The sequence below is a fragment of the Haliotis rubra genome, unplaced genomic scaffold (genome assembly GCF_003918875.1).
Source record: "Haliotis rubra isolate DU_JTF1 unplaced genomic scaffold, ASM391887v1 Scf1890, whole genome shotgun sequence".
In the NCBI taxonomy this organism is placed as follows: domain Eukaryota; kingdom Metazoa; phylum Mollusca; class Gastropoda; order Lepetellida; family Haliotidae; genus Haliotis; species Haliotis rubra.
Genome location: NW_025765881.1, coordinates 1 through 72,089, shown reverse-complemented (window position 1 = coordinate 72,089; position 72,089 = coordinate 1). Strand labels below are relative to the sequence as shown.

General features: G+C 41.4%; 2 protein-coding genes and 1 long non-coding RNA gene across 5 annotated transcripts in view; 1 reads left to right on the top strand and 2 right to left on the bottom strand.

Annotated features, from left to right (window-relative positions):
- The window catches only part of LOC124274244, a 7,512-nt gene extending 7,125 nt beyond the window's left edge, over positions 1-387 (top strand). Inside the window, exon 3 of the mRNA XM_046709588.1 lies at positions 6-387. Coding sequence (XP_046565544.1) covers positions 6-193 — 188 coding nt within the window. The 3' untranslated portion in view covers positions 194-387. The remainder of the gene's footprint in view (positions 1-5) is intronic.
- Positions 388-35,102: 34,715 nt separating this feature from the next.
- Positions 35,103-69,639, bottom strand: LOC124274245 (integumentary mucin C.1-like). 2 transcript variants are annotated; one of them, XM_046709590.1, is made up of 7 exons: positions 69,322-69,639; positions 62,662-62,908; positions 58,937-59,435; positions 51,162-51,343; positions 45,896-45,962; positions 37,107-37,246; positions 35,103-35,956 (listed from the first exon to the last, which is right to left on the bottom strand). In XM_046709590.1, exons 2-7 carry the CDS (start codon positions 62,896-62,898, stop codon positions 35,813-35,815), a joined length of 1,269 nt encoding a protein of 422 aa, XP_046565546.1. In that variant the 5' UTR covers positions 62,899-62,908; positions 69,322-69,639; the 3' UTR covers positions 35,103-35,812. The 2 variants fall into 2 exon arrangements, with proteins under 2 accessions (XP_046565546.1, XP_046565547.1); XM_046709591.1 differs by lacking the exons at positions 45,896-45,962; positions 51,162-51,343 and having other exon boundaries at positions 69,322-69,638.
- On the bottom strand, positions 37,407-38,127 carry LOC124274246. 2 transcript variants are annotated; one of them, XR_006897896.1, is made up of 3 exons: positions 38,053-38,127; positions 37,561-37,956; positions 37,407-37,504 (listed from the first exon to the last, which is right to left on the bottom strand). It is a non-coding gene; the product is annotated as an uncharacterized LOC124274246 (long non-coding RNA). The 2 variants fall into 2 exon arrangements; XR_006897895.1 differs by having other exon boundaries at positions 37,561-38,005; positions 38,053-38,120.
- Positions 69,640-72,089: the final 2,450 nt, after the last annotated feature.

The window sequence follows — 72,089 nt, the reverse complement described above, 5'->3', positions numbered from 1 at the left end:
TCCAGCATCCTGTGTCTCGGACTGCACTGGTCTGGGCAGTGGGAAATACCAGTCGTGTATACGGTGCGACGGCTACGTGGAATGCACTCATGGAAGGACATTCAACAGACCATGCAGCTCTGGTACAGTGTGGGATGATAACAGGAAAAACTGCCAGTCTCCTCCGTCACCTACCTGTGTCCCGAATGAATAGAACTTTTAAACGCCGAGTTGAACAAAACGCTGTCAGTTTTTACTCCATGTACCCAACACCAATCTCGATTATCAGCTGAAATAGGTCCCCCGGGGAGTAACAACCATCACTCAGACCCCTTGTGGTTTAGTAGTTAGAAGTGAGTGAGTTTACTTTTACGCCGCACTCAGCAATATTCCAGCTATATGGCTGCGGTCTGGAAATAATCTCGTCTGGACCAGACAATCCAGTGCTAAACAGCATGAGCATCTATCTACGCAACTGGGATACGATGACATCTGTCAACCAAGTCAGCGAGCCTGGCGACCCGATGACAAGCATGGGTTACTGAAGATCAATTCTAACCCGGACCTTCATGTCCAGAGACATGCCATTAATATTCTCTCTCTCACTCAGTATCGCCTTAGTCATTTGTCTTTCGATTGTTACTGGCTTTGCATCGTTATCGAATTATCTTCTTGTTTTACACTGTAGTGAAGTGTTGGAAAAGTAGTTTTTGTCGACCTGATGTCAGAAAAAGAGTTGATAAAATACCATTCGCTCAGCGTTGCGCAATAGGGGTATTTTACTCCCGCTTCACTTGAATGTAGAACCTGTGGCAATCACTCACTCAGCTATGTAAGTTAGCACAACACCTAATTATATTATTAGTGTAATATATTTATGTCATTAAAACTTATACACTCATTTCTTGGCTTGTCATTTATCATACGTTCCACCATTATCTTCTTGTTCATGTACAATAGTGCGGTGTAGTAGCCAAGTGGTTAAAGCGTTGGGTCGTCACGCCGAAGACCCTCGCTCGATTCCCCACGTGGGTACAATGTGTGAACCCCATTTCTAGTGTTTCAGTCGTTATTTTCCTGGAATATTGATGAAAGCGGCGTAAAACTAAACTCACTCACTCTTGTACGTTTGTTCTGGTGTATGCGTTATTGTTTGTTCGTTTTAGTTTATGCGTTCTTTCGTGTCTTTAAAGGCATGTTTACGTTCGTGCGCTGAGTTTGTGTTCATGGATATGGGTTTTAGTAAGTGCGTGTTCGTGCATGTTTAGTTGCGTTCGTCCTCGTGCATGTGTTAGTGTTCGTGGGTTGTTCGGGGCGGTGGGGTAGCCTTATGGTTAAAGCGTCCGCTCGTCCCGCTGAAGACCCGGGTTCGATTCCACACATGGGTACAATGTGTAAAGCCCATTTCGGGCTCACTACCTCACTCGTGCGCTCTTCTTTGTGCTATCAGAGGCAATTAGGGGTACAACATCTACATAACATACAAAGCTCATTGATATTATTGGGCGCATTCATGAATCTCACGACACGTCGCAAGGGTCAGATACGTATGGCCAAGCAGCCTAATTTTGAAAAGAAAATGTTACATCATAAGCAAGTGTCCAAGGGCCATCTTCATGAAGGTCAGTTCTTTCTATTTTCTCCAATCTATAACCACTGACAGACTAAACAATAAAGTGATAAAGACAATCCCGTTTGACGGCGTCTGGTTAGTTTTTGGAATGTCTATCTCCATCATAATCATTAAGCACGATGAAATTGTTTTCGTCTACCATGACTACGTGAAATACGCGAATTTGATTCGACAATCAGTAAAATTAGACACTATCAATCCTGGATTGACAATGAGTCTGATTTCATGACCGCTTCACTGCACACGTATCCAACAATGGCGCACTACTTCAGCTTGACCACCAACATGGCTAATATCAAGCAACAGACGTGATGGAAATGTTTATAAAACATTTATTCAACTCCAAAAATACAATTATATGGTTTGTCCTCCACAACTATTAGGAAACCTCACTATCAAATTACATTCTATTATAAAAATATTCAAACACAATTACAAGGCACAGCCCCAAACAAAACCAAACAATATCTAACTTATAAACCAGAAAGCCTTGTAAATATACATCCCTATCTATACAAAATTTGCAGCAAAACGTTAATAAATATTTGCCTACCTGGTAAAGGGTATATAAATTCGCAAGATAACGGTCAGGCGAAACACCACATTTATACCACTCATACTCCATCCTGTTGCATCGTTCAAAAAATACATGTCAGAAAATGAACTACCACAATTCTGCTCTCTGTCAGCTTCCCAACAAGGGTGTCACTGCTGGTGATCTATGTTCGTACACTTTGAAAATATCTTGGCCACAAACCTGTCCCAAATGATGAATACAATTTCCAAGGAATCCCAAGTTAGTCGCATGTACACAAATCATTACGTTGGGCTAGCACTGTCACTCTTTCGTCGCATACCGGGGTGGAGGCACGTACGTGAAATCACGATCGAAACTCGACGGTCATAAAAATCAACAGTCTTTGACGTGTTTGATGAGTTACCACACTGATTTGTTGGTCGATCAGAAAAGGATCTATTCTTCGATTCTGCAGGGTTCATATTCGACAGTCAGTGAAGTATTTTCTCCATTGTGACTTCAACTTTCACCCTTTCCCAAATGTAAACATTGGCTCGCCCGCCATTTCAAACTGTTGCGCAACAACTACTTCTGTGAAAATAAGTAGGGCAAACGATTCCATTGCCAGGGGAAGGGTACAGTAACACGGCACACAAAACAATAGGTCAGGCATTCCAAAGCACGTCGACCCCAAAGGCGATCACGTGATTCGCTGCACGTTACTTGTGAAGTAGACTTGCACAAGTCTCTAAGGTCAAAATTAATAGTTTAAGGATAATGTCTAAAAAACAAAAAATAAACAACAGGCCGGGGTCCTTAGATGTACTGTCCGCCTATCTAGACTTGCCTCTTCGAAGGATAGAATTACTATACATCCATGGGCTCAGCATTCAGTACAGCCTTGGAGCAAGGCTACCCGTGAAGATCAGGTTTAGAATTGGTCGTCATTCACCAATGATTGCCGTAAGAGGAGACTAACAGGATCGGGTGGTCAGGCTCGTTGACTTGGTTGACACATATCATCGTATCCCAGTTGCGTCGATGCTCATGCTGTTGATCACTGGATTGTCTGGTCCAGACTCGATTATTTACAAACCGCCGCCATATAGCTGGAATATTGCTGAGTGCGGCGTTAAACAACAAACAAACAAATCGACCCACTTTATTGATGTGTTTCACATTTTATGGCCACATTTTCAACGTCTGCTGTCAAGACCAAGTTACTTCAGTGCCTACGGAACCCATACAACGTTTACTCAACTGATTTCATTCTAATTAGTCATGCAGCATCAGGCATTTTAACAAGCTTTGTGGTTTGGACATAATTTATTCATTTTAATCAACACGGTAGACATGTGCACCCCAGATCTCAATTATTAGAGTGTCTCGATATCGATTGCATGTGTGAAAATCAGATATAATTGATGATTAAGACATCGAAATCATTGTTACGTTTCTGTTGTTGGCAACTGCAAGCAACGTCATTGTGTTATAAGCGTGAAGTTTCACCCTTTGGTTTCATTATCGGAGGAAAACGTGAACAAGATGAAACCGATAGTAAGTGTTGTTACCATCTACAACGTTCTGACTATGGGTTACTGTCAGGGAAATCTGTTGAGTCAAGCTGTTCTTACAAAGAATACCTCAACGTCTCGAACGTTTGTCTGTACGTGTTCCGACGCTGCCAGCTGCACTGCAGACAAGTGGAAGGACCTTCTAGCAGAGTGTCGGCAGATGCTGGAGAACATCGACCATGAGGTACTCTAAATGTAGAGTGGGTGTGGTTTTACGCCGCTTTTAGCAATATTCCAGCTCTTTGGCGGCGGGTGATATATAACATGGTCTTCACACATTGTACTATGTGTGGGATCGAATTCGGGTCTCGGTGTGACGAGCGAGCGCTTTAACCGTGAGGCTACTCCACCACCTCCTGTAAATGTTCCCAAGTGCTCAAATTGATGCTCATGTTGGTGATAACTGGATTGTCTGGTCCAGACTCGATTATATAAAGACCGCCACCATATAGCTGGAATATTGCTGAGTGCGGCGTAAAACTAAACTTACTCACTCACTGTAAATGACAAGTGGTGTTTCGCGTGAATTCGTGGAATTCGTGAATTTGTAAAGATGGGGTTTATCCGATTTATCGTTAACTGATTAATGAAATTATTAGGGCTGCACGGCATTACCGGTATATCGGTAAACCGCAATACGAAATTCTAACAATTACGTATCGCAATACATTTATGACGTACCGGTATACCGCCAAAGATATATTTGTTCACTTTTAACCCATTCAACACCGCACATAAGACTTCCGCCCATATACTCCCTAAATTTTAATGGTGAGGAAAAAGATATATATGTATATTCAGGTAATATGGGTGGTGGATGGGGATTGGGAGGACGTCTTTCCAAATGATTGGCGACGGGTCCACTTAAACATTGTCAAAGAGCAAAGTATGGACGTTTCGAGGAAATCATTAAAATTGAATAAACTAATTAATAGAATCAACAGTTTTCATAAAAATTGTCAAACGTACATCTAGGTTACTATTTCCATCTTTTCGTGCGATCATGTTATGTAAGTCAAGTGACATCTCGGCTTTTGTCACCTCGATCTTCATGCTCGGACACGATGTTTAATGAGAAAACATCTGCATTTGCCGTTGCCACCTAGCACGATACGTCCATAAGTTCCATAATTTACTTATATATGGCGAATTGTTGCTTACGACGTTCAGAATAGCATTATTGTACCCAAAACTTTGGTCTAAAAGGGTTTTTTTATGAGGAAGGTATCCATTGCTGTAATATGATTGGCTTACGAGCATGATTTTTACCAATCACGAACCTTATAGCAGGCTGTGGCGAAAAAGCGTCATTAGAACCAATCTTTATCCAATAAAATCGCTTCTTACCGCTGCGAAAATACACCTGGCAAGGTTACTGTGATATTATTGATGATTAGAGCTTTGGAACAAGACCCGAGATCAAATGAATCTTCTAGAGTGTTGTTCATACGGAGCTTCGAAAACGGAGGCATTTCCCATGTTACCGGGTGATAAGCCACTGTTATCGGAAAATAGGTGACCATGCATATTATTTAATTAATCTTTACATAATAATTTTCTGATTACGTAAAAATGAAATTATAAAAGAAACAGGTAAGAGGATATTATGGCATCTTAAAAATGGAATAAAATACGTCTCGTTGGTGGTTTATATGGACATTTTAAATGTGTAAATTTGTATTACTATTAGAAATAAATTTATCTAAGTTGAAGTTGTATTATTTGAATAATATGACAAACATACCTTTAGTATTTATTAACAGTTGGATTATACCTAAAAAAATTAAATGGTGTATGAGATAGCAATAATGTTTCACTAGCTGATATTTTCCTTGATAAACGTAGGCTTCTACCTTATTATAAGGTTATGTTTCTCATGTTTCATTTTTTTTTCATTATTCTATTCAATCTAAAGAAAGTGTACTTTACCTGATACAGAGTGACTTTGGCCCATCGTGATTGTTTTGTTAAATCATTTCTTTATGTGAATGTGTTAATAAGACTTTTATTCAAAGACGTGCATAAATCATCGCTTTGATTAGAATGTGCACTTCAAGATCATGTCACATGATTGTGACTTCAATTATTTTTTTCTTGAGTAATACAGATAAGTACAGTGAATTCTTTAACTCTCTAAATTATTTGAAATTCAACATTCTTTGCTGTTTACTGAAGTTAAAGTATATACATGTAAATAGTATGGATGGGTCGATGGAGGACATAGCGTAAGCTAGTTTCAGTTGAATTTGTCATAGATATGAAATGAGAAATCATACATTTACTAGTATCTGCGTGAAGTTTCCTTTGAACAGCAGTTATAATTAAAAAAAGACTTGTTGACAGTTATGTTTATAATCGCTTCTTACCGCTGCGAAATTACACCTGGCAAGGTTACTGTGATATTATTGATGATTAGAGCTTTGGAACAAGACCCGAGATCAAATGAATCTTCTAGAGTGTTGTTCATACGGAGCTTCGAAAACGGAGGCATTTCCCATGTTACCGGGTGATAAGCCACTGTTATCGGAAAATAGGTGACCATGCATATTATTTAATTAATCTTTATATAATAATTTTCTGATTACGTAAAAATGAAATTATGTCACAAATTTTGCAGACCACGTCAGAAAACGCACAAGAGACAACCATGCCTGCAGAGGAGACAACGACTCCTACCACCACAGGTAATGGGTGTATTCATGAAGCTCCTGCCCCTCTTCCCTGTAATCTAGACTCAGCACATTACATATGTAATGCACCTAAGGTGAGACCACGTGTTTCACATGTGCTTCGTTGTGGACAGGGCTGAACTCCTGGAAACTCTCAGGAGTCAAACTGTCACACACGGTCACCCATCCAAGGACTCTCCGCGCCCAACAAATTCACCTGACTTGTGACCTAAGCTCTGTGCACAGGACCAAACATACATGTATGTGAGCCAGTAATGTTTGTCTGGTAGGTCCTGTTTACAGGGACTGCTGTGTGAGCCAGTAATGTTTGTCTGGTAGGTCCTGTTTACAGGGACTGCTGTGTGAGCCAGTAATGTTTGTCTGGTAGGTCCTGTTTACAGGGGCTGCTATGTGAGCCTGTAATGTTTGTCTGGTAGGTCCTGTTTACAGGGACTGCTGTGTGAGCCAGTAATGTTTGTCTGGTAGGTCCTGTTTACAGGGGCTGCTATGTGAGCCAGTAATGTTTGTCTGGTAGGTCCTGTATACAGGGGCTGCTGTGTGAGCCAGGAATGTTTGTCTGGTAGGTCCTGTTTACAGTATATTGAGGTTGATGTATTACGTTTACCATGTAGGTCCTGTATATAGAGGTTGATATATTACGTTTACCATGTAGGTCCTGTATATAGAGGTTGATGTATTACGTTTACGACGTAGGTCCTGTATATAGAGGTTGGTGTATTACGTTTACCTTATAAGTCCTGTATATAGAGGTTGATGTATTACGTTTACCATGAAGGTCCTGTATATAGAGGTTGATGTATTACGTTTACCTTATAAGTCCTGTATATAGAGGTTGGTGTATTACGTTTACCTTATAAGTCCTGTATATAGAGGTTGATGTATTACGTTTACCATGAAGGTCCTGTATATAGAGGTTGATGTATTACGTTTACCTTATAAGTCCTGTATATAGAGGTTGATGTATTACGTTTACCATGTAGGTCCTGTATATAGAGGTTGATGTATTACGTTTACCACGTAGGTCCTGTATATAGAGGTTGATGTATTACGTTTACCATGTATGTCCTGTATATAGAGGTTGATGTATTACGTTTACCATGAAGGTCCTGTATATATAGGTTGATGTATTACGTTTACCATGTAGGTCCTGTATAGAGAGGTTGATGTATTACGTTTACCACGTAGGTCCTGTATATAGAGGTTGATGTATTACGTTTACCATGTAGGTCCTGTATAGAGAGGTTGATGTATTACGTTTACCACGTAGGTCCTGTATATAGAGGTTGATGTATTACGTTTACCATGTAGGTCCTGTATATAGAGGTTGATGTATTACGTTTACCATGAAGGTCCTGTATATATAGGTTGATGTATTACGTTTACCATGTAGGTCCTGTATAGAGAGGTTGATGTATTACGTTTACCATGTAGGTCCTGTATAAAGAGGTTTATGTTTTACCTTTACCATGTAGGTCCTGTACATAGAGGTTGCTACCAGGATGACGAAAATCGTGTCCTTCCTCACGAACACATGCTAAACCGCACTATGACGATTGACATGTGTCGATTTCACTGCACCCAGTATGGATACTCCTTCTTGGGACTTGAGGTAGGTATTAAGGGCTGTATTTCAGAACTCAGGTGTACTTTGCTTTGAGCGGTATAATAATATTTTACATTACCCTTTAGGTATATGAAAATACCTTTCATTGGTTAATAACCAAGAACAACGTTTCAAGAATATCTGTATTGTAACATTTTGGCACCTAAACAACCAAAGGGTGATAAATTCGTGACTCGGCCATTTGCTGACAACATAATATGTTTCTAATGAGTGGGATTTTCTCAAAGCCTGGACAGGTCCAGGATAGCGTCCTGGCAGGGGGTCTCGGTTGGTGGTGTCTGTCTGTGTGTGTGTGTGTGTGTGTCGCGAGCGTGCGTGCGTGCGTGCATGCGTGAGTGTGTGTGGCTCCCAAGCCCAAAAACAATTCAGCACTTTTTGGACATATGAATAGAGACCGGTGAATAGAGGTAAATGATAAATTTTAGATTTGCGTGAGCTTTTATTGTGTGGTCGTGAGAGCGTGATTTTGTATTAAAATGAGTGACTTTCACGCCAAATGCGAGACAGTGGGCAGGTGTGCAAAATATGATGAGTTGGCAGGTGGTATGGGATGGTACTACCCGTTTGACTTCGTATCAGCCCGTCCTACCTGGCAAGTAGCCAGCTTAACTAATAATGTCATTTTGGTACATCCGTTATTGATATAGGTGGGAGGGGATTATACTTACTTAGTACATAGCAAACTTTGGAATCCTATGTCCTTCTTTATGCATTTAATTTTTAACATCAGTTTCTCTTCCCGTATATTTTACTCTTATCAATTCATTTCCATATACCCATGCAAACAATCTGTGTGTTTGAAACAACTGTTCCAGCTGTTTTCTCAAACAGTTTACATTGCCATATTCTTCAACCCATGTCTGGGAAAGGATGTAGTTTTGGCTATACAGAAGTATATCATTCCGTATTACAGAAACTGCACCGGACTGTGCATTAGAATATAGAACGACTAATTTGTATGTTACAAATCTGCAGTAAAGGCTATATGGACGTACATGTAAGGTTCTCAGTCAGTTTAATATGAACTACAAAACAGAAAATACCATAATGCAATTATTATGGAAAAAAACAAACAAAATTGAATTAGAAAACAACAAAGTCCAATGCCAAGAAAAGAGCTGCGGGAATATGTTAGTCGCATGTTTTGTTTTAAAGGTGGGAACGGAATGTTACTGCGGAAACTTGATCAAGAGTGGCTACATGAATGTGTCCGACAACGAGTGCAACTATCCCTGTGCAGGGGACAACACCAAGATGTGTGGAGGAACGTGGAGGATGACCATATATCAGGTTGTTTGACGGTCCTGTCAATATGCCTTAGAAATAAAGGCAAGAGCCGGCCCTGAAGAACATTCCGCCGGTCCGTGAAACCTTTGACTATATGACTGTGCTTGAAGTCGACTTCGCCGGTCGGTATATTACACGAGTCATGGTAGCCATGGTGTGATACACATATGAACAACGGTTTTTTTGTTGTTGTTGTTTTTATTTTCACGTTTTTATTTCCCAGTACATGTTTACATGACATTATAATTATGAATAGATATTCACATATACAAGACATACATAAATAAATAGTATTTACAGGCTTGGCATAGGGCCTTAGTCGGTGTTACATTGATCATTCTTTCTTTGCAGATATTACATATAGATAAGTAGACATAACTACATAATACATAAGTAGGCATCGGTACATAATGTTGCTTCGTATTGTATATGAATTACAACTTGTATATGTTTGACTACCTCTGGTAACATGCAAGGAATAAGTCATTTAAAGGTCACATGCAACCAAAAAATCAAACATAATTAAGACACAATTATCACTTATTCATGACATATAATATACATTGCTGGTTATGAAAACACATATAAACAAAATTATAAGCGTACAATCGCAAATCAAAAGTGCAATATTGTGTACTTGGGTTTACTTCCCAAGAAACGAAGCAGCCGGGATAACGAACCCAGTCAGAGCGGGTGGGTGTGCACTCAAGTGTAACGGCTTGTTCATTTGCCGATGCCCTCACGGCTCATTGTGTGTGTATATATAGAGATGTTCGGTTTTGTAAATACATGCTCATTTTATGTGTATAACATTTTGCAATCAACAGACATCATAACATGTCATGTGTTCAAGTATCACACCTGCCTGTCTGTGTAATTACATAATGTGACAGAGACCGAACTCGGGCCATAAATCAGTGCGTTTTGTTTATGGTGTATAGTCTGATTGGTGTTAAGTTCAAATTGCATGTGGTCAGTGATCGCAGTTGTGTATTAAATATGGTCATTAGCAGACAGGCAGGCATACACACAGGTGCCAATAAAACAAGACATTGAGTTTTGTATGTGACAACGACATATCTATATCACAGTTAGAAATTCTGTCATGCTAAATAACGACATTGCTTTTAAGTATCGAACTGAGAAAGTGACTCGGTAAGAAGAACGTTTGGTGAAATAGACAAATGAAATTATATAAACAGTTAATTTACTGTCATAACATATAAAAAGCTCGCGCCTGTGAGATATCAACAAAACATTAGGAAAATAGCTCACACCAAAGCCTTCACCGAGTATTCACGGGACAGCCCGCTTCCAAGTTGCGCGAACCTATTTCACTGCGCACGTGCTATGAGCGCAGCCCAGCTGTTGAAACCAGTTTTCCCCCGAAATGTCGGGGGAAAATTAGTGAATCGTTTGAACTCCGATTTCGCGCGTTTTTTTTCATCGCGTTATTTTTCAACTTTGTAAGTTGAATTTGCATTTTTGACGATTTGTTTCGGTAAGTCCATACCGAAAGGTATCAGAATCTGCAAAGTTGTGTTTTACGTTGCACGTGACCTTTTTTAACATTACACATTATTTCTCAACAGATGTTTCCCTATACATAAGTATACAAAGTACAGTGTATGAAAACGTCAACTACATGTTTTACTGTTTCTAATCACCTGCAAGGCAAATCATTGTAACATTAAAGTGTACTCTTTAAGGTTTACAATTAAATATTAAGCTACAAGTCTAAAAATAGCGTGTGGAAAGAGGATCAAAATGTAAAACAATTGGACTGATTGGTGTTTGTAAAGGCAATGAATTTACATGCTTGGTAGTAACTTAATATTTCTTTTTGGATGCTTTTAAAATTAGGTTTCCTCCCTTTTCTGCTCATATTGTAAATATTTTGTTTCACCATGAGACAAATGCCATTAAGTGGATTATTATTTCTCCCCTTAAAACCCAAAATAGTATTTTCTGCTGTTAAATCAATGTATCCTTCAGCCAACCTTTCTAACCATTTAGCCATCTCTTTCCACACTTTGCTTGAATGAGTACAATCGCATAATAAGTGTATAACACTCTCAGGCACCTGTTTACAAAAACGAACACATAGGTGAATCAATGTATTCAATCTTATGCAAGTGATGATTAGTTGTCAAAATATATTTACTTTTGGAATATCGAAACCTCCATATTCAACAATGGTAGTCGTAACCTTTCTTTTAATTTTATCCTTCTTGCCTTTCCAAATAAAGTTAAAGCATTTCTTCTGAAAAGTTTGAATCGTATCATCTGGTGGGCTTGACAGTAGTAGTGATTTCAGCACAACATTTCTTCCCATAGGTCTTAACAATCTTAATTCCCAAGTTTTCATCTCTCTCTCAATTTGTCCAAGCTTATCAGAATAGTTAATGTCTACCATAGATTCTAGATCAACATTAGATTTGATACCTAGTAGATTAAACTGTAATTGTGACCAATCTAGATTATACTCCTTGCAAAGCTTGTACCTTGACCTTTTCTTGGATCCTATCCATATTAGTCTTGTCTTTTCAGTATTAACTTTAAATCCAGAAAACCTTGCAAAAACAGTTAAACAGTAAGCACTGCATAGAGACCCTTTTCAGTACCATCTAGTGTTAGCGAAGTATCGTCTGCAAACTGAGCTAGAATACTTTTAATATTTCCCATCTTGATACCCTTTATCTTCTTATCTTTTTTTATCATAATTGCTAACATTTCTACACATAAGATGAATATATAGGGCGAGACCGGATCCCCTTGTCTGCATCCTCTTGTAATCTTAAAAAAGAGCTTCCGAAACCATTTGCGAGGACACATGATTCTATATCATGTAGGAGAATTGAAATCCATTTGTGTAAACTTGGTCCAAAATTAAAGAAAGTGAGTACATTCATAATAAAATTTCTATCGATTGAGTCCAAAGACTTCTCAAAATCTATTAATAATAGCAATCCGGGGACCTGTAATGTTTCAGTATAATCCATAATATCATAAATAAGTCTAGTTACCTCCCCTACATATCTACCTGTGACAAATCCCTTTTGGTTTTCATTAATGACTGTTGAATTGGTAGTACTGGTTTAATTTTATTAGCGATTACTGCAGATGCAACTTTATATGAGGTATTTAATAGACTAATAGGACGCCAAGATTTGAGAAGTTGTTTAGGCTTATTTGCTTTAGGCAAACATGTAATGAACCCTTGTTTCTGGGTTACAGATAAGGAACCATGCTCATAAGCATAGTTCAAGGAATTAATTAAATAAGAGTTTAGATCATTCCAAAAGAATTGTAAAAATTCAGAATTGAACCCATCAGGTCCCGGTGATTTTTCACTTTTCATTTGTTAGTGCCATCAGACATTCTTCTTACGTTATTTTACCTTCTAGATTTGATGATTCCTTAGGAGATACTTTTGGAACATCTGTTTCGGAAAACAGATGCTCTAGATCAATTTCTGTGCATTATTTCCTGGAGCATAACTTTTGGTAAAACCGTTTTGTTTCTTCTAGAATATCACTTTGCGTATTTATTACAGAGCCATCGTTTCTTACAAGTTTTTAAATCAACTTATTAATAAAATTCTTGACTCAAGGTGCAGAAAGTATTTGCTTGGTTTTTCTCCATGTTCTATCCAGGTCGCTTTTGACCTAATCTAAAGTCCCTGGGTTTTCTCCTTATTTATTGTTTCTAATTCTATTTTTATTTCATTTAACTTATTCAATATATTCTCCTTTTAAGTCATATTTTCCTCTGTATCTAGTTTAATTTCTAGTTGTTGTAATTTACCTTCAAGTTCTGTTTCTTGTTTATTTCTCTTTTTCTTCTTTGTTGATGAGTAATATATAGTCATACCTCTAATTTCAAGTAGCAACATTTCCCACAATAATTGATCATTTAGTTCATACTTCGAACCTTCCTCTTCCTGGTTAGAGATTTCATATTTCTGTAAAGTAGCTTTTATCGTTTCCTTAACCATTCTAATGAATTCTGCATCGTGCAATAATGAGTTATTAAATTTCCAAAATCCTTGACCTCTTTCCAGTTGTGCCGAATTGCTTGTAATAGATATTATTGAGTGGTCAGAATTAATACTTGGAATAATATCTGTGTCCGAGACTGAGTGCATTAGATTATGAGAGATCAAAATGAAATCTAAACGAGATTGCCTTAAAGGAGTTGGTTGTCGCCAAGTAAACCTTCTTTCGTTAGGATGAATCTCACGCCATGGGTCCTTTAAGTCTAACAATTCAATTATCTCCATAAGTTCAGTTCTAGCTTTAGGATTATTTATATGCTTATAGTTATATGTATCTTTCTCACTATCTAACACTAGATTCCAATCACCACAGATTATTGTCTTCTCACTTTCCATATTCTCAACAGCTGTTTTAATATGTTTATAGAAATCTGGATCGTCAGTATTTGGTCCGTATAAATTCACTAGTGAGTATACAATTTCATTTATTTTTAGTTTTAAAGCAACATAGTTACCTTCCTTCTTGTCTATTACAGTCTGTAGAATGTCAAACTGAAAATCATTGTTGAAGAGGATGGCAGTCCCTCTTGCATTGCTTGTACAATGGCTAAAGTAATATTCCTGTTCTTTTGTAAAATGTACATCTTGAAGGCAAAAAATCTGTGCTTTCTTTTTTCTTAGGAATCTAAATACTTGTCTTCTTTTAAAATTATTATTTAGGCCTCTACAATTTAAAGAAAGGATTTTAAACTTTTCCTGATTATCTTTTATTGATGTAAACTTATATGTAGTTCATTAGGGTGCCCTTACCAAACCTGACAACTATGATTCTATGAGTCGCATGGTAACCAGTCACTTACTGGTACATGTGAAAGCAACATAATAGTCATATGAACAACGTAGTATCTATACTCATGACACACATCATGTTATATTGACTAGATGCAGTATATATGATATGATATATATCTGATATATTCACTTATCAAGGATGTCAGTATCATCATATCATCCTTGCAGTTTATTGTGATATATTCACTTATCAAGGATATCAGTATCACCATATCTTCCTTGTAGTGTATTGTGATATATTCAATTATCAAGGATATCAGTATCTCCATATCATCCTTGCAGTGTGTTGTGATATACTCACTTATCAAGGATATCAGTATCTCCATATCATCCTTGCAGTGTATTGTGATATATTCACTTATCAAGGATATCAGTATCTCCATATCATCCTTGCAGTGTATTGCGATATATTCACTTATCAAGGATATCAGTATCTCCATATCATCCTTGCAGTGTGTTGTGATATATTCACTTATCAAGGATGTCAGTTAGTATCACCATATCTTCCTTGCAGTGTATTGTGATATATTCACTTATCAAGGATGTCAGTATCACCATATCATCCTTGCAGAGTATTGATATATAGTCACTTATCAAGGATATCAGTATCATCATATCATCCTTGCAGTGTGTTTTGATATATTCACTTATCAAGGATGTTAGTATCACCATATCATCCTTGTAGAGTATTTTGATATATTCACTTATCAAGGATGTCATTATCACCATATCATCTTTGCAGTTTATTGTGATATATACAATTATCATGGATGTCAACGTTACCATATGTATTTTGTCTGTATTGTAATATATTCACTTTTTATTAATCAGCGTAATCAGAGATGAAAACGATGAAGTACATTCTGCCCAGGTACACTGCTGGAAGCCCCCTTTGTTCCTATCGAGGTGGACTTGTTATGCTTTCTGGTAGCTCATTGCCGGTGTTATAAACCACTGTACATGTTTTATGCTAAAATGTTTGACCAGTTTGCTTTCAAATAGAATGGTGTGCAAGTAAATAAGTTTCCATGAATGTTTATGTGTAAATGCAACCAGTAAGGATGTGATGTCCAAAACAGTTTTACTTGAACACCTACTGAAACCACGCAATGTTTACTCAAATGATTTCCTTCAGATTTGTCATGCAATAAGTAGTTTTAATAAACTTGCTTTGGAAATGATTCATTCATTTCAATTAATATATGTGTACCCCAGATCTCAATTATTAGAGAGCCACTATATTTTATAAAATATTATTTTGTTTATACATTTCAGTCATTTTACAAGTATTGCACATTTTCACATTAGAGCCACTATATTAATTACATGCGTGAAAATCAGATCAATATGACTAATGATAACAACTGACATCGAAATCATTCTTACTTTTCTTCATATAATTGGCTGCTGCCTACAACATCAATGTGTTATAAGAGAAGTTTCACACACGGATAGCTTCGAGAACAAGATGTATCTGATTGTGAGTGTTGTTACCGTCTACAACGTTCTGACTCTACAACGTTACTGTGAGGGAGAATTATTGAGTCAAGAAGCTGTTACGAAGAAAACCCCAGCGTCGCGAACGTTTGTCTGTACGTATTCCGACGCCACCAGCTACACTGCAGACAAGTGGGAGGACCTTCTTGCAGAGTGCCAGCAGATGATGGAGAACATCAAACATGAGGTACTCTTAATGTAGAATGGGTATGGTTTTACGCCGCTTTTAGCAACATTCCAGCAATATCATGTCGGTGGAAACCAGAATTGGGCCCCACACATTGTACCCATGTGGGAAAATGAACACCGGGTTTAGGCGTGATGAGAGAACATTTTAACCACTGGGCTACCCCACCACAATTGTAAAAGTAGAAAATACCAAGTGGTCTTTTACGTGATGAGGGTGGAAAAGGAACATGAAACTTGGAAAAGTGGTGAATAGAGCTCAGATCACAAATCAGGTGAAGTTGAGCAACGTCGGGCGCGGAGAGCTCTTGGATGGGTGACCGTGTTTGGCAGCTTTGCTCCTGAGAGTGTCTAGGACTTCAGTCCTGTGCCACAACGAAGCCCATGTGATACATGTGGTCTCACCTTAGGCAAGTGCATTTGTTCAAAATTGCCTCTGTTCACCCAGCAGAAATAGGTACCCGGTTGGATAGGTCATGTGACTATAACCCTCTAAGCGCCTAACAGGCAGCTTGAGTTTTCCGGGGTAATAATAATCAGATTGTTTGGGCGCTACGAGCATGCATTGTACAGGGAGCAATGCCTATGATAAATGGACTATTATTATTATAACTTTATATGATGGGAACGGACGTTAAATCGATGTATCGAAATCTTTATATCGTAAACTAGTTCATGGATATGGACAAACAACATGTCACTTGCTCGCCTGGAAATTGTAGCGCAGGTATCAAACTGTTGCAATCAATGTGCAAATACTCTCAGCACAAATACAGCACAATACTCCAATTAAATTGAACAAAATATGTGAAAAGAAAAATAATGTTCAAACTTCATGTTCAGCCTGTGCACTGTCGAAATCACCACGAAGGTAAAGTTTGCAAACATTTCAGATAAAAATTCAAACATGTACTTGACTTGACATGTAAGTGTTCAGGAAGCGTCTCTATACCCTTTATTATCTTACCTCACACATAAATGTCGCTTTCTGATTGGCTGAGCGCTCTTCTATTACTTTCAATATACCCCGCTTACAAACGAGGAACATTTCAGTGTACCCCGCAGTCAATGGCAACTCATTTGGTACTTCGTTGTAGGTAATTTTCTCGAATAACATTGAATCACGTTTGATATACGGAAATTACCGATGTTTTGCGAAAACAAATCGATGGACGGGAGATAACTCTAAATCTTTTTTTTTTGTCTGCAAAATCTAGCGATGGCTACAAACAGTTTGCCTATAGCATTGCCTCCAAGGAATCCAAGAAAGCTGGTCATCGCCACAAACAGAACTATGACAAGAAAGTGAGAGAATCACTTCTTCAACCAAATGACAGCGTGTTACTGCGTCTAGTTGGACTCACAGGTAGAAGCAAACTTGCTAACAAGTGGGGCAAGGAAGTCTACATCATCCTGAAACAGCCCAATGAAGATATTCCTGTCTACACTGTGAAGCAAGAGAGTGGTAAGGGGCCACTGAGGACTCTACATCGCAACATGCTCCTACCACTCCAATCTGTTTCCCTACAGCCAGCTCTGCCTACACAAAGACGTGACTACCCACGCAGCAAGAAGTCTGTTTCCCTTCATGTGAAGGATTACCAAGCTGCACATGAAGCCGAAGATGACAGCGAGGAAGAAATACTGCTGCTTCCAGGACTCAGGAGTCAGGTAGGTGCAACTGATGTCCTCTCAGCTGCTGGATAAGAGTCTTCCATCTCTGATCGTGGTCACATCTCATGTGATCAACCCGCCGATGTCGGCTCCTTAAAGTCTCAACAGCACTCACCTGGATCTTCTGGACGTTCTCCTGCAAGAGTCACCGACGCATTGCCAGAGGTTCCAGAGCACTAGCCAGAGGCAGTTATCTCCCATGACAACACCTCAAGTCCGGCTTCAACGTCGAACCCATGTTCTCCTGCCCAGACAGAGGGTGTTGCTGTTTCTCCTGTCATTGAGGATGATCAACATGCATCTCCTACCCACACCGACACACCAGAGTTGGGGAGGCCTACCCGACTTCGGAACCGTACAAAGCCTGGATGAGAGATAACCAATGGATGATCAACTTCGGATCGACCATCAGAGAAGATACAGAAGAGGAGGAAGTTTTTGTGTGATGTACTGCTTATTGTAAATATGTGGGGTGGGGGTGGCCGATAGCCTTTTATTTCTCTATCTTTCCATCAGAAGGCTGCTTTTCCACTGTCTGATATATGGAGTTGTACGTGCTACCCGTATTTGGCTCACCACCAAAAGCACGGGCTTCTACACCTGTGACGTATGACAATTTTAATTCACATTCAATTGTCATCCGTCAGCCATCACACATGTATGGCTGACACAACATCTTCCTAATGTTGTATTTCATTCACAGGTAAGCAACCTCTCTATATCCTTTCTCTATTTCATAAGGCTAAATATCTAATTATTATCAGTTAAGTATTTTAAGTTAGTAAACATATTGTTAACGATCGCGCATAAAGTAAACATATCTATCGCGTATCACTTACTAACTTAAGCACAAGCACGTAAGACAGTGTCTGAAAGTATAATTATATTATATTTTATATACCTTTTATTATCAACACCAACTGTATATATTTTTAGCAATAATATGATGCATCAGCTTTATGTGACGTCATCATGTAAACAATCAACATTATTCAATTGTTATCATAATTATAACGTATGCCACTGTGCTATTTGATTATCAATTGAATAATTAATATGCCTGATGAATTCACATTCAATTGTCATCCGTCAGCCATCACACATGTATGGCTGACACAACATCTTCCTAATGTTGTATTTCATTCACAGGCAATAAGCAAGATGTTTCACACGAACGAGGGTCTCCGTCCGTTATTTTGTCTGCTTGGCAAGACTCAGGCCTGAACCCGCGACAAGTATGTTTACGGCTTTATTGATAAACCTTAATTAAAGGTTCCTTGTCCTGTACATAGTGGTTGTGTGCATGGCGACGTAAACATTTGTTCATGTCATACACTGTTAAGATAATATGAACGATTAATGTCACGAGAATGTCTGATCAATAGTTACTTGGTGTCAACGAGTATTGAAATTGGATAAACACTTGCTAAAATCACCACAGAGGTATTACTAGTTTTCAGATGAAATTATGTGTGTAGAGGTATATTATAGGCGTGTGTAGAGTTGATGTGTATAGAGCAGATGTGCATAGAGTTGATGTGTGTAGAGTTGATGTGTATATAGAGCTGATGTGTATAGAGCTGATGTGTATAGAGCTGATGTGTATAGAGTTGATGTGTATAGAGATGATGTGTATAGAGTTGATGTGTATAGAGTTGATGTGTATAGAGCTGATGTGTATAGAGCTGATGTATATAGAGTTGATGTGTATAGAGTTGATGTGTATAGAGCTGATGTGTATAGAGTTGATGTGTTTAGAGTTGATGTGTATAGAGCTGATGTGTATAGAGCTGACATGTATAGAGTTGATGTGTATACAGCTGATGTGTATAGAGTTGATGTGTATAGAGCTGATGTGAATAGAGCTGACGTGTATAGAGCTGATGTGTATAGAGTTGATGTGTTTAGAGTTGATGTGTATAGAGCTGATGTGTATAGAGCTGACATGTATAGAGTTGATGTGTATAGAGCTGATGTGTATAGAGTTGATGTGTATAGAGTTGATGTGTATAGAGCTGATGTGTATAGAGGTGACGTGTATAGAGCTGATGTGTATAGAGTTGATGTGTAAAGAGTTGATGTGTATAGAGTTGATGTGTATAGAGCTGACGTGTATAGAGCTGATGTGTATAGAGCTGATGTGTATAGAGCTGACGTGTATAGAGTTGATGTGTAAAGAGTTGATGTGTATAGAACTGATGTGTATAGAGCTGATGTGTGTGGAGCTGGCGTGTTTGGAGATGGGATGTGTAGTGTTGATGTATGCAGAGGTAGTGTGTGTATAGTTGTTGCGTGTAGAGTTAATGTCGTTCGAGTTGATCTGTGTCCAATTGTTGCTATCTGTGTAGACATAGTGTGTACAGAGTTGGTGTTTTTTGAGGTGGTGTGTATGTTACAGGGAATGTGTGAAACCAGGCATTTCACGTAATCCATGAAAGAGTCAGTGATTTCATGAAATCCCTGTAAGCCCTTATTGAAATAGAGAACACCAAATTTATAATGCGAGTACAGAGTATTTCCTGATAAAACTCATTTGTTGGGACAAGATAGAGTGTTATCATACAAGCTATTACACTTCAGTAGCACTTTAAAACATTTACAACGTATTGATTTACACTGGTTAAGACAACAGTTGTGGCTTTCATCGATGGAGGAGGTGGGGTAGCCTAGTGGTTAAAGTCTTTGTTCGTCACCCCGAAGACCCAGGTTCGATTCCCCACATGGGTAAAATGTGTGAATCCCATTTATGGTGTCCCACGTCGTGATATTGCTGGAATATTGCTAAAAGCTGCGTAAAACTCATCCTCGATAATCTCCAGGGTATACGTTACGATAGTGGAGAGTGATCGTAACGTTTACTCTGGAGATTATCGAGGATGCGTAAAACTAAACTCACTCAGTCACTTAATTTCAATGAGATATCGCTGAACAAATAGAAACCTGACGTCATCAGTACTTACTGTTGGATGTCCAGCTGATGCAGTTTGTTTTTATCATTCCAGCTTCATGTATCACGGACTGTACAGGCCTGGAGAGTGGGGTATACCAGTCGTATAGACGGTGCGACGGCTTCGTGCGATGCATTTCTGGAGTCTTCAGGGAAACGTCATGCCCCGGGGTACAGTGTGGAATGACAAGATGAAAGTATGCATCTTTCCTCCGTCACCTACCTGTGTCATAAATACTTTATTGGGGGCCATTTTGGTTAAACGCAGAGTCCAAACCAATCAAACCCCCCCCCACCCCGACCACACCTACCTACATCTGCACGGTATTCATGTGTAGAAATATCCGTCAAGTGATTCCAGCTGACAATTTCACGTTGTCACAACGCCATGCTTTCGTCCGAGAAACGTTTTTCTGTGGACTCTCATTTACGTTGTCACAACGTTGTCACAACGTTATTCTGTGGACTCCCATTTACGTTGTCACAACGTTGTGTAGTGACGTTGCACAGTGACGTGATATCAACTTTGTCGGTAAGAATGGAAATTACGTTACTGTGACTTCAGTGTATTTATCGTATGGTAATCATATGATATAGTAGGTAAATAATACACTGCGGTCTTGTTTTCTGCAGAAATTACGAATAATTCGATGTCACTCTTGTACTACGATTTTCGGGAAAGAGACAGTTTATGTCGCATCAACGTTAACGTTACAGAAACGATGAAACTGTAAGAATCGATGTATAATAGTTGATACACAACGGTTTGATAACGTATATATGTATATGTTGTAACGTTGTGAAATAACGTTATACATTGACGTAATACCTACGTTGTGACAACGTTGTGCCATGACGTTACCAATCTACAGCCTTCCCACAACGTTGTGGCATGACGTTACCAATCTACAACCTTCCCACAACGTTGTGTCATGACGTTACCAATCTACAACCTTCCCACAACGTTGTGTCATGACGTTACCAATCTACAACCTTCCCTCAACGTTGTGGCATGACGTTACCAATCTACAACCTTCCCACAACGTTGTGTCATGACGTTACCAATCTACAACCTTCCCACAATGTTGTGTCATGACGTTACCAATGTACAACCTTCCATCAACGTTGTGTCATGACGTTACCAATCTACAACCTTCCCACAATGTTAGCTTGTTCCCTTCCCAATGCGTGTTAGCTGGAAAGGGAATTCGTGTGTATAGATACCCGTCAGGAGATGTCATTTCGGACATTCGAGCGTTTGTATGGCGTGTTCATTCAGTTGGGAATATATTCCAGTACTATTTCAGGGGAACAATTGGCTGGCCTTTGCATGTGTATTTGACAGGACAGCTGATTATTTCGTGAAAACCGGTTACCATGACTACCTGACTGCGATTCTGAAACACACGCTTATGAAACAGTCAACAGCCTACAGTCGGAATCTTATGATTATGAATACAAATTTGTTGCCTTTGCTTACAACTTGAGATATGTAAGAGTACATTTGTTGTTGGCTAGTGAAGTCGCGCAGGGACGAGAACACCAACTTAAAGACACGAAAATCCCACACACTTTAACACGAACGCATACACCCAAACGAACTGAGACACAGGAACGAACACAGACACACGAACGTAAGAGTTAGTGAGTGTGGTTTTACGCCACTTTTAGCAATATTCCATCAATATCACAAAAGGGGACACCAGAAATGGGCTTCACACATTGCACCCATGTGGGGAATCGAACTCGGGTCTTCAGTGTGACGAGCGAACGAATGAGGTATAATTGAACAAATTTGCTGGAGATAACACATCGCTGATGACTGATGACCAGGAACTGATGCTGTTTTTCTTTGGGCAAGCTGACAATTATCATTGGGCACTAACAGGAAACACACGACATGACGCCAGGGTCAGATATGTTAAGCCAAGCAGCCTAATTTGGAAATAAATGTTATACCATTCGCTCCGGTCCAAGGACCATTTTCACAAAGGCCGGTTCTTAACTGTTCACCAAACAATATACTGTAGACATAAGAAACAATAAAATAAATGTAGAGTGATCTGTGTGTTGTCATCTCTCATTCATAATCGCAACAATTATGATATGAAGTTGCATAGTTTATATAGCTTATATAGCAAAGAGTTCGCTCCCAATTCACATAATGTGCTGTACCAGACAATCCAGTGATCAATATCATGATCATCGATCTATCAATTGGAATACGATGACAGAGTAAGCTAGTATTCCAATATCATGGCGAATGACAAATGAAATATAATTACTGATACCAATTATGAGAACAAAGATACGTGCCAAACACAAGCATCTTGTGAAAGAATGTAAACGTATATCTGTGAAACGTTGGCCGTAGTACCACAACACCTGCGTGTATAGTATAGTACTGAGTTTGACAAGCTCAAGAATAGACCATTCGTGTTTTCGATTGCACACATACTCAACCAAACTTGACACTTGTTTCATTGAATCCGACAAAGGACTATTACAGGTAACAATGCAGACGATGAAAGATGGATTGAGGCATATTTCTTTACTGTAAAGCAATGCACGACAGGGTGTATCGTAGACTGGACTTCGATATTGGAAATTATTCTGACGAAGAGTTACATACGAAACTGTAACTATGCACATCATAGAAGCCAGTGTCGTTTTGCGTGATTTTGCGTCAGTCATGGCGTCACGCAGTACAGAAACTTGACAGTTTCGTTGTAACACATCACATTCCTGTATTGTATCTATTTTTAATTTCCTATTTCTTGCTACTATGCTCTTTCCACGCAAATGGGTGTCTAAAAATTTGAGAAAATGCTACACAGTCTAAAGTCTGAAATTTTCGTTGTTTACATTTCAAACAGGTGTTGTCTTTCGAGCACAGCATTTGTTTCCACCCCCAATGTCTTTCGTTTCAGTTTATCTAGACGCTTGGTATTGGTGACAAAGACCAGTTGTAATTAGATTCCAAAATGTATGAGGAATTCAGTAGGGCTGGGACGAGTAGGAAAACGTGGAATCGAGTACCCGCATGTACGTACCTGAATCGGAATCGAGTACCCGCATGTACATACCCGAATCGGAATCGAGTACCCGGAAATGTAAGAAATACATTCGGGTCAACTTTCTGAATATTCAATCACGATTTGACAGAGATTATTATAGAAAACTTGAACAGTTGGTAATAAGACATTAAAACTGACCTCAAGCTATTTAATTTACGTCTGTTTAACCAATATTAAAAGTAACACCATTACTTACATTCTTCGTTATAACAATGAACGTTTCGTTCCTGCTGCTACGGTAACTTAACTACTCACGGCTCATGCACAGATAAATTACAGTCATTAAAACTATGCTCCATTAATCGGAAAATACCAATGATGTAAAACCCCGTGAATTTCCGGGTTAGAATATTGATCTTCAGTAACCTATGCTTGTCGTAAGAGACGACTAACGGGATCGGGTGGTCAGTCTCGCTGACTTGGTTGACAAATGTCATCGGTTCCCAATTGCGCACATCGATGCTCATGTTGTTGATAACTGGATTGTCTGGTCAAGACTCGATTATTTACAGACCGCCGCCATATAGCTGGAATATTGCTGAGTGCGGCGTAAAACTTAACTCACTCACTCAATGATGTAAATGTGTGTTACTTCAAAATTTAAAAAGACAAGCTATTGTCTGCCCTTGTCATTACAGAGCTCTCTCCCTTTCCTAGAAATAGGACTCGATTCCAGCTGTACCCGACCTGGATTCGAGTACCCGAGTACCTGTCCCAGCCTTAGAATTCAGTGATTCATTTGTCGCCGCTGAATATGAAATATAAGTGATGTAATTGGCGTTTCAATACCGGCCTTCGCGAAACGTGATTTTGTAAGCACTATCCATTAGGGCGTAAAGTGCACTTGGGCGTTCGTGTGAGTGTATTTATGAAAACATCTGAACACGATTCCAGGTTTATCGGCAACGTTTCAGAATTATTAGTGATTTTATGAAAAACTGATATCATTGTTAATTAATATACTATTTTTGAAAGTCTATACTCCAAGTAATTATCCGATTTTGTTTGGATATGTCCGTCGGGCATCCCTTCCCATAGATGGATTTTAATTATATTTTTACTAATCATTTCAGCAATAGGCCTAATTTCTTTTTCATTCTTCGAATGTTTTAATTGAAGCAAATCATCTTTTAAAAATGCAATATAGATTGACGAAAACTTAGTTAGCATAAACATTGCTCTCGCAACTGATGTGTAGGAAAATAAACAAAACATTATTATGTATCTATTTCTGTTGTGAGTGACATGCAGGCCTACTTCGTAGTCACTTTGATTAAATGTTATATTTGAATATCGAAACCTTTTTGTCACAGCGAACACAACACTATCTCTTGTCATATTACACGATAATATTTGGAATTTTTAACTTATTTTATAACAATATCGGAATGCTAATGTTATAAACTGATAGGTTCATAGAAGGAATACAATGGCACAATAGTATTTCTCTACCGAATTGTTGCAGCGTTCTATAATACGCTTATGAAATATAATACATGTTTTCCGACCGTGAAGTCATTAAAAAGAATTATGCATTTTCTGTAGTCACTTGTTAATTGAACTAAATGAAGGTTCATCTGATTAATGAGTATCGAGGAAATTACGTTCATCTATAAATTAGACGCAGCTTCATGTTTTTCAAGACATCTTTCCGGAATACACGTCTGTGAAGGCGTTCAGATAATGACGATATTGCACAGTATTATTCATCAGATTCCTGTCAACAGTAAGGTCGGATAATAGATCGATTTTAATTAGCAGTGTTGGCCCTGGGTCCTATAGTACAATTACAGTTTGATTACTTGCACGTGGTGCTATTTACATATTAAGTTTCTATTGGCATTGAATGCATATTTCAGATAAAAGCTAATGGTATTAATTTCACAACATCTATATTATTTTGATGTTAAAAGATTTGGCAATGTGTGTTCATACATTACAAGTTTTGACAGACTTGGCAAATAATTAATAAATGATATTGATAGCTTCTTCACGACTTGGCCATACAGTCATGACAATTTAAGGAGTGAAAAGTGAGCGATAGGTCTTGTGGGAATTCAAAGATTCATTAAGACTGTAGCCGTCTAAGCGTAACTCTGTGTGTAATATTTATACATTTTCTATCCACGGACAACATGCTTCTAATATTAATATTATTTTCATGGATTCAACATATTTTATCTATAGCTGTGCTATAGTTTTTCGTTAAAATGTCTTTTCTGTTGTTGGAATTGAAGTAAGTCCTACACAGAGCTGGGATCATATGTCTTTGAAATATAAATTATGCAAACGGCTAGAACCTTGTGTTCCAATACAAAACGTTCGTAGCGCTACGACATTTGCATGCCTATGATAAACTATAGAGTTGGTCTCAACCACTGACTGGATTACATTCTCTTCGTCAGCAGAGAAATTTCGACTTCTCTTTTTCCTTGGGGTGCAGGCGACATTTTGCGTTTCCATTTTTGGTAAACCGGAAGTAAACAGAATTATGGGATATATGGAAGCTAACCAGTGACGTTAACCACACTGTTAAACTTTGACGGCGATGTTAGCTAACGGCATGGCTAACCATGTTTTGAACAACGCGTATTTAACGTTCGGTTACCTAACGGCCGGTTAAGCATTAAACCGGCCTTTAGGAGTTAACCGGCGGTTTTAGATAACCGAGTATTGAACAACCAGGCCCTGTCGGACACTGTAACGGGTTGTTGACGTCATCGGTCAACGAGTCCTTGCCCAAGATCCTTGAAGATCTAGGGTCGATCCATTAGCAGCCTCAATCGTCTTCACAGCTAATCTCAACTGTGTTTGATAGGGTTTAAGTCTGGGGAACAGTACGACACTAATCCATGAAATCAGCACCGTCGTTGGGTGAAACGTTGCGCGTTGGGACTGCAGTTTGCGGAGTAACATCGTCATGCTGAAATGTTCATTCCAGGACCATGCAGCTGAATGTTTGGCTGAAGGGCTGCGGTCACAACGTGGTCCCGATAGTGTCGGGCAGTTGGATTCCCCTGGACGATAATCCATTTAGATCGACGATTGACACAAAATGCTCACCGAGCACTTAAAAGCCCCCTTTACACAGGACGGCGACCACTCTGGCTTCTCTCTGCGTTCTAAAAAATTTCAGAACGCCACTGAACGCTCAAAGGAGGCACGACGAACGCAGAAAGAAGGCAGAGCCAACGCTAAGAACGGCTCAGAACGCCACTGTAATGGCGACTGTATTGAACATGCTCAAAACAAACGCAGAGCGGTCGCCGTCATGGTGGATTGATAACAGGACGCAGAGGGAAGGCAGGGGAAAGGCAGAGCCATAGCTGAGGTCGCAGAGTGAAGGCACAACGGTCGGCGAAAGGACGCCACTTAAAAACTTCGTAAACTGCGGCCTTCTCTCTGCCTTCTTTGTGCGTCCGTCGAGCATCCATTGGCGTTCGTTGAGCATTCACTCTGCCTTCATTCAGCGACTAGCGTATCCCTTTGAACAACCACGGCGTTTGCTCTGCCTTTACTCTGCCTCCCCTCTGCCTTTCCAGATTACATATAAATAGGTCTTGTACTGGCGATTTCCACGGTATTTGAGAACTGCCGAGCTTGCGATCAGACGTCTCACCATGCCTCCGAGAAGGTATGCTACTAGACGAAAGGCCAAAACCCAAAAGAGTGCCGCAATAATTACTGAAAACATTTGTCAACAGAAAAATGTTACTGCTGACAATGTTTTTTTTAAAGATATGAACAAAATTGAAGACACGTAGATACTTTATTTGGAAATCTAGATATCCATAATGAACTCATAAGACTAATGTAGAGTAATGATAGCAATATGAACATCATCAAACAGTTCCATCAGCATAGCAATTCAGTTCCATACACAACACTTCAAATCATACGGTCCTGCCACGGAACTGATCCAGCTGCATTGTTGAAGTACAACTTCAGATACTCTCGCAACTGTTTTCCTGCTCGTGTGTCTCGGTTTGGTCCAACTACTTGTGCAGCATCATGCATATTTGCTTGTTGTCTCCATTCTCCAGGTATGAGGTCGTGGTTATCATCTTCAGTGTCAAGTGCAGCCTTCTGTAGTGTTGGATATCGGTCTCTGTATTGTGAAGACAAATGCATGCTTCAACCACATCCTGGACTGAATTAGGCATCAGCTGCGTCGTTGAAAGTAGTTGAAAATATGAACGTCGCATTTCTACTACCAACGTAAGTTTAGATCAGTACATCCGGATGAAGCTGACTAGTCAAGCCACATCCCACGGATGTGGGATTGTAAACATTGCGAAAGTTACCGTGTCGCTGTAAAACTTTGAGTCGAACTGAGACATTTATCCGTCGGAAAACATAAACGTAACGTTTCCACCAGTGATGTTAGCCGAGTGAAGCAACTGCAAACCAAGAAACGGGATGAAACGGAGTAGTTTACTGAAGGAGGCTGTACAAGGCGATGACAACTGACATGCATCGTGACATCGCTTACATTGTGACGTAATGCAAAATTGTTCGATTACGAGGGAGCAGACTAGAATGGCATTACATTGTGACGTAATGCAAAAAGTGCACATTATCGTCTGATAAAGTACTGTCGGGGCCTTTGATCTTTCACCGAAGCATCTTAGAATTCTTATTAAAATATGTGGGCACATGGGGGTTTATGGGTAACTGTATAGGGAAGTCATGAACTTCAAATTTTGACTGCACCTGTCTGTGACAACTTAGTTTTAGAATGTGCTACGCATTCCTATTATATTGTCAGTTGTCAGGTTAAATTTGTAACGAAACCCCTAAATTCATTAAATGTTTCGAAAATGTCCACAATAATTAAGGAGAGCATTTAATCTATTGCGAGGGGTTCCAACGGTGTATATGAACTAGGTAGGGGAGGTTATCTCAGAAGCAAGGGGAGGTAACCGCAAAACAATAGTGAAACATTAACGTGGAACCAGTGAACAGATATTGTATTGGAACATGTATTTTAGTGTTCTTCTAAATGTATCTGTATTAATGTAACATTCTAAATAACCTTTATTCATTCTGTATGTCATAGTTCTGTTAAGATGTAATCCCACAGTAGTACAAACACAATGGTAATTGTGAACAAGGAATGATTTAAAACCATTATTGTATACTGAGAGAAACAAAAAAGGAACAGAAAAATTCAAGTGTTCCTTTATATACTCTCCCCAAAAAGAAACGCATCATGAAAACAGCAATTTCATGTAGCAATGAATTAAAACGTGATTCATTTTACAAAAGGTTTTGCTCTGTTTATGAGTCCTATGGTGTTTATTTTTTGAAACATCAAAACAAAACGCACCATCCGTAAAATACCCCTAGTTAACAGCATGATTTTCAATTTCCGCGTGTAGTGTCACAGAATACACAATTCACATGCAATGCACGTGAAAGTTGGGGATCAGATAGTCTCAATGATGGGTATAAAAACGTTGATCGCTGTCTGTCGATTATTCACTGTATTTGGAATATTGTTGACGAACGCAAAATGCCACGTTTAAGTGAAGCCAACTGTCATATCGCCATTGGTTTGCTTGAAGCTGGCCAGTCGCAACGTGCAGTTGCCCGACGCATGAATGTTCACCAAATCACCATTTCAAGGCTCAGGGAGAGATATCGCCAACAGAATTCGGTAGCAGATGCCCCTCGTAGTGGGCGACCTCGAGCGACCACTGCGGCGCAGGATCGCTACATGTGGGTACATCACCTGCGTCATCGAACAGCTACGGCGACTAGTACCGCTCGACAAATACCCGGATTGAGGAGGCTTTCTGCACAGATCGTCAGGAACAGGTTGAGGGAGGCTTCTTTACGTGCCAGAGGACCTTATTTTGGCCCTGTGCTTCGACAACAACATCGTCGACATCGAGTTCAATGGTGCACCAACGTTCAGGCCTGGAACCTACCGAATTGGCGTAGAATCTGGTTCAGTGATTAATCACGATTCTATTGGAACGACGGGATGGAAGAATGCGGGTGTACAGACGTCGACGTGAACGTTTCGCCGACGCTTGCGTTCCCCAGGTGGACAGATTCGTCCGGGGCGGTGTTATGATTCGGGGAGCGATCACCTGCCTAGGAGAAGTGATTTGGTGATGATCCAGGGCAACCTGGCAGCTCAACGGTACTGTGACGAAATCCTACGCCCACACCTCCTTCCAATCATTGATCGCCAGAGGGAGTTGTTTCAACAGGACAATGCCAGGCCCCACACAGCACGTCACACTAGAGACTTCCTCCAGAACCACAACATCAATGTGCTCCCCTGGCCCTCAAGATCACCGGACTTAAACCCGATCGAACATCTGTGGGATGCCCTGGACAGACGGGTGCGACGCCGTAACCCTCAGTCCTAGACGCTTCAGCAACTCTCACAGGCACTACAGGCAGAGTGGGCTGCGATTGGGCAACACGAGATTCTGAGACTTATTCGTTCGATGCCGTGCAGTTCTGGATGCCCACGGTGGTCAAACGAGGTATTGACTTCAGCGCCACCACACGTCTCAATGTGACACTCAAACTGAATTTCCTCGAGTTGGTGCCAAAGACGGATAAGTCTGCATTCCCAGTGTGCAATTTCGCTATATTTCATTGACTCATGTAGCCTACAAGATGTTTTAAAATAAACACAAAAATACAGTTGAAATTCCCATATGCGTTTCTTTTTGGGGAGAGTATATGTTCCAGTTTTCATCACCAGCTATGAATAGCGCTGTGGGAGGAAATCATTGAATAAATACAGGAACACTGCCATGAAGTGGTGTTCCCTAATTTGTTTCCCTCAGTATATTTAAACATGTCTGTTGGTGTAACGTTTAGAACAGTAACCCATTCTTGTCTCCCCCGGGAAGACCCGGGTTAGAATTGATCGTCATCTACCCATTCTTGTCTTTCTCGTGAAGATCCGGGTTACAATTGATCTTCAGCAACCCATTCTTGTCTCCCCCGGGAAGATCCGGGATAGAATTGATCTTCAACAACCCATTCTTGTCTTTTTCGTGAAGATCCGGGTTACAATTAATCTTCAGCAACCCATTCCTGTCTTCCCTGGGAAGATCCGGGTTAGAATTGATCTTCAGCAACCCATTCTTGTGTTCCTCGTGAAGATGCGGATTAGATTTTGTCTTCATGAACCCATGCCTGTCGTAAGAGGTGACTAACGGGATCGGATGGTCAGGCTCGCTGACTGGGCTGACACATGTCATCGTATTCCTATTGCGTAGATCGATGCTCTTGCGGTTGATCACTGTACTTTCTGACTCGATTATTTACAGACCGCCGTCATATATCTGGAAAACTGCCGAGTGCGGCGTTAAACAACAACCAAACCAAACAAAAATCTTGTTAAGTTTAGGGAAACTTGTTTTATTATACATGTTATTGGTTTGTCTTAGTTATGGGGATATAATACTATGTGGAACCATGGTCATGTCTCCCATCAAAGTGTTCTTGAATGTATTAGAATGGAGTGAGTGAGTGAGTGATTGAGTGACTTGAGTTTTACGCCGCACTGAGCAATATACCAGCTATATGGCGGCGGTCTGAAAATCAGTAGCGGTGGTTTAATTGTCTTCACAATTTATCATAGACAATACATATCAACATCAAAAGCTGAAGTGTGTATTTCTTCGAGCTCATCATTGTATTATAATTATGCTGTTGCTAAATTTCAACGTAAGAAGGTAGAAAGGGGATGAACATCTTTATTTCATACATTTAACGACGAGAACATTATTTTGGGCTCTGTTTTCAACTTCTCAGCTTTCATTACCGTTACACGTTGAAAAATATTTCAGCTAAGTTCTCGTTTCAAAATGAGAAAACCAAAAGAAAACTGAGGAATGTCTACTAGATGGCTGAAACTGGGCTAAATAAGATCACTCTCCCTTTCAAATGATCATCCACCCCCTTGAAGCGACAGACAGACGCTGATTTCGATTTCAGTCGTAAAACATGTACCCTCGGTCGGAATATTTAGATATCACATGATTAGAATAAACTGTAAACATCCAGTCCGTAACTTCCGCGATCTGAAAAGCGACGATCTGAATGGTCTTTGAATGAAACTTTATAAAGAAGGAACCCTTGTATTCATCTTGAGATGAAATAGAAACACATTTTATGATTGAAGATTACTTCTGAAAGATGGAAACAAACACCTATTGATATAAAAGAATTGTTATCACATTAAAAGTAGTGTTGAGAAGTATCCTTCACAAGAGACAGCTTCTGGATGTAGCACGGGACAAATAGGGTGTTATTACATTAAAAGTAGTGTTGAGAAGTATCCTTCACGAGAGACAGCTTCAGGATGTAGCACGGGACATATAGGGTGTTATTACATTAAAAGTAGTGTTGAGAAGTATCCTTCACGAGAGACAGCTTCAGGATGTAGCACGGGACAAATAGGGTGTTATTACATTAAAAGTAGTGTTGAGAAGTATCCTTCACGAGAGACAGCTTCAGGATGTAGCACGGGACATATAGGGTGTTATTACATTAAAAGTAGTGTTGAGAAGTATCCTTCACGAGAGACAGCTTCAGGATGTAGCACGGGACAAATAGGGTGTTATTACATTAAAAGTAGTGTTGAGAAGTATCCTTCACGAGAGACAGCTTCTGGATGTAGCACGGGACATATAGGGTGTTATTACATTAAAAGTAGTGTTGAGAAGTATCCTTCACGAGAGACAGCTTCAGGATGTAGCACGGGACATATAGGGTGTTATTACATTAAAAGTAGTGTTGAGAAGTATCCTTCACGAGAGACAGCTTCAGGATGTAGCACGGGACATATAAGGTGTGAGCATCTTGTCTTCACATGGAACAATGTCAGGGTGTAACACTTGACACAGTGTGAGTGCGTATCTTGTCTTCACACGGAACAATGTCAGGGTTTAACACATGACACAGTGTGAGTGCGCATCTTGTCTTCACATGGAACAATGTCAGGGTGTAACACATGACACAGTGTGAGTGCGTATCTTGTCGTCACATGGAACAATGTCAGGGTGTAACACATGACACAGTGTGAGTGCGTATCTTGTCTTCACATGGAACAATGTCAGGGTGTAACACATGACACAGTGTGAGTGCGTATCTTGTCTTCACATGGAACAATGTCAGGGTGTAACACATGACACAGTGTGAGTGCGCATCTTGTCGTCACACGGAACAATGTCAGGGTGTAACACATGACACAGTGTGAGAGCGTATCTTGTCTTCACACGGAACAATGTAAGGGTGTAACACACGGCACAGTGGGTGACGGTATCTTGTGTTCACACATAACAATGTCAGCAGGGTGTAACACACGGCACAGTGGGTGACGGTATCTTGTGTTCACACATAACAATGTCAGGGTGTAACACACGGCACAGTGGGTGACGTATCTTGTCTTCACACATAACAATGTCAGGGTGTAACACACGGCACAGTGGGTGAGCGTATCTTGTCTTCACACATAACAATGTCAGGGTGTAACACACGGGTCAGTGTGTGGCGGTATCTTGTGTTCACACATAACAATGTCAGGGTGTAACACACGGCACAGTGGGTGGCGGTATCTTGTGTTCACACATAACAATGTCAGGGTGTAGCACACGGCACAGTGGGTGACGGTATCTTGTGTTCACACATAACAACGTCAGGGTGTAACACACTGCACAGTGGGTGGCGGTATCTTGTGTTCACACATAACAATGTCAGGGTGTAACACACGGCACAGTGGGTGACGGTATCTTGTGTTCACACATAACAACGTCAGGGTGTAACACACGGCACAGTGGGTGGCGGTATCTTGTGTTCACACATAACAACGTCAGGGTGTAACACACTGCACAGTGGGTGGCGGTATCTTGTGTTCACACATAACAATGTCAGGGTGTAACACACTGCACAGTGGGTGGCGGTATCTTTGTGTTCACACATAACAACGTCAGGGTGTAACACACTGCACAGTGGGTGGCGGTATCTTGTGTTCACACATAACAACGTCAGGGTGTAACACACTGCACAGTGGGTGGCGGTATCTTGTGTTCACACATAACAATGTCAGGGTGTAGCACACGGCACAGTGGGTGACGGTATCTTGTGTTCACACATAACAACGTCAGGGTGTAACACACTGCACAGTGGGTTGCGGTATCTTGTGTTCACACATAACAACGTCAGGGTGTAACACACGGCACAGTGGGTGACGGTATCTTGTGTTCACACATAACAACGTCAGGGTGTAACACACGGCACAGTGGGTGGCGGTATCTTGTGTTCACACATAACAACGTCAGGGTGTAACACACGGCACAGTGGGTGGCGGTATCTTGTGTTCACACATAACAACGTCAGGGTGTAACACACTGCACAGTGGGTGGCGGTATCTTGTGTTCACACATAACAATGTCAGGGTGTAACACACTGCACAGTGGGTGGCGGTATCTTGTGTTCACACATAACAACGTCAGGGTGTAACACACTGCACAGTGGGTGGCGGTATCTTGTGTTCACACATAACAACGTCAGGGTGTAACACACTGCACAGTGGGTGGCGGTATCTTGTGTTCACACATAACAATGTCAGGGTGTAGCACACGGCACAGTGGGTGACGGTATCTTGTGTTCACACATAACAACGTCAGGGTGTAACACACTGCACAGTGGGTGGCGGTATCTTGTGTTCACACATAACAATGTCAGGGTGTAACACACGGCACAGTGGGTGACGGTATCTTGTGTTCACACATAACAACGTCAGGGTGTAACACACGGCACAGTGGGTGGCGGTATCTTGTGTTCACACATAACAACGTCAGGGTGTAACACACGGCACAGTGGGTGGCGGTATCTTGTGTTCACACATAACAATGTCAGGGTGTAACACACTGCACAGTGGGTGGCGGTATCTTGTGTTCACACATAACAATGTCAGGGTGTAACACACTGCACAGTGGGTGGCGGTATCTTGTGTTCACACATAACAATGTCAGGGTGTAACAAACGACACAGTGGGTGAGCGTATCTTGTGTTCACACATAACAATGTCAGGGTGTAACACACGGCACAGTGGGTGGCGGTATCTTGTGTTCACACATAACAATGTCAGGGTGTAACACACTGCACAGTGGGTGGCGGTATCTTGTGTTCACACATAACAATGTCAGGGTGTAACACACTGCACAGTGGGTGGCGGTATCTTGTGTTCACACATAACAATGTCAGGGTGTAACAAACGACACAGTGGGTGAGCGTATCTTGTGTTCACACATAACAATGTCAGGGTGTAACACACTGCACAGTGGGTGGCGGTATCTTGTGTTCACACATAACAATGTCAGGGTGTAACACACTGCACAGTGGGTGGCGGTATCTTGTGTTCACACATAACAATGTCAGGGTGTAACACACGGCAGAGTGGGTGAGCGTATCTTGTCTTCACACATAACAATGTCAGGGTGTAACACACGGCACAGTGGGTGACGGTATCTTGTGTTCACACATAACAATATCAGGGTTTAACACAGTGTCACGGAACATTGAGTCAGGGTGTAGCACACGGCACAGTGGGTGACGGTATCTTGTGTTCACACATATCAATGTCAGTGTGTAACACACAGCACAGTGGGTGACGGTATCTTGTGTTCACACATAACAATGTCAGGGTGTAACACACTGCACAGTGGGTGGCGGTATCTTGTGTTCACACATAACAATGTCAGGGTGTAACACACGGCAGAGTGGGTGACGGTATCTTGTGTTCACACATAACAATATCAGGGTTTAACACAGTGTCACGGAACATTGAGTGAGCGTATCTTGTCTTCACACATAACAATATCAGGGTGTAAATCAAACTATATTGAAGTGTATCTGGTCATTATAAGGTTGTGTGTGTCATGAGTATTAATGTTACGTTGTTCATATGTGTTTCACACCATGGCTACTAAAATGATTTCTTTTTATCTTTTATCGTAAAGTAAAAAATTATTTATATCTGTAGTTCACACTTTCATCATTCAGAATGCTGTAAATCCATTAATTTTCCACAAACGATTGTTAAATTTCCATTATGTGAGTTTATTGTTTTGTGACATGTTAAAAAAATCGAGGTGACGTTTCTTTCCCCCGTGAGTTTATAACTCTTGTAATGAACCGATCAGCAAAGTCAACTTCAAGCACATTTATGCAAATGTTTCACGGAAAGTTCCTCAGTTCCGTCTCTTGCCTTCAATTTCTGAGGCACATAGACAGAACCGTCAAACAACCTGATATATGGATATCTTCCAGTGTCCTCCACACATCTTGGTGTTGTCCCCTGCGCAGGGATAGTTGCAGTCGCTGTCGGACACCTTCCTGTAGCCACTCTTGATCATGGTACCGCAGTGACATTCCGTTCCCGCCTTTAAAACAAAACATGCCAATATTCGCGCAGCTGTTTCTTGGCATTGGACATTTTTGTTTTCTAATCCATTTTGGCATTTGTTTTCTTTCCATTGCATTATGGTATTTTCTGGTTTGTAGTTCCTATTAAACTGACTGAGAACCCTATGTATGTCCATGTAGCCTTTACTGCAGATATGTTACATACCAATTAGTCGTTTCCATATTCTAATGCACAGTCCGGTGCAGTTTCTGTAATACGGAATGAGTTGACCTTACTTCTGTATAGCCAAAACTACATCCTTTCGCAGACATGGGTTGAAGAATATGGCAATGTAAACTTTTGAGAAAACAGTTGGAACAGTTGTTTCAAACACACAGATTGTTTGCATGGGTATATGGAAATGAATTGATAAAAGTAAAATATACGGGAAGAGAAACGGATGTTAAAAATTAAATGCATAAAGAAGGACATAGGATTCCAAAGTTTGCTATGTACTAAGTAAGTAAGTATAATCCCCTCCCACCTATATCAATAACGGATGTGCCAAAATAACGTTATTAGTTAAGCTGGCTACTTGCCAGGTAGGACGGGCTGATACGGAGTCAAACGGGACGTACCATCCAATACCACCTGCCAAATTATCATTTTTTGCACACCTGCCCACTGTCTCGCATTTGGCGTGAAAATCACTCATTTTTATACAAGATCACGCTCTCACAACCACACAATAAAAGCTCACGCAAATCTAAAATTTATTATTTACCTCTATTCACCGGTCTCTACAAATGTCCAAAAAGTGCTGAATTGTTTTGGGGCTTGGGAGCTTCACACACTCACGCACGCACGCTCGCGACACACACACACACACAGACAGACACCACCACCCGAGACCCCCTGCCAGGACGCTATCCTGGACCTGTCCAGGCTTTGAGAAAATCCCACTCATTAGAAACATATTAGGTTGTCAGCAAATGGCCGAGTCACGAATTTATCACCCTTTGGTTGTTTAGGTGCCAAAGTGTCACATACAGATATTCTTGAAACGTTGTTCTTGGTTATTAACCAATCAAAGGTATTTTCATATACCTAAAGGGTAATGTAACATATCATTATACTGCTCAAAGCAAAGTACACCTGAGTTCTGAAATACAGCCCTTAATACCTACCTCAAGTCCAAAGAAGGAGTATTCATACTGGGTGCAGTGAAATCGACACATGTCAGTCGTCATGCTTGTGATGTTTAGCATGTGCTCGTGAGGAAGGACACGATTTTCGTCATCCTGGTAGCAACCTTTATATACAGGACCTACATGGTAAACGTAATACATCAACCTCTATATACAGGAAATACATGGTAAACGTAATACATCAACCTCTTTATACAGGACCTTCATGGTAAACGTAATACATCAACTTCTATATACAGGACCTACGTGGTAAACGTAATACATCAATCTCTCTATTCAGGACCTTCATGGTAAACGTAATACATCAACCTCTATATACAGGACCTACATGGTAAACGTAATATATGTACACTTATCAGCCCCAGTACATCAAGGACCTACAAGACAACCATCAGACATTACTGGTTCACACAGAAGCCCCTATATACCGGACCTACAAGACAACCATTAGACATTATTGGTTCATACAACATCCCCCATATAAACTGACGTACAAAAAAAACTACATTCGTTGTGCTTTTGGTTTACTTTCCAAAAGGCGACGTAATGTTTAAAGAGTTTGTACACCACAGATATCGTGCCCAATTGCAAAGTTGACAGTCAAAATCACAACACTTTTCAAATAATCCCAAAACACCAGGTGTGTACTTTCTTTTGTGCGTTAGTTTACATGACCTACATGACAAACATTAGACATTACTGGTTTATACAACACACAATATTATAGGACTACAGGCACTAGACATTACTGGTTCACATAGCAGCCCTTGTAAACAGGACCTACATGACAAACATTACTGGCTCACATAGCAGCCCCTGTAAACAGGACCTACCAGACAAACATTACTGGCTCACATAGCAGCCCCTGCAAACAGGACCTACCAGACAAACATTACTGGCTTACAGCAGCCCCTGTAAACATGACCTACCAGACAAACATTACTGGCTCACATAGCAGCCCCTGTAAACAGGACCTACCAGACAAACATTACTGGCTCACATAGCAGCCCCTGTAAACAGGACCTGCTAGACAAACATTACTGGCTCACATAGCAGCCCATGCAAACAGGACCTACATGACAAACATTACTGGCTCACATAGCAGCCCTGTAAACAGGACCTACTAGACAAACATTACTGGCTCACATAGCAGCCCCTGTAAACAGGACCTACATGACAAACATTACTGGCTCACATAGCAGCCCCTGTAAACAGGACCTACATGACAAACATTACTGCCTCACATAGCAGCCCTTGTAAACAGGACCTACCAGACAAACATTACTGGCTCACATAGCAGCCCCTGTAAACAGGACCTACATGACAAACATTACTGGCTCACATAGTAGCCCCTGTAAACAGGACCTACATGACAAACATTACTGCCTCACATAGCAGCCCTTGTAAACAGGACCTACCAGACAAACATTACTGGCTCACATAGCAGCCCCTGTAAACAGGACCTACATGACAAACATTACTGGCTCACATAGCAGCCCCTGTAAACAGGACCTACCAGACAAACATTACTGCCTCACATAGCAGCCCTTGTAAACAGGACCTACCAGACAAACATTATTGGCTCACATAGCAGCCCCTGTAAACAGGACCTACATGACAAACAGTACCGGCTCACATAGCAGCACCTGTAAACAGGACCTACATGACAAACATTACTGGCTCACATAGCAGCCCTGTAAACAGGACTTACATGACAAACATTACTGGCTCACATAGCAGCACCTGTAAACAGGACCTACATGACAAACATTACTGGCTCACAGAGCAGCCCCTGTAAACAAGACCTACATGACAAACATTACTGGCTCCCATAGCTGCCCCTGTAAACAGGACCTACCAGACAAACATTACTGACTCACATAGCAGCCCTGTAAACAGGACCTACCAGACAAACATTACTGGCTCACATAGCAGCCCTTGTAAACAGGACCTACCAGACAAACATTACTGGCTCACAGAGCAGCCCCTGTAAACAAGACCTACATGACAAACATTACTGGCTCCCATAGCTGCCCCTGTAAACAGGACCTACCAGACAAACATTACTGACTCACATAGCAGCCCCTGTAAACAGGACCTACATGACAAACATTACTGGCTCACATAGCAGCCCCTGTGAACAGGACCTACCAGACAAACAGTACCGGCTCACATAGCAGCACCTGTAAACAGGACCTACATGACAAACATTACTGGCTCACATAGCAGCCCTGTAAACAGGACTTACATGACAAACATTACTGGCTCACATAGCAGCACCTGTAAACAGGACCTACATGACAAACATTACTGGCTCACATAGCAGCCCCTGTAAACAGGACCAACATGACAAACATTACTGGCTCACATAGCAGCCCCTGTAAACAGAACCTACCAGTCAAACATTTCTGGCTCACACAGCAGCCCCTGTAAACAGGACCTACATGACAAACATTACTGGCTCACATAGCTGCCCCTGTAAACAGGTCCTACCAGACAAACATTACTGGCTCACATAGCAGCCCCTGGAAACAGGACCTACATGACAAACAGTACTGGCTCACATACATGTATGTGTTGTCCTGTGCATGGAGCTTATGTCACAAATCAGGTGAATTTGTTGGGCGCGGAGAGACCTTGGATGTTTGACCGTGTGTGACAGCATGACTCACACACTCTCAAACTCACGTGAGACACACTCACAAACACGTCAGACACATTCACACGATACGCTCCGACACACACGCACGCACTTACACATACACACACACACACACACACACACACACACACACACACACACACACACACACACACACACACTGTCCTGCCCACAACGAAGCACATGAGAAACATGTGGTCTCACCTTAGGTGCATTACATACGTTATGTGCTGTGTCTAGATCACAGGGAAGAGGGGCAAGAGCTTCATGAAAACACCAATTACCTGTGGTGGTCGGAGTCGTTGTCTCCTCTTCAGGCGTGGTTGTCTCTTGTGCGTTTTCTGAAGTGGTCTGCAAAATTTGTTACATAATTTCATTTTTACGTAATCAGAAAATTATTATATATAGATTAATTGAATAATATGCATGGTCGCCTATTTCGCGATAACCGTGGCTTATCACCCGGTAACATGGGAATGCCTCCGTTTTCGAAAGTCCGTATGAACAACACTCTAGAAGATTCATTTGATCTCAGGTCTTGTTCCAAAGCTCTAATCATGAATGCTGTCACAGTAACCTTGCCAGGGGTATTTTCCCAGCGGTAAGAAGCGATTTTATTGGATAAAGATTGGTTTGTAATGACGCTTTTTCGCCACAGTCTGCTATAAGGTTCGTGATTGGTAAAACTCATGCTCGTAAGCCAATCATATTACAGCAATGGATACCATCCTCATAAACAAAAACTTTTAGACCAAACTTTGGGTACAATAATGCTATTCTGAACGTCGTAAGCAACAATTCGCCATACATACGTATATTATGGAACTTATTGGACGTATCATGCTAGGTGGCAACGGCAAATGCAAATGTTTTCTCATTAAACATCGTGTCCGAGCATGAAGATCGAGGTGACGAAAGCCGAGATGTAACTTGACTTACATAACATGATCGCACGAAAAGATGGAAATAGTAACTTTTATGAAAACCTTTTGATTTGATTCATTAGTTTATTCAGTTTTAATGATTTCCTCGAAACGTCCATACTTTGCTCTTTGACAATGTTGAAGTGGACCCGTTGCCAATCATTTGGAAAGACTTCCGCCCAATCCCCATCCACCACCCATAGTACCTGAATATACATATATGTCTTTTTCCTCACCATTAAAATTTAGGGAGTATACGGGTGGAAGTCTTATGTGCGGTGTTGAATGGGTTAAAAGTGAACAAATAAATCTTTGGCGGTATACCGGTACGTCATAAACGTATCGCGATACGTAATTGTTAGAATTTCGTACTGCGGTTTACCGATATACCGGTAATACCATGCAGCCCTAATAATTTCATTAATCAGATAACAATATATCGGATAAACCCCATCCTTACAAATTCATGTTGCTATCAACGAATTCACGCGAAACGCCACTTGTTATTTACAGTGAGTAAGTGAGTTTAGTTTTACGCCGCACTCAGCAATATTCCAGCTATATGGCGGCGGTCTGTACATAATCGAGTCTGGACCAGACAATCCAGTTATCACCAACATGAGCATCGACGCAACTGGGATACGATGATATGTGTCAACCAAGTCTACGAGCCTGACCACCCGATCCTGTTAGTCGCCTCTTACGACAAGCATTGGTGAATGACGACCAATTCTAAACCTGATCTTCACGGGTAGCCTTGCTCCAAGGCTGTACTGAATGCTGAGCCCATGGATGTATAGTAATTTTATCCTTCGAAGAGTCAAGTCTAGATAGGCGGACAGTACATCTAAGGACGCCGGCCTGTTGTTTATTTTTTTGTTATTTAAAGATTATCATTTAAACTATTAATTTTGACCTTAGAGACTTGTGCAAGTCTACTTCACAAGTAACGTGCAGCGAATCACGTGATCGCCTTTGGGGTCGACGTGCTTTGGAATGCCCGACCTATTGTTTTGTGTGCCGTCTTACTGTACCCCTCCCCTGGCAATGGAATCGTCTGACCTACTTATTTTCATAGAAGTAGTTGTTGCGCAACAGTTTGAAATGGGGGCGAGCCAATGTTTACATTTGGGAAAGGGTGAAAGTTGAAGTCACAGTGGAGAAAATACTTCACTGACTGTCGAATCTGAACCCTGCAGAATCGAAGATTAGATCCTTTTCTGATTGACCAACAAATCAGTGTGGTATCTCATCACACTAGTCAAAGACTGTTGATTTTTTATGACCGGCGAGTTTCGATCGTGATTTCACGTACGTGCCTCCACCCCGGCATGCGACGAAAGAGTGACAGTGCTGGCCCAACGTAATGATTTGTGTACATGCGACTAACTTGGGATTCCTTGGAAATTGTATTCATCAGTTGGGACAGGATTGTGGCCAAGATATTGTCAAAGTGTACGAACATAGATCACCAGCAGTGACACCCTTGCTGGGAAGCTGACAGAGAGCAGAATTGTGGTAGTTCAATTTCTGACATGTATTTTTTGAACGATGCAACAGGACATGATGGAGTATGAGTGGTATAAATATGGTGTTTCGCCTGACCGTTATCTTGCGAATTTATATACCATTTACCAGGTAGGCAAATATTTACTAACGTTTTGCTGCAAATTTTGTATAAATAGGGATGTATTTTTACAAGGCTTTCTGATTTATAAGTTAGATATTGTTCGGTTTTGTTTGGGGCTGTGCATTGTAATTGATTTGAATATTTTGATAATAGAATGTAATGTGATAGTGAGGTTCCCTAATAATTGTGGAGGACGAACCATATAATTCTATTTTTGGAGTTGAATAAATGTTTAATAAACATTTCCATCACGTCTGTTGAGTTGATATTAGCCGTGTTGGTGGTCAAGCTGAAGTAGTGCGGCAGTGTTGGATACGTGTGCAGTGAAGCGGTCATGAAATCAAACTCATTGTCAATCCAGGATTGATAGTGTCTAATTTTATTGATTGTCGAATCAAATTCGCGTATTTCACGTAGTCATGGTAGAATAAAACAATTTCATTGTGCTTAATGATTATGATGGAGATAGACATTCCAAAAACTAACCAGACGCCGTCAAACGGGATTGTCTTTATCACTTAATTGTTTCGTTAGTCAGTGGTTATAGATTGGAGAAAATAGAAAGAATTGACCTTCATGAAGATGGCCCTTGGACACTTGCTTATGATGTAACATTTTCTTTTCAAAATTAGGCTGCTTGGCCATACGTATCTGACCCTTGCGACGTGTTGTGCGATTAATGAATGCGCCCAATAATATTTATGAACTTTGTATGTTATGTAGATGTTGTACCCCTAATTGCCTCTGATAGCACAAAGAAGAGCGCACGAGTGAGTGAGTGAGCCAGAAATGGGCTTTACACATTGTACCCGGGTCTTCAGCGGGACGAGCGGACGCTTTAACCATAAGGCTACCCCACTGCCCCGAACAGCCCACGAACACTAACACATGCACGAGGACGAACGCAAATAAACATGCACGAACACGCACACGTTCAGGAACACAGACGCACGACCACGAACTCAAACACACGATCTAACACATGTACAGGAAATAGCAAAGACAACATGCACGAACACGTACTTACTAAAACCCATATCCATGAACACAAACTCAGCGCACGAACGTAAACATGAATTTAAACCCACGAAAGAACGCATAAACTAAAACGAACAAACAATAACGCACACACCGGAACAAACGTACAAGAGTGAGTGAGTTTAGTTTACGCCGCTTTCAGCAATATTCCAGGAAAATAACGACTGAAACACTAGAAATGGGGTTCACACATTGTACCCACGTGGGGAATCGAACCAACGACCCAACGCTTTAACCACTTGGCTACTACACCGCCCTATTGTACATGAACAAGAAAATAATGGTTGAACGTATCTTTCGAGTGTGTGATAAATGACAAGCCAAGAAATGAGTGTATAAGTTTTAATGACATAAATATATTACACTAATAATATAATTAGGTGTTGTGCTAACTTACGTAGCTGAGTGAGTGATTGCCACAGGGTGTACAATCAAGTGAAGCAGGAGTAAAATACCCCTACTGCGCAACACTGAGCGAATGGTATTTTATAAACTCTTTTTCTGACATCAAGTCGACAAAAACTACTTTTCCGACGCTTCACTACAGTGTAAAATAAGAAGATAATTCGATAACGATGCAAAGTCAGTAACAATCGAAAGACAAATGACTAAGGCGATACTGAGTGAGAGAGAGAATATTAATGGCATGTCTCTGGACATGAAGGTCCGGGTTAGAATTGATCTTCAGTAACCCATGCTTGTCATCGGGTGGTCAGGCTCGCTGACTTGGTTGACATATGTCATCGTATCCCAGTTGCGTAGATAGATGCTCATGCTGTTTAGCACTGGATTGTTTGGTCCAGACGCGATTATTTCCAGACCGCAGCCATATAGCTGGAATATTGCTGAGTGCGGCGTAAAACTAAACTCACTCACTTCTAACTACTAAAACACAAGGGGTCTGAGTGATGGTTGTTACTCCCTAGGGAACCTATTTCAGCTGATAATCGAGATTGGTGTTGCGTACATGGAGTAAAACCTGACTGCGTTGTGTTCCACTCGGCGTTTAAAAGTTCTATTTATTCGGGACACAGGTAGATGACGAAGGATACGAGCAGGTTTTCCGGTTATCATCCCACAGTAAATCAGGGCCGCATGTGATGTTGAATGTGAATCCATAAGCGCATTCCACGAAGCCGTTGCACCGTTCACACGACTGGTATCTCCCACTGCCCAGACCAGTGCAGTCCGAGACACAGGATGCTGGAATGAGATGGACATGAGATGCATGAGATGGACATCCAAAACGAAGTACTGGGAAGGTTATGCTTCCAGAAATGGGATTCACACATCTTGCCCATGTGGGGAATCGAACCCGGGTCCTTCGGCGTTACGAGCGAAAGCTTTACTCACTAGGCTATCCCACCGCCCCCTCGATGAAAGCCGAAAATAACGTTGTACAGCAACATTCATTTATTCGTCCATGTAAAGCACGTATGTGGTTGGCGATTAATTAGAGAGTAAATGTTGCATATTATGTAAATATATGTTGGTAGTACTGCTGAGGTAGTAGTACTAATTGTAGTAGAAGACGTCGTGGTTTAGTAGTAGTAGCAGCGGAAGTAAAGGTAGAAGAGAGACCGTGCGGGGTTGTGCCATTAGCATTAGCTGTGATGGTGGTTGTGGTAGAAATCGGCGTGGTGGTAGTTGTAACATTGACAGTATTAGTACAGGTGGTAGCAGTAGTGGCTGTAGCCGTAGTATAAGTTATGGTAGTAGATGACGTCAAACATGATCGAGTGCACTTCAGCCACGTTACATACTACATACATACACACACGCCACACACACTCACTAACCGTGAGACACACACACACACACACGTCAGAGACACCCACATACACACGCCAGACACTCACACACATCAGACACACACAAACAAACACGTCAGACACCCACACGTCAGATACACACACGTCAGACACAAGTCAGAAACGCTCACACACACATCAGACACATTCACGTATACACGTCAGACACACTCACATATACACGTCAGACACACTCACTGACATACTTAAGACACACTCACATACACACGTCAGACACATACACATATCAGACACACTCACCCAAGTCTGACACACTCACACATTCATCAGACACAGTCACATAAACACGTCAGACACATTTACACACGTGAGACACACTCACATACACACGTCAGACACATTCACACATACTCGTCAGACACGCTCACACACATCAGACACACTCACCCACGTCAGACAAACTCACACACACGTCAGACACACATGTGAGACACACTCACTCACACACATCACACACACTCACACTCACGTCAGACACACTCACAAACACGTCAGACACATTCACACACACATGTCAGATACGCTCCGACACACACGCACACACATACACATACACACACAGTCCTGCCCACAACAAAGCACATGTAAAACATGTGGTCTCACCTTAGGTGCATTACATACGTAATGTGCTGAGTCTAGATTACAGGGGAGAGGGGCAGGAGCTTCATGAAAACACTCATTACCTGTGGTGGTCGGAGTCGTTGTCTCCTCTGCAGGCGTGGTTGTCTCTTGTGCGTTTTCTGACGTGGTCTGCAAAATTTGTGACATAATTTCATTTTACGTAATCAGAAAATTATTATATAAAGATTAATTAAATAATATGCATGGTCGCCTATTTCCCGATAACCGTGGCTTATCACCTGGTAACATGACACAACATTGGGAAATGCCTCCGTTTTCGAAGCTCCGTATGAACAACACTCTAGAAGATTCATTTGATCTCGGGTCTTGTTCTAAAGCTCTAATCATCAATACTATCACAGTAACCTTGCCAGGAGTATTTTCGCAGCGGTAAGAAGCGATTTTATTGGATAAAGATTGGTTTGTAATGACGCTTTTTCGCCACAGTCTGCTATAAGGTTCGTGATTGGTAAAACTCATGCTCGTAAGCCAATCATATTACAGCAATGGATACAATCCTCATAAACGAAAACTTTTAGACCAAGGTTTTGGGTACAATAATGCTATTCTGAACGTCATAAGCAACAATTTGCCATATATAAGTAAATTATGGAACGGCAAATGCAAAATGTTTTCTCATTAAACATCGTGTCCGAGCATGAAGATCGAGGCGACAAAAGCCGAGATGTCACTTGACTTCCATAACATGATCGCACGAAAAGATGGAAATAGTAACTTAGATGTACGTTTGACAACTTTTATGAAAACTGTTGATTTTATTCATTAGTTTATTCAATTTTAATGATTTTCTCGAAACGTCCATAGTTTCCTCTTTGACAATGTTTAAGTGGACCCGTTGCCAATCATTTGGAAAGACTTCAGCCATATCCCCATCCACCACCCATATTACCTGAATATACATATATATCTTTTTCCTCAAAATTAAAATTTAGGGAGTATACGTGCGGAAGTCTTATGTGCGGTGTTGAATGGGTTAAAAGTGAACAAATAAATATTTGGCGGTATACCTTTACGTCATAAACGTATCCCGACAGGTAATTGTTAGAATTTCGTACTGCGGTTTACCGATATACCGGTAATACCGTGCAGCCCTAATAATTTCAGTAATCAGTTAACGATATATCGGATAAACACAATCTTTACAAATTCATGTTGCTATCCACGAATTCACTCGAAACACCACTTGTCATTTACAGTGAGTGAGTGAGTTTAGTTGTACGCCGCACTCAGCAATATTCCAGCTATATGGCGGCGGTCTGTGAATAATCGAGTCTGGACCAGACAATCCAGTTATCACCAACATGAGCATCCATTTGCGCACTTGGGAACAGATGACATTGTCATTTACAGGAGGTGGTGGAGTAGCCTCACGGTTAAAGCGCTCGCTCGTCACACCGAGACCCGAATTCGATCCCACACATAGTACAATGTGTGAAGACCATGTTATATGTCACCCGCCGCCAAAGTGCTAGAATATTGCTAAAAGCGGCGTTAAACCACACCCACTCTACATTTAGAGTACCTGATGGTCGACGTTCTCCAACATCTGCCGACACGCTGCTAGAAGGTCCTTCCACTTGTCTGCAGTGCAGCTGGCAGCGTCGGAACACGTACAGACAAACGTTCGCGACGTTGAGGTTTTCTTTGTAAGAACAGCTTGACTCAACAGATTTCCCTGACAGTAACCCAGAGTCAGAACGTTGTAGACGGTAACAACACTTACTATCAGTTTCATCTTGTTCACGTTTTCCTCCGATAATGAAACCAAAGGGTGAAACTTCACGCTTATAACACAATGACGTTGCTGGCAGTTGCCAACAACAGAAACGTAACAATGGTTTCGATGTCTTTATCATCAGTTATATCTGATGTTCACAAATGCAATCGATATCATGGCCCTCTAATAATTGAGGTGGGGTGCACATGTCTACCGTGTTGATTAAAATGAATAAATTATGACCAAAGCACAATGCTTGTTAAAATGCCTGATGCTGCATGACTTATTAGAATGAAATCAGTTGCGTAAACGTTGTATGGGTTCCGTAGGTGCTGAAGTAACTTGGTCTTGACAGCAGATGTTGAAAATGTGGCCATAAAGCGTGAAACCTAACAATAAGTGGGGCGATTTGTTTGTTTGTTGTTTAACGCCGCACTCAGCAATATTCCAGCTCTATGGCTGCGGTTTGTAAATAATCGAGTCTGGACCAGACAATCCAGTGATCAACAGCATGAGCATCGACGCAACTGGGATACGATGATATGTGTCAACTAAGTGAACGAGCCTGACCACCCGATCCTGTTAGTCGCCTCTTACGACAAGCATTGGTGGCTGACGACCAATTCTAAACCTGATCTTCACGGGTAGCCTGTACTGAATGCTGAGCCCATGGATGTATAGTAATTCTATCCTTCGAAGAGGCAAGTCTAGATAGGCGCACAGTACATCTAAGGACCCCGGCCTGTTGTTTATTTTTTTTAGAGATTATCATTTAAACTATTAATTTTGACCTTAGATACTTGTGCAAGTCTACTTCACAAGTAACGTGCAGTGAATCACGTGCTCGCCTTTGGGGTTGACGTGCTATGGAATGCCCGACCTATTGTTTTGTGTGCCGTGTTACTGTACCCCTCCCCTGGCAATGGAATCGTCTGACCTACTTATTTTCATAGAAGTAGTTGTTGCGCAACAGTTTGAAATGGCGGGCGAGCCAATGTTTACATTTGGGAAAGGGTGAAAGTTGAAGTCACAGTGGAGAAAATACTTCACTGACTGTCGAATCTGAACCCTGCAGAATCGAAGAATAGATCCTTTTCTGATCGACCAACAAATCAGTGTGGTAACTCATCAAACTAGTCAAAGACTGTTGATTTTTATGACCGGCGAGTTTCGATCGTGATTTCACGTACGTGCCTCCACCCCGGCATGCGACGAAAGAGTGACAGTGCTGGCCCAACGTAATGATTTGTGTACATGCGACTAACTTGGGATTCCTTGGAAATTGTATTCATCAGTTGGGACTGGATTGTGGCCAAGATATTTTCAAAGTGTACGAACATAGATCACCAACAGTGACACCCTTGCTGTGAAGCTGACAGAGAGCAGAATTCTGGTCGTTCAATTTCTGACATGTATTTTTGGAACGATGCAACAGGACATGATGGAGTATGAGTGGTATAAATATGGTGTTTCGCCTGGCCGTTATGTTGCGAATTACCATTTACCAGGTAGGCAAATATTTACTAACGTTTTGCTGCAAATTCTGTATAGGTAGGGATGTATTTTTACATTGCTTTCTGATTTATAAGTTAGATATTGTTTGGTTTGATTTGGGGCTGTGCATTGTAATTGAGTTTGAATATTTTGATAATAGAATGTAATTTGATAGTGTGGTTCCCTAATAATTGTGGAGGACAAACCATATAATTGTATTTTGGGAGATGAATAAATGTTTTATAAACATTTCCATCACGTCTGTTGCGTTGATATTAGCCATGTTGGTGGTCAAGCTGAAGTAGTGCGGCAGTGTTGGATATGTGTGCAGTGAAGCGGTCATGAAATCAGACTCATTGTTAATCCAGGATTGATAGTGTCTAATTTTATTGATTGTCGAAACAAATTCGCGTATTTCACGTAGTCATGGTAGAATAAAACAATTTCATCGTGCTTAATGATTATAATGAAGATAGACATTCCAAAAACTAACCAGACGCCGTCAAACGGGATTGTCTTTATCACTTTATTGTTTTGTCTGTCAGTGGTTATAGTTTGGAGAAAATAGAAAGAACTGACCTTCATGAAGATTGCCCTTGGACACTTGCTTATGATGTAACATTGTTTTTTGAAAATTAGGCTGCTTGGCCATACGTATCTGACCCTTGCGACGTGTCGTGCGATTCATGAATGCGCCCAATAATATCTATGAGCTTTGTATGTTATGTAGATGTTGTACCCCTAATTGCCTCTGATAGCACAAAGAAGAGCGCACGAGTGAGTTAGTGAGCCCGAAATGGGCTTTACTAATTGTACCCATGTGTGGAATCGAACCCGGGTCTTCAGCGGGACGAGCGGACGCTTTAACCATAAGGCTACCCGCCGCCCCGAACAGCCCACGAACACTAACACATGCACGAGGACGAACGCAGCTAAACATGCACGAACACGCACACGTTCAGGAACACAGACGCACGACTACGAACTCAAACACACGATCTAACACATGTACAGGAAATAGCAAAGACAGCAAGCGCGAACACGCACTTACTAAAACCCATATCCATGAACACAAACTCAGCGCAAGAACGTAAACATGCATTTAAAGACACGAAAGAACGCATAAACTAAAACGAACAAACAATAACGCACACACCAGAACAAACGTACAAGAGTGAGTGAGTTTAGTTTTACGCCGCTTTCAGCAATATTCCAGGAAAATAACGACTGAAACACTAGAAATGGGGTTCACACATTGTACCCACGTGGGGAATCGAACCAGGGTCGTCGGCGTGACGACCCAACGCTTTAACCACTTGGCTACTACACAGCCCTATTGTACATGAACAAGAAATAATGGTGGGACGAATCTTTCGAGTGTATGATAAATGACAAGCCAATAAATGAGTGTATAAGTTTTAATGACATAAATATATTACACTAATAATATAATGAGGTGTTGTGCTAACTTACGTAGCTGAGTGAGTGATTGCCACAGGGTGTACATTCAAGTGAAGCGGGAGTAAAAAGCTCTATTGCGCAACACTGATTGAATGGTATTTTATCAACTCTTTTACTGACTTCAAGTCGACAAAAGCTACTTTTCCAACGCTTCACTACAGCGTAAAACAAGAAGATAATTCGATAACGATGCAAAGCCAGTAACAATCGAAAGACAAATGACTAAGGCGATACTGAGTGAGAGAGAGAATATTAATGGCATGTCTCTGGACATGAAGGTCCGGGTTAGAATTGATCTTCAGTAACCCATGCTTGTCATAGGGTGTCCAGGCTCGCTGACTTGGTTGACAGATGTCATCGTATCCCAGTTGCGTAGATAGATGCTCATGCTGTTTAGCACTGGATTGTCTGGTCCAGACGAGATTATTTCCAGACCGCAGCCATATAGCTGGAATATTGCTGAGTGCGGCGTAAAACTAAACTCACTCACTTCTAACTACTAAAACACAAGGGGTCTGAGTGATGGTTGTTACTCTCTGTGGAACCTATTTCAGCTGATAATCGAGATTGGTGTTGCGTACATGGAGTAAAACCTGACTGCGTTTTGTACAACTCGGCGTTTAAACGTTCTATTCATTCAGGACACAGGTAGGTGACGGAGGAAACAGGCAGAGTTTCCTGTTATCATTCCACAGTGTACCAGCGCCGCATGGTCTGTGGTGTGTGTTTCCATGAGTGCATACCACGTAGCCGTTGCACCGTTCACACGACTGGTATTTCCCATCGCCCAGACCAGTGCAGTCCGAGACACAGGATGCTGGAATGAGATGGACATGAGATGCATGAGATGGACATCCAAAACGGAGTACTGGGAAGGTTATGCTTCCAGAAATGGGATTCACATATCTTGCCCATGTGGGGAATCGAACCCGGGTCCTTCGACGTTACGAGCGAAAGCTTTACTCACTAGGCTATCCCACCGCCCCCTCGATGAAAGCCGAAAATAACGGTGTACTGCAACATTCATTTATTCGTCCATGTAAAGCACGTATGTGGTAAGCGAGTAAATTAGAGAGTAAATGTAGCATATTATGTAAATATATGTTGGTAGTACTGCTGAGGTAGTAGTACCAATTGTAGTAGTAGACGTCGTGGTATAGTAGTAGTAGCAGCGGAAGTAAAGGTAGAAGGGAGACCGTGCGCGGTTATGCTATTAGCTTTAGCTGTGATGGTGGTTGTGGTAGAAATCGGCGTGGTAGTAGTTGTAATATTGGCAGTATTAGTAGAGGTCGTAGCAGTAGTGGCTGTAGCCGTAGTATAAGTTATGGTAGTAGATGACGTCAAACATGATCCAGCGCACGTCACCCACGTTACATACCACATACATACACACACGCCACACACACTCACTAACACGAGAGACACACTCGCACACACACGTCAGACACACTCACATACACACGCCAGACACTCACACACATCAGACACACACACGTCAGATGCACACACGCCAGACACACACACGTCAGACACTCCCCCAAGTCAGAAACACTCTCACACACATCAGACACACTCACACACGTCAGACACACCCACGTCAGACTCACACACGTCAGACACACACACGTTAGACACATACACGTCAGACACACACACGTCAGACACACACACACATGTCAGACACACACACGTTAGACACATACACGTCAGACACACACACGTCAGACACACACACGTTTAACACATACACGTCAGACACACACACACGTTAGACACATACACGTTAGACACACACACATCAGACACACACACGTCAGACACTCACACACATCAGACACACACACACGTCAGACACACACACGTCAGACACACCCTAACGTCAGAAACAATCACACACACATCAGACACACTTACCCACGTCAGTTACACTCACGTATACACGTCAGGCACTCTCACATATACACGCCTGACACACTCACTGACATATTTAAGACACACTTACATACACACGTCAGACACATACACACATCAGACACACTCACCCACGTCAGACGCACTCACACATACATCAGAAGCAGTCACATAAACACGTCAGACACATTTACACACGTCAGACACACTCACATACACACGTCAGACACACTCACACATACACGTCAGGGGCGCTCACACACATCAGACACACTCACCCACGTCAGACACGCCCACACACACGTCAGAGACACACGTCAGACACACTCACTCACACACATCACACATACTCACCTGAGACACACTCACAAACACATTCACACACATGTCATATACGCTCCGACACACACGCACGCGCGCACACACACTCGCGCACGCACACACACACACACACACACACACACACACACACACACGCGCGCACACACGCACACACACACACACCTAACATGCCCCTACACAGATTTGTCCCTACAGACACATTAAATACGGCACGACACGTACATGCACATACACGTCGGACACGTCCCTACTCCTTCAATGATCTGTCATTATATCACTATACCCCGTCTCCAGCCTCCAAGTCCATATTTCACCATGGACCTTCGGGTTTGGGTATGAGCTGCCATAATATTACAAAGTAGCACACAACGGTATGGCTCAGCATTACGCTTTGCCCCTCTGAAAATATGTAAATAAATTATTTCCATCGATTTAGGTAGGCCAATGATGGTGATCTATAGACTAGGGGGGCCCACGTTATGAAGTAAATGCTTATCAAATATGTACATAGCATCATCACGGCTCCTACTTCTGTTTTTACGGGAATTATATTTGTGCTGGCGGTCGTAGAGAAACACTACTAATCAAGTATGTTCACGCCTTTATCGATAAACCTAATTAAAACTACCGTGTCCTGTACATATTGTTCATTGTAGTGGTTGTGTGTATGGTGAAGTAAACAATAAGTCCATTTGATCATGACATACACTGTGAGAATAATATGAATAGTTCATGTCAAGAGAACGGCTGATCAAGATATAATTGGAATCAACGAGTATGGAAATTGACGAAACACTTATTAAAATCCCCACAGAGGTATCATTAGTTTTCAGATAAAATGATGTTTATAGAGGTATATTACTGGCGAGTGCAGAGTTGATATGTATAGAGTTGATGAGGACCTACATGGTAAACGTAATACATCAACCTCTATAAACAGGACCTACCTGGTAAACGAAATGCATCAACCTCTATATACAGGACCTACATGGTAAACGTAATACATCAACCTCTATAAACAGGACCTACATGGTAAACGTAATACATCAACCTCTATAAACAGGACCTACCTGGTAAACGTAATGCATCAACCTCTATATACAGGACCTACATGGTAAACGTAATACATCAACCTCTATAAACAGGACCTACCTGGTAAACGTAATGCATCAACCTCTATATACAGGACCTACATGATAAACGTAATTCATCAACCTCTATATACAGGACCTACGTGGTAAACGTAATACATCAACCTCTATATACAGGATCTACGTGGTAAATGTAATACATCAACCTCTATATACAAACCCTACATGGTAAACGTAATACATCAACCTCTATATACAGGACCTATATGGTAAACGTAATACATCTACCTCCATATACAAAACCTACATGGTAAACGTAATACATCAACCTCTATATACAGGACCTACATGGTCAACGTAATACATAAACCTCTATATACAGGACCTACATGGTCAACGGAATACTTAAACCTCTTTATACAGGACCTACGTGGTAAACGTAATACACCAACCTCTATATACAGGACCTACATGGTAAACGTAATACATCAACCTCTATATACAGGGCCTACATGGTAAACGAAATATATCAACCTCTATATACAGGACCTATATGGTAAACGTAATACATCAACCTCTATATACAGGACCTATATGGTAAACGTAATACATCAACCTCTATATACAGGACCTACATGGTAAACGTAATACATCAACCTCTATATACTGGACCTACGTGGTAAACGTAATGCATCAACCTCTATATACAGGACATACATGGTAAACGTAATACATCAACCTCTATATACAGAACCTATATTGTAAACGTAATACATCAACCTCTAGATACAGAACCTACATGGTACACGTAATACATAAACCTCTATATACAGGACCTACGTGGTAAACGTAATACATCAATCTCTATATACAGGACCTACGTGGTACACGTAATACATCAACCTCTATATACAGGACCTACGTGGTAAACATAATACATCAACCTCTATATACAGGACCTACGTGGTAAACGTAATACATCAACCTCTATATACAGGACCTACATGGTTAACGTAATACATCAACCACTTTATACGGGACCTACATGGTAAACGTAATACATTAACCTCTTTATACAGGACCTACGTGGTAAACGTAATACATCAACCTCTATATACAGGACCTACGTGGTATACATAATAAATCAACCTCTATATACAGGACCTACGTGGTAAACATAATACATCAACCTCTATATACAGGACCTACATCGTAAATGTAATACATCAACTTCTATATACAGGACCTATATGGTAAACGTAATACATCAACCTCTATATACAGGACCTATATGGTAAACGTAATACATCAACCTCTATATACAGGACCTACATGGCAAACGTGATACATTAACCTCTATATACAGGACCTACGTGATAAACGTAATACATCAACCTCTATGTACAGGACCTATATGGTAAACGTAATACATCAACCTCTATATACAGGACCTACGTGGTAAACGTTATACATAAAGCTCTATATACCGAACCTACATGGTAAACTTAATACATTAACCTCTATATACAAGACGTACATGGTAAACGTAATACATCAACCTCTATATACAGGACCTACGTGGTAAAGGTAATACATCAACCTCTATATACAGGACCTACATGGTAAATTAATACATCAACCTCTATATACAGGACCTACATGGTCAACGGAATACATAAACCTTTATATACAGGACATACGTGCTATACGTAATACATCAACCTCTATATACAGGACCTTTATGGTAAACGTAATACATCAACCTCTATATACAGGACCTATAAGGTACACGTAATACATCAACCTCTATATACAGGACCTACATAGTAAATGTAATACATCAACCTCTATATACAGGACCTACGTGGTAAACGTAATACATCAACCTCTATATACAGGACCTACATGGTAAACGTAATACATCAACCTCTATATACAGGACCTACATGGTAAACGTAATACATCAACCTCTATATACAGGACCTACGTGGTACACATAATACATCAACCTCTATATACAGGACCTACGTGGTAAACATAATACATCAACCTCTATATACAGGACCTATATGGTAAACGTAATAAATCAATCTCTATATACAGGACCTACGTGGTAAACGTAATACATCAACCTCTATATACAGAACTTATATGGTAAACGTAATACATCAACCTCTATATACAGGACCTATATGGTAAACGTAATACATCAACCTCTATATACAGGACCTACATGGTAAACGTAATACATCAACCTCTATGTACAGGACCTACATGGTAAACGTAATACATCAAACTTTATATACAGGACCTACATGGTAAACGTGATACATCAACCTCTATATACAGGACCTATATGGTAAACGTAATACATCAACCTCTATGTACAGGACCTACGTGGTAAACGTAATACATCAACCTCTATATACAGGACCTACGTGGTAAACGTTATACATAAAGCTCTATATACAGAAACTACATTGTAAACGTAATATATCAACCTCTATATACAGGGCCTACATGGTAAACGTAATTTATCAACCTCTATATAGAGGACCTACATGGTAAACGTAATACATGTTCACTTATCAGCCCAGTACATACAGGACCTACAAGACAACCATTACATATTAATGGTTCACACAGCAGACCTATATACATGACCTACAAGACAAACATTACACATTACTGGTTCATACAGCAGCCCTATATACAGGACCTACAAGACAAACATTAAACATTACTGGTTCACACTACATCCCCTATATACAGGACCTACAAGACAAACATTAAACATTACTGGTTCATACTGCACCCCCTATATACAGGACCTACAAGACAAACATTAAACATTACTGGTCCATACAGCAGCCCTATATACAGGACCTGCAAGACAAACATTAGACATTACTGGTTCATACAGCAGCCCCTATATACAGGACCTACAAGACAAACATTAATCATTACTGGTTCATACAGCAGCCCTATATACAGGACCTACAAGACAAACATTAGACATTACTGGTTCATACAGCAGCCCCTATATACAGGACCTACAAGACAAACATTAAACATTACTGGTTCATACTGCACCCCCTATATACAGGACCTACAAGACAAACATATCACATTACTGGTTCATACTGCACCCCTTAAATACAGGACCTACAAGACAAACATTACACATTACTGGTTCACACAGCAGCCCTATATACAGGACATACAATATAACCATTAGACATTACTGGTTCACACAGCAGCCCCTACATACAGGACCTACAATATAACCATTACACATTACTGGTTCACACAGCAGCCCTATGTACAGGACCTACAAGACAAACATTAAACATTACTGGTTCATACTGCACCCCCTATATACAGGACCTACAAGACAAAACATTAAACATTACTGGTCCATACAGCAGCCCTATATACAGGACCTGCAAGACAAACATTAGACATTACTGGTTCATACAGCAGCCCCTATATACAGGACCTACAAGACAAACATTAATCATTACTGGTTCATACAGCAGCCCTATATACAGGACCTACAAGACAAACATTAGACATTACTGGTTCATACAGCAGCCCCTATATACAGGACCTACAAGACAAACATTAAACATTACTGGTTCATACTGCACCCCCTATATACAGGACCTACAAGACAAACATATCACATTACTGGTTCATACTGCACCCCTTAAATACAGGACCTACAAGACAAACATTACACATTACTGGTTCACACAGCAGCCCTATATACAGGACATACAATATAACCATTAGACATTACTGGTTCACACAGCAGCCCCTACATAGAGGACCTACAATATAACCATTAGACATTACTGGTTCACACAGCAACCCTATATACAGGACCTACAAGACAAACTTTAGACATTACAGGTTCATACAGCAGTTCCTATAAATACCGGACCTACAAGACAAACATTAGACACTACTGGTTCACACAGCAGCCCCTATATATGAGTGAGTTTAGTTTTACGCCGCACTCAGCAATATTCCAACTATATGGCGGCGGTCTCTAAATAATCGAGTCTGGACCGGACAATCCAGTGATCAACAGCATGAGCATCGATCTTGATTAGTCAGAAACTGAATATGTTATTGTTCAGTGTCGATAGACACAATGTCGTCTTTTGAAAATGGGGCGGTTCTGTAGATAGTGCTTTGTAGCAACCCACTATGTAATAACAACGCACTATGTAACAAAATTTTCTAAGTCCAAAAACATTTCGGACTTAGGCGATTTTATTACATATCGGGTTATTACGAACTGCGTTACACCATTAGCAACCCACTATGTAATAACAACGGAATTTTATTACATAGTGCGTTGTTATTACATAGTGGGTTGCTACAGTGCTTGCTTGATGTTTAACAGCTCATTTGTTTTATGATAAGAAACATTCGGATCGCGTTGTTATCACAGTTGCAGAACTCTCTGATAGTGTACTCAGACAGATTGACTCCCTGGCTTCGAACTGGAAACCATTTGTCTGCTTCGTCAAAACTCGATCATTAAGGAGGCGGTGGGGTAGCCCAGTGGTTAGACCCCCGCTCGGCACACCGAGGACCTGGTTCGATTCCCCATATGGGCACAATGTGTGAAACCCACTTCTGGTGTCCCCCGCCGTGATATTGCTGAAATATTGATAATAGCGGCGTAAAGCTAAAGTTTCTCACTGACTCACTATTTTAAAAATTCTATCCAAGCATTGTATTTTTAGGATACAAAGTAAACAATCTATTTTGGTGACCACTTAAGAACACTTCCCGAAATCTCCTCTACCTAAGCCCACCCAACCAAACACCCTATAACAAGTCAATATTCACCGTTGCCTGTCCGTTATCAGGACATTCAGAGATATTTTGTAAAAGACCCACTGACCATTCAAAACCCACACCACTTTCCGACACACAGTTATGAAAAAAAGAATTAGATCACTAATGATGACTTCATGAAGCCATTCGATCAATTTGGCAAAAATCAAAACAAAGCAAAGCAAAGCAAAGGAAAAGACATAAAAAAGTACCTGGTGTCGTTCTCGACGTTGTGGGTGGGGTGGTACTGATTGTTGTTGGCGTAGTCGTGGTGGTTGTTGCAGAGGTTGTAGTAGTTGTGGCAGTCGACGGGGATACGCTGAAAGTTGTAGCAGTGGTAGTTGAGGTGGGAGTCGTAGCTGAGGTGAAAGTTGTCGACGAGATTGCAGATGACACAGCAGGCACTGAAGTAGTTGACGTTGACGGAGTAGCAGTTGTAGCGGGAGATGCAGTCTTTGTTGTCAATGTTGTGGGACTTGGGGTAGTTTTGGTGGTGGTTGTAGATGACGGAACGGAAGTAGTAGTTATGCTTGGAGATGTCTTGGTGGTTGTTGTCCCAGCAGGCAAAGAAGTTGTAGTTGACGTAGATGGAGCAGCAGAAGATGAAGTCGGCAACGTCGTCTCCAGACATATGTATCTAGTTGCTGCTTCAACAGGAACACACGTCTCCGTCGGGGCGCACGGGCGCTGTCCACATTGTCCATTGTGAGGCTAGAACAAAGAATGTTGTCAATGTCAATTCTGGACGCACCATTCTGCTATGGCCCTCCTACAAGTACCTCGTTGTGTTGGACTGGGTCTTAGCATGTTAGTCCTCTCACTTTGACGTCATAAATCAAAATTCTGCTTATCAGTTAATTATCTCTACTCCTCATGTGCGTCATCAGAACAGAACAGTAAACACAGAGGAGCTAAGTTTGTAACACTGACACCCTTGATAATCTCATGGCTGCATTTCCACATCTGAGAAAATAGTTCTCAGATTATTCAGGTCATATCAGGGATTGGAACCGTCATCAGCGGGCTCTTGCTTGCAGGATCCACTTGGAGTTCTGTCGCCATAGTTCGTGATACGACGATTGTCATGTGTCAGTAAAAAGATTTCAAGAAGTAGAACTGTGAGTGGATGGTGGGGTCTTCCTACTTGTCCAGCACCTATTGTTTCAGGTGTAAAATCACCCATGCGTGCTCATTGGTCAGACAATAAGGGGATTAGGAGTGCATCTCTAACATTTAGAGATAATTTTAGTTAATTATGTTGTTGGAGTGAACACTTTTCAGTTAGTGCTGGATTGATGGATCTATTGGTGAACTTTATTTAAACTAAAATGATAACATTGATAAAATTGGAACACGGGAATTTGATTGCCTGATCCTAATTGGTGAACTTTATTTTAAATGTCAAGCTCTATACAATACAACCATGCCTTTGATAGAGAGAAGAGACCACTCTTTGCTAATGAAAAATCTACGTTTGCGTACCAAGATGATGTTTCTCATCTTGTCGGGCTATGAAATGTATTTACAAGTGTATGTAATTTTGTAATTATGAATAAATATGCAATATATGTACGATATGTAAAAATGTTATTTGTCAAATATGTCATCAAAATAAATGACACATGCGGGCAATGATAATAAACATTAGATAAAATATCTGTAAAATGTTGGACATGTGTTTTATGTTCTGAATCACCTTAATGAGAGGGACCTGCTCAGTGAGCATCACTGGCAAATATCTTTGAGACGGTCCCTGCTACTAAACAAACCATGCCAGGGATTAACGGTTTGCGAGCTGCTGGACAAGTAGGAAGTCACCAGCTTGGTGCCCCCAAAACCAGATCCTTGGACACATGAATATAATGAACAAGAATTGTCACTACAGGGTAGGAACAGGGATAAACGAAATTGTCAAAAAGCACAATAATGTGTCAGGAGGTTCCGATTTAATATGACAGTTACCATTGTTAGAAACGAAAAGAACATCATTACATACCATCCTCGATAATCTCCAGGGTATACGTTACTTCACTCTCCACTATACCCTGGATGTATCCACCGCTTGGCCCGATAATTATATAATTATATTGCCCCCTGCCCCTTTGCTGGCTCCGCATTCTCACAGTAGCCAATCAGCTAAGCCGCCGTTACATTCGAGCTTGCCAGTGTCAACAAAGATAGCGGTCGCAGTCGTAAAGGTTTGTTCGCAGTACCACTCAGATGTTTTGGGAAATAATACAGACAAATTGACAGATCTGAAACTTTCAAAAAAAAATATAAAAGAACTCCTTCTACATCTTTCAGAGTACCTCTGCATCAATTGTGTTGCCAAGTTTAAACGGTTAGAATATTTAAGAAGCGAAAGTGAGTTGTGATTGGTTCGCTCAACTTCCCAGCGTAGACCCCTGATTGGATAAAAAGCCAACCAATAGAGGTAATAAAATCATCGTACCAAGCCGTGGATGCATCCAGGGTATAGTGGAGAGTGAAGTAACGTATACCCTGGAGATTATCGAGGATGCATTACATACAAGCAAATATAATACAAGTCCGCTTATAAGCGCAAGGCTAAATGTAAATGCAGTGTTTGCTCGACGCACTGTAGCAATATTGCCCTTGACAATGGATCAGTGTACACTTGACATTTCATTCTCAGCTCCCTGGGGAAGGTACAGCCAAATCTGCCAGCGAAGCTGAATAAGGTTAACATACACTTTACCGTCTCATCTTTTCGGGTACCGCATTTACATTCACATATTTCGAACAAAGTCATTTGCCCGAGGTTACCTGCTCTATAACAGCGGATTATAAATAGCAGAGTCTGGACCAGACAATCCACTGATTTACATCATGGGTATCGATCTACCCAATTGGGATACGAAGACGTGTGTCAACAAAGCCAGCGAGCCTAACCACCCGGTCCCGTTAGCCGCTCTTACAACGTATATAATGAGCATACATGTACACAATGGGGAGACTGGCGTTACGCCAAACCACGCGATGCTCGAATTGTACATCAGCATCTAAATCAGAGTAATGTTAATATGTTACCCTGGACAACAAGAACCCCTGTATATAACAATCATTGAACACGTCTGGGATGATGTTTTACGACGTCATCCGAATCCTCCAACAACGATGCAGAAACTGGTTAATATGTTACCCTGGACAACAAGAACCCCTGATTATATAACAATAATTGAACACGTCTGGGATGAAATGGAGACAAGTTTACGACGTCATCTGAATCCTCCAACAACGATGCAGGAACTCCGCCAAATTCCTGCTGAACAATCTTCGCCAGCACTTTACCCGACGTTTAATGGCTTCAATGTGGCAAAGGTGCCAGGCTAGCATCAAAGCGCAACATGGACACACTCGCTACTGATAATGTGAACTTGCTTGTGAACATTTAAGTACGATCTTGCGTTGTGGCGTCATTTATACACTGAGAGAAAAAAACATAAGGGATCACATGAAAACACAAGTGTTCCTTTTTTCAGGTTTCTTCACAAGCTATCCGATACAAAGCTTGTGAAGAAACCTTGGAAAAAAATAATAAAGGAACACTTGTGCTTTCATGTGACACTTTATTTTCGTCCCTGAGTATATATGCCAGGTTTCTGTTTTGTGGTGTTCTGCTCTGTTCTGACCAATTGCGAGGCTCGATGCTCATGATGCTGATCACTGGATTGTCTGGTCCACACTGGAATATTTACAGGCCGCCGCCATATAGCTGGAATCTTGCTGAGTGCGGCGTTAAACAACAAACCAACCAATCTGTTCTTGTGGACTGTTGATCGTTACAATACCTTGGAATATGTGTCTTTTCTATATGTGTAATAACATTTCATTTGCACATTATTAACTCTCTTGTTTGTCACACTAAATTGTACCTTTGGTTATATGTCGCATATCCTATAAACAGTCTATTTACCTCAGGTTTTGAGAAGCCGGAGTCAGTAGATGAAGGTTGTGTTGAAAGAAGGTGACAAGTTCTGTTAGCAGCATCCCAACGATACCCCTCGCACTGTGACGTGTAGACGCACAGCCGGTCACACACTCTCTGTGACGACACAGCCTTCACGAGGAACACATCTGACCCCGACGTTACCTGGAGCTGGCAGCACACGACGTACATCACCGTCAGCAACAACGACACCATGCACTTCATGTTTGGACGTCTGAAGCAACACAGACACAGTTTGTGAGTACCACGCCATGAGAAGGTTCTAGCTAAAACTTGATAAGAAGGGCGTAGGGGTAGCCTGGTGGTTAAAGCGTTCGCTCGTCACACCGAAGACCCGGGTTCGATTCCCCACATGGGTACAATGTGTCAAGCCCATTTCTGTCCCCCGCCGTCATATTGCTGGAATATTGCTAAAAGCGGCGTAAAACCCTCTTCCCTCACTCACTCACTTGATCAGCTTCAACTTAAATGTATGAGTAATAATCTATACATAATTTAGTTTTTATGTTTGCTTCTATGTTGTTCAACGCCTCTCTCAGCGCAATATTCCAGCTATATGGCTGCGGCCTGTAAATAATTGAGTCTGGACCAGACAATCCAGTGATCAACAACATGAGCATTGGTCTACGCAATTCGGATACGATCGCATGTGTCAACCAAGTCAACCGATCCCGTTAGTCGCCACTTACGACAAGCATGGGTCATTGAAAACCAATTCTAACCGGGATCTTCACGTATGACAGAGTTAGGTGCGCCGACGGACGCTGTTAAGTGTGCGACCAGTCTGATGGCAGGGAACCCTTTTTAGGGCATTTGAAAGTGAATCACATGGAGGAGGTAATTGTATGGATGTCAACCTCTCTATTAAAAGGAACAGCCCATGAATGAGAAAGCATTAACAGGATGACATAGTATTCTCTCCTTTACAATTATTTTCAGAGCAAGACAGATGCTCATGGGGTCCCTTAACGGTTGCCCACGGATTGCGTCAATTGACATATGATCCTTCATTAAATTTACATGCCATGATCACTTGGCTAATAAACTGTAACGCCAATAGCAATGCGAATGTACATATTAATATCTTTCCAGGTCGATACTGGCCTCAACGGGATATGTGATCGTCATAAAACACAATCCTCCCTTTGGGAAAGCAGCTAGTATGCAAGGAGTTTTGTGTATTTGTTGTTTACTCCGCACAAGTTATATTCCATCTATACTAGCCACATAAAGAAACTGTGCATTGTCAAAATATTATCCCAGTTGATAAGTACGATAACAATGTCAAAGGTACATATAAACTTTAATGGAGGGATCATGAGACCATAACAAGTCGGGAGAATTTCAATTGAAAAGTCAATCACAAAGACGTCACGAGTCCACAAGCGGGACAGGGGTCAAACGACCATGTCACAAGCTCAATAACGGGTATGTCCACCATCGGCATTGAGAACAGCAGTGCATCGACGACGCATAGAGCCTATCAAACGTGCAAGGAAAGCTTGTGGGATGTCACGCCAGATTCTCTCAAGTTCTGTTGCAAGGTCAAGGACGTTATCTGGCGGATGAGGAAGACGGCGTAGACGTCGATCCATCTCGTCCCAAACATGCTGAGGGCGGGCATTGTCCTGTTGGAATGTTAACCCAGGGCCATGACGTTGCAGAAAAGGAATTGCCACAGGTCGAAGAATCTCATCCCTGGAGCCGACACCAGTTAACCGGCCCTGAAAAATCACCAAAGGAGTTCTTTAGCGTGCTGTTATTCCACTCCAAATCATCACGGAACCACCACCAAAGTGATTCCTCTCCAAGACACAGGACTGTGCATAACGTTCTCCCACGCGTCTATAGGCACGTTGACGTCCATCACTGTGGGAAATGTTAAACCTGGACTCATCTGTAAAAACAACATTTCTCCACTAAAACAGGGTCTGCGAACATGATTTCGGCACCACATTCGTCAGCTTGTCGATGACGTTGTGTCAGGATAGGCCGTATGGCGGGACGTCGTGGTCTGATCCCGTGATGACGTAAAGGTTGTCGAACTGTGTTGGGGTGGATACGGCGAAGTCCTGGGATGGTTCGGGCAGTCATCACTGCAGTCTGAAACCTGTGGCGAAGATGGGTCACCCTTATCCATATGTCCCATCTTGGCGCTGTTACACGTGGACGTCCAGAACGTGGCCGATCGATGACGTCATTTGTGTTCTGGTAGCGTCTTACGAGTGCAGAAATGGTGTTCCGGTGGCAGTGGAAATGTGCAGCCACTTCTCGTTGTGACATTCCTCCACGGACCATCCCAATGGCCTCATGACGTTATGCAGACGTGAGCCTTGGCATGCAATGCGTTTCAATAGCCGTTTAATTTTTTGAAAGATCGCAAGGGCAGGAATTGAGCTTTCTAAAGTGACAGTATTATGTGGCATTCATTTGCTCTGTTTCTCTTTCCCGGAATGCACATGCAACAACGTATTGCACGTCTCAAGGACGAACCCATTGACGTCACGGAACGTGGCACGTGCATGCATGTCATGTCACTAATCTCTGAGTTTAAATCCTTATGTGTCTACACAGGTTTGATAAATTTACTTTTTAAATTTTTGTATGCACAGTTTCTTTAATGCTTAGTATATATGGCGGCTGTCAGTAGATAATCAAGTCTGGACCAGACAAGTAAGTGATCAAAAGCATGAGTCTCGATCTACGCAGTTGGGATACGATGAGTTATGTCATCCCAGTCAGCGAGCCTGACCTCCCGATCCCGTTAGTTGTCTCTTACGACAAGCATTGGATACTGAAGATCAATTCTAACGGTTGAGGGTCATTGACAGCCTATAATGTAACAACTTGAACTTTAACAACATAATTGTTACTCGGCATTGAAGTCAAAACCTGAGTTGTATATTATAGAATCATCATTTGCTTCCTGTTTACTAGTTGACAAAATTCGGTACAGTTGTCTCCAAGTTTGATGTTAGAACGCGGGCAATTTGCAATCCCAATCGTGTCTCCTGTACCGTAGATGCTGCCTGCACCAAGGAAGGACGTACCTGTCGGTGACGTTAGAGCACAGTTAGACGTATTTTCGGATGTTGTGCTCCCTCAGTCGGTTCCGTACAGTCCTGGAACTGATTGGATGTAAGCCAGGAATGGTCCGAGCAGTCTGGAATCGATTCCTTAGATGGGTCAGCCGAATGCGGTTTTCTTGCAGACGTGGCTTCACGCGTAAACGGCCGGTGCGAGGCAAATCTCTCGTGTTTTTATAATGTTGAAAACGTCTCCACAGAGATGAGATCATTGGTCAATGGATACCAAAATGCCTGGCCACTTCATTTTGGGCCATTCCAATCTCCAGCATACCCACGGTGCAGAGACGCTGATTTTCGTAAACCGTGGCATGACGTACGCGCAGTTTAGATTGAAATTAACGTGTTTTCCACAACATTCAGAGGCTAGGGAATAATCGACCGTTCTTCAATATTCCAATATCAGGCGTGTGAACCTCAGGTGTCACAAAAAAGGCAAAAAGTGAGTAAGTTCATTGAAGACAAAGTGCACGTGCCACGAAAGATACGTGACATCAAATGGCATGCAAAAGGCTCTGTTACATGTTTATTTAGGGTTGTTTTTAAAACCTTTCCAAATAACAGTTAGTTTATCCAATTTTATGTTATGCACAGTTACTTTTTCCGTTAGTATGCACTCTGGCCTCAAGTACAGAAATAAAGACAAAGTAAAACGTAGATGTGTGCAATAAACTATGCTTGTAATAAATTGACGTCTTCGGTCGGCGGATGACGTCAGCAGAAATCCCGTTCCAAAAGTCCTGTCGTTTCACTGGAGGTGGTACACGCCATCTCAGCTGATCTCACAGATGTTCAATGGTGTTACATCTGGGGAAGGCGCTGGCCAAGGCAATACGTTGACGTTGATATTGTGCAGGTATTCTCGAACAATTCTGGCGGTGTGAGGCCTTGAGTTGTAGTGCTGTCAAATTATTCGTGTTGGCTGTTGTCGAGTAAAGAGCACCACAACGGGCCTCGCCACTTCATCCCTGTATCGCTGAGCATTGAGATTTCCTCGGATGGTAACACGTCTCGTTGTTCTCTGGCCACAAATTCCGCCTCACACCACGAGGCCTCCTCCAACGAACGGCGCCAGTCGCAATCCTCTACGTCGAAAAGCTCGAACTCTGCCTTCGTTTCTGAACGACTTTCATCTGTAAAGGGTACGCCTCCCCGTCACGTCACTGCCACCTGCCACAGTTCGTACCCATTGCAGTTTGCGTTGACGGTGTAGACGGGTCAAGTTCATTCCACGGAAGTGACGGTAGGCTCTTATACCAGCAATACCAAGTCGTCGAAGGACTGTTCGTCCGTTGATGGCGTGTAATAGTGCTGTCGTCGTCACGCATCTGTTCCAGAGGTGGATCTGCCGGATGTAGCGGTCTTCGAACGGTGTCGTGACTCTTGGTCCTCCCGATCTTGGGCGGTCTTGGGTCTGGCCTGTTTGCTGGTAGCGGTTTATCAATTTGCTGATGTGGCCTGGCTGAAGTTGAAGGTTCTTGGAAAAGCCCCCATATTTGCCATACCAATCGTCCTGTCGCGTTGCGCTTGCGTACGTCTTTGTATACACATGCATTTATGATGGTGGCTTTTTCGGACCATTTGGACCCAAATGTCCCAAAATTACGTTTTCACGTTTTGAAAAGTGCACGATTCGTACGAAGTTTACGGATGGATGTGCTGTTATGGGATCCATGTTGCGTTTTGGCGAATATCTCCTGCTTGGGTTCAAACCTGTACCAGCGTTGTTTATTTTATACAATTAATCTCTCGTGTTTGTGTGTGTGTGTGTGTGTGTGTGTGTGTGTGTGTGTGTGTGTGTCTCTGTGTATGTGTGTGTGTGTGTGTGTGTGTCTGTGTCTCTATGTGTGTATGTGTGTGTCTCTGTGTGTGTCTGTGTGTATGTGTCTCTGTGTGTCTGTGTGTCTCTGTGTGAGTGTCTGTGTGTGTGTCTGTGGAGTGTATATGTGTGTCTCTGTGTGTCTGTCTGTGTGTCTCTTTGTCTCTGTGTCTATGTCTGTGTGTGCCTGTGTCTGTGTGTCTGTCTCTGTGTGTGTGCTGTCTGTTTCTGTGTGTGTGTGTCTGTGTGTGTCTCTGTGTGTGTCTGCCTCTGTGTCGTCTGTGTATGTGTGTCTGTGTCTGTGTCTGTATGTGTGTGTGTCTGTGTTTGTCTGTCTGTGTCTGTGTCTGTGTCTGTGTCTCCTGTGTGTCTGTGTGTATGTGTGTGTCTGTGTGAGTGTATGTGTGTGTCTGTCTGTGTGTGTCTGTCTGTGTCTCTCTGTGTCTGTCTGTGTCTGTCTGTGTGTGTGTGAGTCTGTTTGTCTCTGTGTGTGTCTGTGTCTGTTTCTGTGTCTGTCTGTGTGTCTGTCAGTGAGTGTCTGTGTCTCTGTCTGTGTGTGCCCGTGTCTGTGTGTGTGTCTGTGTCTCTGTGTGTCTCTGTGTGTGTGTCTGTCTGTGTGTGTCTCTTTGTCTCTGTGTGTGTCTGTCTCTGTGTCTGTGTGTGTGTCTGTGTGTGTGTCTGTCTCTGTGTGTCTCTGTGTCTGTGTATGTGTGTCTGTGTGTGTGTCTGTGTATGTGTGTGTCTGTGTGTGTCTTTGTGTGTGTCTCTCTGTGTCTGTGTATGTGTCTGTGTATGTGTGTGTATGTGTGTGTCTGTGTATGTGTCTCTGTGTGTGTGTCTCTGTGTTTGTGTCTGTGTGTGTGTCTGTCTCTGTGTGTGTCTGTCTTGTGTGTGTGGTCTTTCTGTGTGTGTCTCTCTGTGTGTGTGTCACGCAATTTACTGGATATTGCAAACACACCGTATCTATCACTGAAACAATATATTCATTATAGAATATTAGCCATGGATCATGACCAGCCGTGAATGTACCAATTTTATCATGTAAGAATCACTCTTATTATATAGGAATTTCTCTATTTGGTCTATCACCGCAATATTTGGCTCTGCTATAAAGATCTCTCAATAATGGAGTGAGTGAGATTAGGTTTAGCAATATTGTAGCAATATCACGTCGGAGACATAAGAAAAGGGCTTCAAATATTGTACCCATTTGGAGAATCGAACCAAGGTCTTCGGTTTGTTGTTTAACGCCGCACTCAGCAATATGCCAGCTATATGGCGACGGTCTGGAAAAATCGACAAGTCAATCCAGTAATCAACAGCATGAGCATTGATCTACGCAATTGGGATACGGTGACATGTGACAACCAAGTCAGCGAGCCTGACCACCCGATCAGGTTAGCCGCCTCTTGCGACAAACCTGGGTTGCTCAAGACCAATTCTTACCCGGATCTTCACGGGTGTTGCGTTACGAGCGAACGCTTTAACCACTAGCCTACCCAACAGAACCCCCAAAGATCGAGCTTTGTGAGCTAAGTAGACAAGTAGTCTCCAGTTCAAGGCCACAGGCTGTCTGGGTAAACTATCAGAAAATTGTGACTGTAATTACCATAACAACGCGATCCGAATGTTTGTTATCATAAAACAAAAGAGGCATTACAAAACAGGCAACCATTATTAACAAAACCGTAACGAAAAACAATGTGAAAGAGGATTACTTACATTGAAACTGTGTTTTTTCATACAGAGACCAGAGTCGTACATAGACAGGGACTGACAGCCCCACGCACACCAGCAATGATTAACTGGAACTGAACAGCCGTTGTTATGATCCCAAACATTTGTAATGATATCAGGGAATCTTAGCCATTAATGATGCAAAAGCAACAGCCAGTTATGTGATGTTCTTTTATGTTGTTTATCCGAAATTAATACCACACTAAACAATAAGTCGCATTTATTCTTTACTTCGATCGTCTCTGCGTGAATAAATGGTGCGAAAGCTTTGTAGCTCAACGTAGCGTAGCGTATGCAAGATAGAATGCAGTTCTCGCATGTACCGATACTGAATAGATTCTGCATACTTTGAGGCTGCTGGAGAAATATGCTATGCTGTATATACTACGGTTATAACGAACATGCTATGCAGTATATACTACGGTTATAACGAACATGCTATGCATATATATACTACGGTTATAACGAACATGCTATGCAGTATATACTACGGTTATGAACGAACATGCTATCCAACATATACTACGGTTATCACGAACATGCTATGCAGTATATACTACGGTTATAACGAACATGCTATGCAGTATATACTACGGTTATCACGAACATGCTATGCAATATATATACTACGGTTATGACGAACATGCTATGCAATATATACTACGGTTATAACGAACATGTTATGCAGTATATACTACGGTTATAACGAACATGCTATGCAGTATATACTACGGTTATGACAATTATGCTTTGCAGTATATACTACGAGTAATAACGAACATGCTATGCAGTATATACTACGGTTATCACGAACATGCTATGCAGTATACTAGTATACGGTTATAGCGAACATGCTATGGAATAGATACTACGGTTATAACGTACATGCTATGCAGTATACTAGTATACTACGGTTATAACGAACATGCTATGCAGTATATACTACGGTTATAACGAACATGCTATGCAGTATATACTACGGTTACAACGAACATGCTATGCAGTATATACTACGGTTATGACGAACATGCTATGCAGTATACTAGTATACTACAGTTATAGCGAACATGCTATGGAATAGATACTACGGTTATAACGTACATGCTATGCAGTATATACTATACTACGGTTATAGCGAACATGCTATGCAGTATATACTACGGTTATGACGAACATGCTATGCAGTATATACTACGGTTACAACGAACATGCTATGCAGTATATACTACGGTTATGACGAACATGCTATGCAGTATACTACTATACTACAGTTATAACGAACATGCTATGGAATATATACTACGGTTATAACGAACATGCTATGCGAGTATATACTACGGTTATGACGACATGTTATGCTATGCATACTATATACTACGGTTTTAACGAACATGCTATGCAATATATACTACGGTTATAACGAACATGCTATGCAGTATATACTACGGTTATAACGAACATGCTATGCAGTATATATACTTACGGCTTATAACGATGACAACATGCTTATGCAGTATATACTACGGTTATCACGAGACATGCTATGCTGTATATACTACGGTTATGGTTACGAACATCCAGTAATTTTAGTTCGATATATGCAAGCTCGTTATACGCCTTAAGAATAAAATATATACAGAGGGCGGTTGGTTACATCCGTCATTGGTTAACCGTTATAAACTTAGTTATCGCCCAACTCGGTTCAAATATTCGGTGAAAGCAGATGTCATATGAATATTCAGAGAAGTGAAATGGGGATAGGACGATAAATCAGAAGTTGTATCTGTAACACCTGTTGTGTTCCCTTTCATCCTTACCTGTTTCCTGAAGCATAATCTTGTGTTCAAAGAGCTGATGTATTAGTAATATGCTGACTTCAGACGACCAATGCTTGTATTACTGTTTGCTTGGTTATTCCTGAATGCATAGTCGCCAGGCACCTTCCAGATTAAAACAAGGTTTTCAGTGACCGTACATGTACACATTGAAAAGTAGATCTTCAATTCTGATCAGTTGTGACCCGTGAAGGTCCGGGTAAGAATTGATCTTCAGCAACCCATGCTTGTCGTAAGAGGCTACTAACGGGATCGGGTGGTCAGGCTGGCTGACTGGGTTGACATACATGTCATCGGTTCCCATGTGTGTAGATTACCGTTCATGATGTTGATCCCCGGATTGTCTGGGTCCAGATCCGATTATTTTCAGACCGCCGCCATATGGTGCAGGCGTAAAAACTAAACTCACTCACACTACTCACTCACTACTACTGCTTCGTGCCAAAGTTTCTTGTTTAACGTAGCAATGTTCCAGCTATATGGTGTCGGTCTCTAAATAGTCGAGTTCCGACCAGACACAATCCAGTGATCAACAGCATGAGCATCGATCTGCGCAATTTGGAACCAATGACATGTGTCAACCAAGTCAGCGAGTCTGATCACCCGATCCCGTTAGTCGCATGGCTTGCTGAAGATAAATTTAACCCGATCTTGACGCACCTAACGCCAAGAGGGTTGACTGTCAAAATGAGTGAGTGAGTTTTAGTTTTACGTCGCACAGGAATATTCCTTCTATATGGCGGTCCGTCAATTAACAATCGGACAAACCAAAGTTTTCTCCCTTTGTCGTGGAGGGCAACACTTTACAGCCTCATTATTGCATTTAAAACCTGACATATATCAGTCATCCGTAATTATATGTATGTCTTCAGTATACATCATACCGTACATATGAGTAATTGAGTTTAGGCTAACACT

What these genes read in the sequence shown, in the direction of transcription:
- LOC124274245 (XM_046709590.1), bottom strand. Translation starts at nt 62,898, where the DNA reads ATGAAGTGCATGGTGTCGTTGTTGCTGACGGTGATGTACGTCGTGTGC. An exon ending in CCGGCTTCTCAAAACCTGAG is followed by an intron (nt 59,436 to 62,661) that starts GTAAATAGACTG and finishes TCTTTGTTCTAG; the next exon opens with CCTCACAATGGACAATGTGG. An exon ending in AACGACTCCGACCACCACAG is followed by an intron (nt 37,247 to 45,895) that starts GTAATGAGTGTT and finishes TTTACCATGTAG; the next exon opens with GTCCTGTATATAAAGGTTGC.